A 72089-nucleotide genomic window follows, 5' to 3' on the forward strand; every position below is an offset into this window, starting at 1 on the left:
AAAGCGTGGCTCACTGTCTGAGCTATCCACCTCTCTAAAAAAAGTGGTTTCAAACTCTATGTCTATCTTGAGCCGTTCTCCCCGAGAGGTTATGGGTTCAACACACAAATGTCGCAAAGTTTGTTAGCCAGCATTTAAGCTTAATGGCCATATTCTCAACACAAACATGTAACATAGAAACAATTGAGACATTGAGTAAGCTTCGGTATTTAGGGTGAAAATTAATTCAGAAAAGTGAGTTATTTATACGTTTAAGCTTAAATTTCTATTTTAAGCATGATGCTGATCCCTCCCATGGTGGGCAGGAGGTCACTTGCTATGTCTTCTATCCCCTATATCTGTTTTCTGAGTTGCTTTCTGTCTTTGTTTCGGAATGAGATTACTTGGTTTTGTCCTGGCCCTTGCCAGAGTCCTTGGCTGAGAGGGAAACAGACAAATGTAAAGTGTTAGTTTTGGGAGGTGATATTTCTTTCCTTGTAAATCTTTTATGTACTGATAGTTATATTTATTTGTTTTTAACATACCTTGTAAACATTTGAGTGTATTTCTCTCAGGGGGATCCTGTACTAGTGTCTGGATGTGACTTTTAGGTGATCTCATACTTAGTACATTGATGGTATACTCTTTGAATCTACATCTGTTCCCTTGTCTTACATTTTCTTGGATGCTCTAATTGTAATTCTAGAGTGTTTTTCTCTATCCCATTTTTCTTCCTTTTTACTGGCGCTAACATGGCCTAAAAGTATCGCAAGCGCCGTAAAAAACCCTTTAAAATAAAACAAACATAACCCTGACATAATACTGATAAGAGAAGATCGGTCACATATATTTTAAAGGTAGAGGTATGCCCTTATAGGATTCCAATAAATTTATTTATAATCATTATTTATATTTTATGACATCATCAGGAGATCATGCGACTGGAGCGTCCCTTCAAGTGCTGTGTAGGGTGTCCATGGTGTGCTGATGGATGCTGTGCTTACCCCATTTACATCTATGACGGGGCAGGAAACAAACTAGGGATGATGAGAATGACGTAAGGACACAAAGACAAAAGACTCCCCACCCCTCTGATCTCTCTCTCTATCTCTCTCTCTCTCTCTCTCTCTCTCTCTCTCTTTCTCTCTCTCTAGCTCTCTCTCTCTCTCTCTCTCTCTCTCTCTCCCTCTCCCTTTCCCTTTCTCTCTCTCTCTATCTCTCTCTCTCTCTCTCTCTCTCATATATATATATCTATCTATCTATATCTTATATCTTATATAGAGCAATATCCACTTAACATGCTCAAAGCGCTTTACAAAGGGTCCCTGGCCAACAGCAACATTTGTCATTTAGGCTGGGACATGACGCCTGCTAGGCGATATTACACTTTTTTTTTCAGACAGAGACAATGCTGTTAAAGGCCAGGTACTCATTTTACACATGAGTACGATGAGAGAATGTGAGTAAAGAGCCTTCTCCAGGACTCAACTTCCCACCTGAATCTGAAAGCAAGTGTCATACCACTAGACCACATAGCCGCACAAAATTAAAATAACTTAAAATGTAAGGACTTGACTTGACTTCAGATTTAAAGTTAAAGGTTGAGTCCTTGGAATAAAAGAGTCTTTCCTCACATCCTCTCACCGTAAATTTGTAATACCACCTAACAGGGGCCATGTCCCTTCCTATATATTAAGTGTTGCTGTTGGTTGGGGACCCATTGTAAAGTGTTGTAGGCACATTTAGTGGATACTGCGCTATATAAATGCTCATCATCATCATCATCATTGCCTTTTTCACCCTGTGTCAGGTATAGGCCACAGACAAATAGTTTCCATCCTTCTCTATCCTGAGTCAGCTTTTTTATCTCGTTCCATGTCTTATCACGACTTCTCTGTTTATCAGTTTCTTTAATTCTTCTCCATGTTCCTCGTGGCCTTTGTTTACATATATCTTTGTTTATATCAATGCTCAAATGCTCAAAATTTACCCCAACATTTTACCGTTTTGAGAATCAGGCATGTCTATCTGCTCTCCACAGCACATTCTGTTGTTCTCCAGTGTTCGGGATTTTTGACAACAGTGGGGAACAATTGTACCGGATAAATGGAGATTGCTGCCGATGCCAAGCACCGTGTTGTCGAGCTGACATTAATTTCCCTGTAAGTATTTTAGGTCTAAAGCCTCATGTTGAATTGAGCACACACACACTCTCTCTCTCTCTCTCTCTCTCTATCGCTCTCTCTCTCTCTCTCTCTCTCTCTCTCTCTCTCTCTCTCTCTCTCTCACACACACACACACACACACTCATCCCCCTCTACTTATTTTGTATAAATCTTTCTTTGCAGTCCTTTTAACATCTTCTTTTTGAAAAAGAAAATAATCAAATTAAAACAAGGCACACCTTTCCCCCAGCTGCCCCTCTTTTGTAGACAACGATTGCAGAGTTCTAACATTACTATGCAATTTTTATTGTCTGTCAATGCTCATACAAGAGTGGTGTGTGTGTGTGTGTGTGTGTGTGTGTGTATGTGTGTGTGTGTGTGTGTGTGTGAGTGAGTATGCATCACTTGGTGCCTTTTTTGTGCACACCAGAGGTCCAGATGAACAATGCTTCCCCCCCCACCTTTTTAAAATTTTATAAGGTCAAGGTCATCGGCTAGTTTCAGTACATAGTCCTTTTTTTCTTTTTTTTTCAATATTTCTGTTACAAATTAGTGTATTTTTTTGACTCAATTTTCTAAGTTCACTGTGCACTTTAAAGAAAAAAAGAAAAAGTAGGCTCGTCCTTCAAAGCCATTAGGCCCACGGAGTTTGTGTTTTTCCTAGTTTCTACAGCTCCAAACAGACAATAGTAATTGGGTGTTACCCTTTAGAAAGGATGCTAGTCTATCCCAAAGTACTCTCCACCAGACTTTCTAACAGACTTAGCTTTCCAATCACTGCTTGGTGGATGGGGGGAGGGGTCCGAAAAAGATTTCTACTTCACCCGGGATGGATTTCGGTCTCTTTGTATTTGAAGCAAGTGCTCTACCAACTGAGCCATTGGGACACTCCCAGTACACTTAATAGGGATAATGATAAGGTATGCCATCAAGCATAAAATCTTATTTTTGTACCATCTCAGGGTTTGTTTTTTTTTTTGTAGTTTTTTTCTAATTTCTCTCTCTCTCTCTCTCTCTCTCTCTCTCTCTCTCTCTCTCTCTCTCTCTCTCTCTCTCACTCTCTCTCACTCTCTCTCAGGTGACCAGCTTGAGAGATGGGTCGCAAGTAGCCACTGTTGCCAAGCAGTGGGGTGGAGCCATCAGGGAGATGATAACAGATGCCGACAGCTACAAAGTGTCATGTGAGTTCATTCTCAAGGCTTTCAATTTTGCTTTTTGTTTTTTTTAATTCATACATATCGGACTCACCACCAACTGAAAGTGACATTGTTTCATTGTGAGGCAGATGCTGAAATGAGAATTTAAAACTAAAATGATCAGGCAGAATTGTCAATTAAACCAATTCATGTGCGGCGATGTGGTCTTGTGGAAGGTCCTGGGTTCAAGCCTCGCTAGGCACATAGTTGAGTACTTGGAAAAGGTTCTTTACTCACATTCTCTCACCGTACTCGGGTGTAAAATGAGTACCTGGCCGTTAACAGCGTTATCTTTGTCGGAAAAAAAAAAATTGTAATATCGCCTAACAGATGTCATCGACTCGTTCTACATGTTACATGTTGATGTTGGTCAGGGACCCCTTGTAAAGCGCTTTGAGCATGTTTAGTGGATATTGCGGCATATAAATCACACTTGGGGGGGGGGTTTGGGTTTTTTTGTTTTGTTTTTTTCATTCTCAAGGCTTTCAATTTTGTTATTATGCGACTCATCACCAACTGAAAGTGACATTGTTTCATTGTGAGGCAGATGCTGACATGAGAATTTAATGCTGAAATGATCGGGCAGACTTGTCAGTAGGCTTCAACAGTCATGACGTCAATTCCTGCTTAATGACGCATAGTAACTTAGTAACTGGTTCTAAACTATCAGAACTATGGCAGACACCCTAATGAAATATTTCTAAGACGAACATAAAAGTGTATTCAGAGGAAAAAAACATTATAAATCTGATCATGTTTTGACTTTTATACAGTCTGATACCATGACATGTGAAAAAGTTCTAGCCAGCATGAAGAATAAAAAGTGCTGATTTTCTTTGTTTAGAACCAAGCTGCTCGTTGCTGGGCGGACGTGACATCAGACTATTGAATCCAATTAAACACATTCATTTTCTATACTAAGTTCTGCCCAATGGTAATTTATTATACCCCTTTCGTTTAGGGGAAAACCAGGTTTTGCTAAAGCATAAAAGCAAAAAGGGGGGGAGGGGGAGTGGCTGAGTGGTTAAGGCATTGCAATGTGACTCGAAGGGGTTTGAGCCTTGCTTCAGGCACTTTCATTTTTTTCTTGGGCAAGATTATCAACCCCCAATTTGCTCACTTTAGACAACATGGGTGATACCTGTTGACATCAGACATTTGGTTTGATGGACTATCTATATATATATATTATATATATATATATATATATATATATATATATATATATATATATATATATTCCTTCACGGAATGCCTAAGTGACGGTATCTAATGGTGCTGTAGGGAAGATTTAATATTTTTTATTTTTATAAAAGCAAAAATATTATATTGCATCTCTATTATCCTTTGTAAAAAAAAAACAACCCAGGAGTTCAAGAAATATTTTTCTTGCATGACATGATTTGATATTTTTGTCCCGTTGGTTTATTTTCAGTGTTCAAAAAGTTCCGACATTTTTTTCACCAGCCATTTACAGGCCTGTACTAAGTATTATTATTATTATTATTATTATTATTATTATTATTATTATTATTATTATTATTATTATTATTATTATTATTATTATTATAATTGTTGTTGTTGTTGTTGTTGTTGTTGTTGTTGTTGTTGTTGTTATTATTATTATTATCATGTCATTCTTTCAGTCCCCATTGATATGCATGTCGTCCACAAGGCCCTCATCTTTGCTTCCACCTTCCTCGTTGTAAGTCTGTGTTTTATTACATAATCTGAATTTTAAATTTTAATGAGTATTCTTAGTTACAATGTATTTGGGAGAGCCGAATGCAAGAATGAAAACCACTTCTAATGGTGCCAACTGTACATAAATATTTTTACACATTTTCATTCATTGTACACATTTTGCTGAGGATTGTATGCATAATTGATTCGATTTGATCACCGTTGGATGGGATCTTCTGACCTCCTATGGTGTTGTTAACGACGTCACTACCACACCATCTCATTCATCTGTAGTGTTTCATTCATCCTGTTTGTTGATAAAAGGGAAACCCAAAACGTCCATTCTATCTGTTTTCGTAATTAAATCGAAGCTTACATTCAATTTCACATTGTTATTTATTTCTTCAACCTTCGAGCAGCAACATTTACTTTGCAAATGCCTTAAAACACTTAAAAGCAAACATAAAAATACAAGTTTTTTTTATCAGATCATCCATTTTGTATTTTTCAGGACATGATCTTATACGAGAACAAAGATGGTGGTGGTGCCAATTAAAGCGAGTCATCAGGTTAACTGTTACAGTTCCAGCAGTTACAGGAAATGGAAAACATAATAGAACTGAACTAGGAAAGCCATGAAGCTGTTGTGTGTGTGTGTGTGTGTGTTTGTATGTATGTATGTGTATGTGCATGTTTTTGAGTGTGTGGGTGTGTGTGTGTGTATGTGTGTGCATGTTTTTTTTAATGTGTGGGTGTCTATATTTTATGTGTTTCTGTGTGTGTAAGTGTAAGGGTATGTACGACACAGAAAAATACCGTCACCATGACATTATTTTGAAATATATCCTTCATGCATTTTATTCTTAGTTTCCTGTGCATGTTTTTGTTAAATCTCTACTTTAAGCCAAGGAAGAGACAATAATGTCAGCATAAAGAATTTTGAATTTTAATTTGTCAGAAAAAAAATAGTGAAAGAAAAACAATTTGCATGCATGCACATACATTTATTCACAAAATTTTAGATGAAGTACACAGTTAAGAATTTTTTGGTGAAATTATTATTTTATATTGTATTTTTCGTATAATTATCCTTGCATAATTGTTGTTAATTATTCATCCCATTTGGCAAGTGTTCCTTCAACTTTGTTAATATGATTCCTGTTTCAGTGGGGATGCAATCATTGCCTGTTGGCCTATCAGAGTGATCAGGGAGGTCACTTACTGTGTCGTCTACCCCCTATATCTGTTTCCCAACTTGCTTCCTGTCTTTGACTTGGAATGGGATTACTTAGTTTTTTCCTGGCCCGGGCCGGAGTCCTTGGCTGGGAGGGAAACAGTCAAATGTATAGTTTCAATTTTCAGAGATGATATTATTTTTTCCTTGTAGATACTCTCTCTGTTTTGTTGTGAGTGTGAGTGATATATATTTTATTTTGAATATATATGATTTGTAAGCATTTGAATGTTTCCCTCTTAGTGGGATCTTGTACTTATATCTGGATGAGACATAAAGTGATCTCAAACAAAGTCACTGATAGTACACTTTTGGAATCAAGATCTGTTCCTTTTTTTTTCAACCAGTCCTTGTCTTACTTTTTCTTGTTTCCTTTTCGTTGTAAATCTAGAATGTTTTGATTATCCTATTTTATTTCTTTCTACTGAAATGAGCTAAATGTGTTGCAAGCGCTGTAAAACCCTTAAAAACAAAACAAACAAACAATTATTGTCTGAAAGCTTACAGATGAAATTATATTAACAGAAACTTGCCTTACCCATGTGTGTGATTTATTTTTTTCATTTTATATTTTAAAAACTCAATTCAACACTATTATTTTTTAAACTATCAGTTTTTAGTTATGTGTGTTGGAAAGTGTCTTTAAAAATTGTGAGGGTGCTTTTTTTCCCCCATGATTCATCCACTTTGAATTTTTTTTTTTTACTTTTACTGCATACTACTCTTCATTGTGATGCTGATAATTTCTTCATATTTGAATATTTTCATACTTTTATAATTGTTTTTCATAGCCTTAAATATTTTAATCTGCTGAATGCTTTTTTTTTTTTAATGTTTAGTTCGGAAGCTCCAATAGGCTTATCTGTGACAGTAACACTAACAGGCTGTGTGAAGCAGACATGCCAATTCTTATGAAAAATTTGTAAAATTACGAAATTTTGGCTCCAATTTCTGAACGTCTCATGAACGTCTAGAAGTCTTTAAAAACTTATTGAAAATGGAGGTTGATTCCAGACTACATAATTTTAAGGATTTTGGGTGTTATTTAATATTTGCAAGGGTAAATTGTTGATTTTGAAATTTAAATATAGCCACTACAATTTTTAGCTCCTAAATATTACGAATTTTAAAATTTTCAAATAAGTACATATATGTCTAGTGAAGGATGACTTGTTGTATTGTTGAAAATGGAAATTGCGTTAATCTTGTTTTTGTTGGCTGAAGAAGGGATTTTAGTCCCCCAAATTTTCCTTGTCCATATTATCGTGACCTTTAACAATGCTGCTTTATTCTTGTCAAATCCTGAAAGGAAACGTAAGAGTTTTCCTCAAAAACATAACAAAGGGTCACAGTGATTTGTGCTCATGACATCTTCATAGCTTTTGATATACAGATAGAATACAAATACAATTATTAATGTAAATTATTCCATGTAAAGCTGGGTGGGGTTCCTGACCTCCCATAGTGGGCAGGGGGGTACATACTGTGTCTTCTATCTCCTTATATCTGTTTTCCAGCATGCTTTCTGTCTTTGTCTTGAATGAGATTACTTGGTTTTGTCCTGACCCTGGCCGGAGTCCTGGCTGGGAGGGAAACAGTCAAACGCATAGTTATTGTTTTGGGAAATATTTTTTTTCCTTGTAAATCATCTCTCTGTTATGTATTATTATATTTGTTATTTTCAATGTATAATGTAAGCATTTGAGTGTATTCCTCTTTGTTGGATTTTGTGCTTGTGTCCGGATGAGACTTATAGGTGATCTCAAACTAAGTACACTGGTGGTATGCTCTTGGAATCTACATCTGATCCCTATTTGTTCCCAGTTCCACTATGTCTTACTTTTTCTTGGGTGCTTTAATTGTAATTCTAGAACTTTTAACAATCCCATTTTCTTCCTTGTTCCTGGCGCTGATATAACCTAAATGTGTTACAAGCGCCGTAAAACCCTTAAAAATAAAAACAAAACATTCCGTGTAAAGTATTCTCCATTTAACGCATAGGTGGATATTGGCTCTCTGTTAATTTTGGTACGTTTATTATTATTATTATTGCTGTTATTAATACTAAACTCCCGATTACAACACCTCCGAATAGTGACATTGACCCCTGGTCCCGATTTTTTTTCTGTTCAAGATCAATAAAAAAAAAAACCTCCAAATAATGCGGCCATGTGTTCCGTTGTATTCAAACAGCTGTTCACATGCCAGTCCCCAGCCCGGATGTGGCGTGGTTAATAAAAACTGGTCCCACGGGCCTTACCACGCCCACTTTGTCCGCCATCTTGGAAACCTCTAAATAACGACACCTCCGGATAACGACATAAAAACTCGGTCCCGTGGCATGTCGTTATCGGGAGGTTCCACAGTATTATTGTTATTATTATTATTATTATTATTATTATTATTATTATTATTATTATTATTATTATTATTATTATTATTATTATTATTATTATTATTATTCCTGTAATATATCAGTTTATTTTTTGTGAGTGATTTTTGTGGGAAACGGGGGATTTTGTTATTATTTAGATGAGAAAGCAAGGTGCTCGCCTAAAGTTGTATATTTTCCATCTTATTTATACTCCTACTGATTCTATTATTTTCTATTGGTGCTTTCTTTGTACTGTCTTTCTTTTTTTGTTTTTGTGTTTTTTCCATATTATATTGAAGGTATTTTGAGGTACTATATGGAAAACCTGCATGTAAACAATTCTAGACTAAAACAGCAAGTGCATTCATTTTGTCTGTTGTAGTATAAACAATGTTTGAGGCACACATTTTCTGGGTGGGGATCCTGACCTCCCATAGCGGGCAGGGAGGTCCATACTGTGTCTTCTACACAATAATTAGGTGTTGTCATTCTCGGTGTTCATCGTCGACCGTTGTAATACGATTAAAATAGCTCACTGTTTTTTTCTTTAAAATCGTAAAACGTAAACAACAATGGTCTTAATAGATGATAAAATCCTTGCAAAAATTTTATAAAACTTTAAAATATTGCTAAATTAATTGTTTAAAATCCACGAATTTTCGTCAAAAGCAGCACAAACTCATACGAAATCTTCTGAATATGAAATAAAATTAGTCCTGTATAGAAATAACACTTAAAACAGCCGTAAAATGAAGTAATTTTAAGAGCTCTGTGAAAAGCAGCCTTCCAGCGCTGAACACAGTGGTAGGCATCTTTCCGTCTCAAGAGACGATGGTTTGCGCCCTGTATGGCTTTAGTCTCATCAGTCTTGTTGAGAGCAACGACGGGTGTGACTCAGCAGACCAATCCTTGCATGGCAGTCTCTACCGCAGTTGTTGCACACATAGTTTGACTGTGTGTTTGGTATTTGGATCTGCTGCCTCTCTTTCCTCCTTGCTCTCCTCTCCTCAAACTTCATCTTTCTCCTCTCCTCGCCTCTCTTCACTCCCTCCATCACCGCATATCTCCAGCCGTTGCGGTCGTCAGCAAGCGACTCCCAGGTGTTTGAGTCGATGCCTGTCAATTTCATGTCTCGTTTGCAGACATCATAGAAGCGCAGTACTAGAGGTGGTACTGATTATAATGATGACAGTGATAATGTGGTTGTGGAGATGGTGTTACTGATGATAATGTGATAGTTGCTTTTGTAGTCGTGATATTTGTGGCGGGGATGGTCATGATGTCATGATGGTTCAGGAAAGTGAAGGAGGAAAATCTATCGGCCCAAATCTAATGCAAAAAATAACACAGCTATTCATTGTTACTTAATATTACGTAATATATTACTAACTTCTAAAACACGTCTATTCTGATCAAAAGATATAAACTGACTTTTTGTAAATATAATTTTTAAAATTGTCATTTCCAATTAAACATTTTAGAGCCCTATAATGCTTGCCATTATATCAAGAGATTATAATAAACTTTTGGCCAAAAGGATGTATTTTTTAATACTACAAAAACGGCTTGTGTGTGTATTACTGCAACCTTGTGGTTATGCAGCTTATGAATAAGAATCTTTAATCAATTGTAAAACATATTCCATCAAATGAGCGAATTTAAATCAAGCCTTTAAAAAAAATATTACTTAAATCGATCAGCCAAACTTACTGTTACATTTTCTCTCTATTACATAGTGATATCTATAAACATACTAATGTGAAGTTAGAAGGTTGGCTGAGAAATAAAATATGGAAAAGAAAGAAAGAAAGAGAATGAGAGATAGATAGATAGATAGATAGAGAGAGAGAGAGAGAGAGAGAGAGAGAGAGAGAGAGAGAGAGAGAGAGACCACTCTGATTTTTGTTTTAATTGGTAATTAGAGATAAGTTGTAATGAATTCAATTGAATTCAGAACAAACAAACAAACAAACAAAAAAAAAGGAGTACAAAGCTAAATGGTACAAAAATATTGACACCCATTTGCTCCATCCCCTTCCCTTTTGATCACCTTTTCATCCAAGGCCGTCATTGGTATTGTATCACTATTCACATTTGGCGCCAATGTGTCTAGACTAATGTCATGGGCATGGGAATGTGATCAAAAATCATGCAGCTGAGCAGAGGTGTCAAAAAATGACAAAAGACATATTGGTGATTTTTCAGCTAAACTACCTCTTAGCCAAAAATGTTTGACACGGCAAAAACAGCTGAAAATTTCAGAAAAATCCCAAAATCGCGGAATTCCGCGGAAGATTATCATCACTGAGGGATGATGATGTGATGGTAGTTGTAGTAGTAGTGGTTGTAGCTGTAGTGGTGGTGATGGTAGGCATGATGATGTGTTGGTGGTTGTAGAGGTAGGTATGATGATGTGGTGGTGGTTGTTGTAGTAGTGGTGGTTGGGATGATGATGTGTTGGTAGTTGTCGTAGGGGTGGTGGTAGGGATGATGATGCGGGTGGTTGTAGTATTAATGGTGATAGGAATGATGATGTGGTGGTAGTTGTAGTAGTGATGGTGGTGGTGGTAGAGATGATGATGTGGTGGTGGTTGTAGTAGTAATGGTGATAGGGATGTTGATGTAGTGGTTGTGGTGAGTCTTTTTAAAAGGCGGAATTGTGATGGTGATGGGCGGAGATAAAACATCGTTTAGGCGGAAATCCGCCTTAAGGCGGAATATTCTCAGCCCTGAAATTACAGACCATGCTGGAATCCAATGTGTTGTATTACAGAGCGTGCTAGAATCCAGCGTGTTGTATTACAGATGTGTGCTAGAATCCAGCATGTTGCATTACAGATGTGTGCTAGAATCCAGCGTGTTGTATTTCAGATGGTTGCTAGAATCCAGCTTGTATTACTGAGCGTGCTAGAATCCAGCGTGTTGTATTACAGATGTGTGCTAGAATCCAGCGTGTTGTATTACAGAGCGTGCTAGGATCCAATGTGTTGTATTGCAGAGCGTGCTAGAATCCAGCGTGTTGTATTGCAGACCATGCTAGAATCCATTGAGTATTGTACCTATTATAAATGTTTAAGGTAACATCTAGTTTGTGTGTGGGTTGAGACATTTTTGACAGGCAAAACTGGTGAGTAAATTACTTGACTGCATACCATTCAAAACTGCCGTCTTATGATAAAAGGACGTAAGCGCCATAGGTTAGGTTAGCCTTGATCTATGGTCGGAAATGTCTTCAAAATTTTAAGAATTTGTTTTTATTGTTTCAATTTCAACATTTTGTATTTCTGACAGTGTTATATTAAATAACAATGTGAAATTGAATGTAAGCTTCAATTTATTGTATGAAAACAGAGAAAATAGATGTTTCGGGTTTCTCCCTTATCAACAGAACAGGATGATTGAAACATGACAGATGAATGAGATAATGTGTGGTAGTGGCATTTTTAAGATGGTTTCGTACATTAAATTGAAGCTTACATTCAATTTCACATTGTTATTTATTTCTTCAAGCTTTGAGCAGCAACATTTACATTACCCAATAGTTTTGTTTTGTTTGTTTTTAAGGGTTTTACGGCGCTTGCAACACATTTAGGTTATATCAGCGCCAGTAAAAAGGAAGAAAATGGAATAGTAAAAAGATCTAGACTTAGAATTAAAGCACAAAAGAAAAGGTGAGACAAAGGGGAATTGGTTCAAATAGGGAACAGATGTAGATTCCAAGAGCACACCATCAAAGTACTTAGTTTGAGATCACCTAAAAGTCTCATCCAGACACAAGCACAGGTCCGAACTAAGAGGAACACACTCAAATGTTTACCATTCATATAATATAACATGTAAACTAAATATAATATGATTTACAAGGAAAAAAATATCATCTCCCAAAACAATAACTATGCATTTGACTGTTTCCCTCCCAGCCAGGACTCCGACAAGGGCCAGGAAAAAAACCAAGTAATCTCATTCCAAGACAAAGACAGAAAGCATGTTGGAAAACAGATATATGGGGATAGAAGACACAGCATGTACCTCCCTGCCCGCTATGGGAGGTCAGGATATCCACCCAGTTACCCAATAGTGTTACATTGCACATTACCACATGACTCAGACTCAGAGTGTTGGTTGCTGTGAAATAGGGATTCCCATAATATAAATAGATCATTTTTATTTATGTTGGCACTTATGTCCTTTTACCATATGACAGCAGAATATAAGGCTATGAGGCCACACATTTCATTTAGTCCAAGGTTATAAAATCAACATTCCAAGACATATTTCTCTGATTTTATTACCATATAAAAATTATGGCATTTGTTTGTATAACAATAACATACTAAAATGTGACCAATAAAATACAATGATTAAAAAAAAAGGAAGAAGAAGAAGATAATAATAATTATAATAATATTGCTACGGTCGCCTTGCACTCCTTTTAGCCTGCCATAAATCAAATTTATTGTAAGCCGCTTGCAACATTTCATACAAATGACCCGTCAGCTGTGAACAGAAAAAAAAAAAAGAGAGAAAAGTAAAACATGGTAAATACAAAGTCAAGTATTCAAGGAGCTTATTCGATTTTGTTTAAACGGAGTGGCTATTCGTCAGTACTGACCCCCAGGCGCTGGCACCTGCGGGTCAGTACTGACGAACAGGCACCGGCGTCTGGGGGTCAGTACTGACTAATACTATTACTATTACTAGTACTGATGCCAATTGGTCAGTTCTGACCTGGCCACGGGCGTTGACGGTACCAAAATTATGGAAAAATGCCATTTTTAAAAATAACTTGCTCTACGACAAATAAATCAGCATTTCCTGTCCCATACTAGTCGCAGGGAAGCCCTTGTTTTCACTAAATCTTTTTGTCGGTTTACGTGAGATTTGTTTAATAAATATATCAATTAATTAAACAAGTGAAATTGTCCAATCCTGAGAAAAAGACCAAATTTGGTGTTGAAACGCCAAATTGGAAGCCCTATATTTCGGTTCATCCAACGCGCATGCTCACTGCACTGATGCGTGGCGCTAGAACTGAAAGTGAAAGCTCTTTCATTGTCTCGTCTTTCTTCATTCCTGTCATTTGAAATTCGGCTTGCTCGCATCTTACTGAGACAGGAAAAGTAGAAAACGGTAAGGGCTGCCTGAAGCCGGTGATCGTAAAATACTAACGAAAGAGTGAAAATGAAAGGCTTCGTATGGGAACAAAACAGACAATGGACGTTTCGGGTACAAACCCTTCATTAACACAACAATACACAAATAAACGTGGAAAACAAATAAAATAATAAAAAATAACTTTGTCGTCTGTACTCAATGGTGGTTGAGGTTGCAGTATGAATGAAATGTCAGCGTGGGTAGAGGATAGGGTGCCCCAGGGGGGTGATCTGATTGATAAGAAAAGGTCAGCATCAGGGAGCAGAATCTTCCAGAACATAATGGAAGATAAAAGACATATAAGTAGTAGTAGTAGCAGTAGTGGTAGTAGCAGTAGTGGTAGTAGTAGTGAGTGGTAGTAGTATAATAGAATGGACAAAGTATTATAAAAGAATCGTAACAGGAAATATTAGAACACATTTTCCTCTATTTTTCTTTAAATAAAGCTATAACGAAAATATACGGGGAAAAAAAACAATAAAAACAAAATAACCCAAAGAAATAGAATGGACAACATAAAATAAAATAGAATCTTAATGTGGCTTGAAATAACGAGTCATATCGTTGCCCCAACGGCATCTAACGCGTTAGAAATCAAACTTATCTAGGTGACCAAGTGTTACTGTGTGCCATCGGATAAGTTGGCCTGAGAGCCTGGAATTTTAATTGTTTTTTTTTTTTTAAATGGTATACTTTTGGAAGTGACGAATAAGTGCGAAGAGGTCTTTGCACTGACGAACAGGTCCGATGTTCGTCAGTGCTGATCAATGGTGGGCGGTGGCACAGACCGAAGAGAGGTTGTCTGTGGGCGGTGGCACCTGTTGTTCAATACTGACCAATAGACACCAGGTTATTGGTCAGTACTGACCTCCAGGCACTGGCGTCTGTTCGTCAGTACTGACCCGCATGTGCTAGCGCCTGGGAGTCAGTACTGACCAATAGCCCTAGCCTTGTTTAAATATAAAAAAATACTTGAGCATTTATACAGTGCAATATCCACTAAACGTGCTCAAAGTAACTTACAAAGGGTACCTCGCCAACACTGAACATGAAGGACGAGACAAGTCAGGCGATATTTACAATTTTTTTTAATTTCTGACAGAAACAAAGCGTTATTGCCAGGAACTGATTTTACACCCAGGTATGGATGAGCACTTATATATAGTGCAATATTCACTAAACATGCTCAAAGTACGTTACAACAGGTACCTAGCAAACAGCAACACTGAAGGACGAGACACCTAGTTCACTTTGCAGCACTGCATTGTAGCTAATGCCTGGGTTATTCCAGTCTTCCATTGTGAAACAGACCCTAAAGACATATTTTCCGATGGGGATGAAGAAAGGAAATTTTATATTGTTTATTTATTTATATAACTGGAAAGGGAGAGCTGGTGATATTTGTACGGTTTCATTGTGCTCATTTTTAAAGTTTGCAAAAGTAACCAATCAGATGCATTATACATCCTTAACATTGGAAGACAAATCTTTAAATAAGCCAAGGGTTGTGAAATGCAGATCACGTTTGTGTGTTAATTGGTTTTCTTTATTCAACCTTAATTGTGAGTTGGCAGATGGTTTGGAGGTAAGTCTCTATTCTATAAAAGGAGAGGTCCTGATTTTTTCTTCATTCCCCCCCCCCTCATTTTGTCTTCATGTTTGAATGTCTAGTTGGTGAAGGGACACCCTTGTCTTCCTCAGCTCTGTCAGGGGATCTTCATTGTTTTTTTTTGACAAGACTCTAATCAATTCAATTGCAAAAAATAAAATTAAAATACAAGTGTAATAAAAAAAAAAGAAATATCTAAAAATATAATTTCAGCTTCTTCAACTCACATTCATGCTATGATGATACTGGGACAGCTTCTCTTTTAAAGGGCCTAGCTTACCCCTCTCAAATCTGTCCAGTGTCATCCTCATTTTTAGCACCTGTCAATGAAAATAGAACTCAATAAAAATGCACGATCAATGAATGATAAAAAGCTCATACAGTCTTATTATGCTGCATCTTTTATTAAAACACTTTTATTATTTTTCATTTTGGCCGAAACATTTTACCTCAATTATAGATCAATGTGTGGAAAAGAGATGAAATAGAAAAGTTGGTAACATCTAGGATGATCGAAGGAAAGAGAACTTGAGGAAGATAGAAAATGGCATATTTAAATTACAAAAGAATGGCCAAATGTGATTTTAAAACCGTTAAAACGTATGTTGTATATTGTCCTTTGTAAATATTTGAGTGTAGTCATCATAACCAGAACCTTTGCTTGTAACAGGACGTGGAGACAGCTGACTGGCAACATGCTCAAGCTATGAAGGACAATGATAGATCAATGGGAGATCTCCCTAGCTCAGGGACTGAAATCAATATAGGGTGGAATGGAGATTTTTTCCTAACCCCCATGTAAGTGAGTGCTCTACCAACTGTGTGTTGGTTCTAGTGATCAAGCAGTAGAACGTGGGTATTGTACTTATACCATCGAAAGGAAAACCTGTGTAGTTCGCTATGTTTACCAATCACTGCCTTTGTTTACATTATGACAACTGTCCGAGAGGCATGGTTATGTTCCTTTCCACTAGGTGTTGATCTATAGGTTAATCTTTTGAGATAAAACTATTTGAAATGATGAGAAGATCCATTAAGCACTCCCATGGTGGGCAGGAGAACACTTGCTGTCTTCTATACCCCATATCTTTTTTGCCCTTTCCATGTTCTCTCTCTTTGATCTGGATTGATATCACTCATTTTTTTCCTTGTCCTGGCAGGCATCCTTAGCTGGGAGGGAGGCAGTCACATATATAGTACCTTTTTTGAGAGATGATATTTTCTATCCTTGTAAATTCCTCTGTCACTGTTATGTTATATATTATAATTATTAGTTTTGAATACTGTATGTTGTATATTGTACTTTGTAAACATTTGAGTGTATTCATCATAGCCGGAACCTTTGCTTGTTCCAGGATGGCACTTTTAACTCACTGACTGCCACAAGTTTCGAAAATGGAATTCCCTTGACTGCCAGAGGTTCCGGCATGTTACTCCAAAAATCATAATGACCACACTTTTTAAGATAATAAAACACTTTAAAAAGCAAACAAACCTGTTTTAGTTGTTCTTTCAAATGATGCCATTGAATTTCATGTAGCTTTATTCTGGATTTTACAATGTTTTTTTTGAAAATAGGTGTTTATTGCCAAAAACGAGAATTTTTTTAAAGGGTATAACTATAACTCTTCCTCGGACTGTCTGTCTAAATATCTATAATATAATTGTTTTCTTTACAGAAACCAAGCAACAACATAATAACAATAATATAAGAAACAAAAAAAAATATGATTTGGTGAATGTTTTCCTAAAAAATTACAAATAATTTTGCTTGGTGTAAAAATCTTTGAAACACGAATTGTCAACGCACAACGGGACCTTACAATCAGGGCACCAATACTTTGTTTCTTGTCGTTTTCTCGATGTACGATCTCTGTTCTGATCTGCCTTAGCCCTGTCTGTACATACTTTGCATGACCTTCTAGGTATCTTTTTGCTGGTTGCTGGCTGCGTTCAGGGAAATGTCGTTCGACAAGACGATTCATGGAGCTTACGACGGGTGAAGCCGAAGTGGTGGCAATGTCAGAAGTACTGGCACGTAGTTTGATTGCCTTTTACGTTTGTACTCAATTGTAAGTTGGTCTGCCAAGTTCAAAATGAAGTCGTGTAGTTTCCACCTTGCTTTTCCTTTTGTCTGCAGTACCTTATTGAACAGAATGTGAGCTTGAACAACGGATAGTACGTAGAGGTGAACGAACAACTTCTTCCACCATTTGGCAGTTCTTCTGCGCAAAGGAACATATGAATGGAGTTGATCACTTCTATCTGTTGCACACATGTTCTTAGTGTAATCAATAATCACATTAGGTTTTGTTCTAGTTCCATGTGGGGTCGTGGTTTCACTCTGTTGGGTGGGGTCATGAATCGTCGACAACATATACACATCTCTTTTGTCTTTCCATTTCAAAGCAACAAGCTCATTTTTTGTCTGTAACAGACCTCTCCAACTGCAAGCTTTCTATCTGCTAGATCCTTTGGAAAGCCCTTTCTATTGGATCTACACGTCCCTATCATCGTTTTCCGTGCGACAAGTTCATCAGCAAGCGAGGGAGTGCAGTAATAGTTGTCATCGTACAGGTGATTGCCTTTGTCCAAAAGTGGCTGAAGGAGGCGCAGACAAACATCATGTGGTTTATTCGAAACATTTTCTTCACCAGCATAAATCTCAAAGGTGTAGACATAAGCACTTTTACTATCGGCCAACATGTACAGTTTGATCCCCCGCGACACTGGCTTGTCCTTGATATAAATTTTGAACCGCAGCTTCCCCCTCCATCCGCACACAGCTTCATCAATTGCAATGTTTTTGTCTGGAACACATAAAGCTGTAAATGTTCTTTGTAAATGCTCATAAAATGGCCTAATTTTAAAAAGTGGATCATGCCCTGGCTCTGTCAGAAGCACATAGTTGGCGTTGTCATTTACATGAATCATCATCAACAAAGCTTGAAAACGGTTACGCGACATAATATTTTTGGCGAAAAGTGAATGAAGAATCTCTCTGGTAGACCAATATTCATCTATAACATGTTTATGAACAACTGACATATGTAAAAATAGAGAAGAAAACCTTCAATGTCATGTACAGAAGCTGTCTTCCACTTCGCGAGACAACTATTCGGTGCAAGATTGGTTTTGGCAGCAATGCTCTGCTGAGCAAATAGGTTGGTTTGGGCTTTGAAATGTTTGATCAAATCCTTTGTTATGATTTTGTTATAAATGTCTATTGGAGTCATATCATCATCAATGGGAAATGTAAGTCCAGGATTGCCATTGAATTCAGGAACATCAGGTAAACCAGCAAACCCTTCGAGCCAGCCGGCTGCATCTCGGACAAGTTCCCGTATTTCCTCATTATCAGAGTCAGCAGTGGGGTTATCACCACCATCATCAGGTAAATTAGATAAAGGATTGATTGATGTAGAGCCATGAGAGGCATTTGGTCTCCTTTTTTTTCTAGAATTAGAAGTTGATGGACCTGGAATGTCCAAGTCTGAATCAGAATCGCTTGTACTACTAGTACTAGAACTGCTACTTACGACCCTTCGTTGTCTTTTTTTACCACTACTAGAATGCTCAGAAACAAAGTCACTGTCATTATCATTACTTAAACACATGTCTGGCTCATCAAAATCATCTTCGCTATTAGAAATATAAGGATTTGGGACTTGAAAAGCATCAAATACGTTTCTTCTTGTTCTTTCTGCCATGGTTGAAAATCACGGAAAAGAAGCCAGTTTATCGAGTACTATTCGTGCTAGTAAAAAATGTCAACAGTACAAAGTACCCGATCATGTTTGGTATGAAAACAAAGCGAAAGTCGCGAACTACGACGTCGGCAAACTGCCACGGCCGATACTGTTCGGTGAATACAGATAATAAATAGCAAAGTATGAAACCGAGGGGGTTCGGTCTTGGCAGTCAGGCTTAGAATGAAAAAAGCTGAGACGTGTCGGTCATGGCAGTCAGTGAGTTAAGTAATGCCAAAATTTGCACATCAGTGGATTTCCCATGGATTCTTCTGTTCCCTGTTTGACCTTTGGCCCAGTCCCCTTTGTCTTCTACTTTTCTTTGTGCTTTTAACTTCATATCTACAACTTTCCTCTATCAGCTTTCTTTTTACTGGTGCCTTCTTCTTCTAGGTTCCATGCCTGGTCCAGGCTTCGGATACTGCATGAATTATCTCTCTCCATTCCTCCCTGTCTCTTGCTTTTTCAAACAGCTCTTGGATTGTTAGGTTGGTGAAGCCCTTCAGTTGGTCTATGAGTGTTTTTCTTTGTCTCCCCCGGGCGCGTTTACCAGGTATTTTTCCACAACTTGCCAGGTATTCATTCTTATCTTTCCTTACTATGTGTCCGAAAAAGGATAGTTGTCGATCCACTATTAAGGGCATTAGTTTCCTTTGTTGGTATGTTTGTTTTAGCACTTCTTCGTTCGTTTTGTGTGCGGTATACGATATTCTCTGCATCCTTCTCAAGTACCACATTTCAAAAGCTTCAATGTTCTTTTGTGTTTCTGCATTTGTAGTCCAGCTTTCGCATCCGTATAACAAGATTGGCCACACGTAGCACTTCAAGACTCGGAATCTAATCCCGAACGACATCTGTTTGTTTTTCAAAATGTTTCCCAGGTCCATGAAGGCCTGTTTGGCTTGAGTTATTCTTGCTCGTATGTCTCGGTTACATCTTCCATCTGTTGTCACTATTGAACCTAGGTATTTAAAACTTTCTACGTTGGTAAGCTGCTCGCCGTGAATCGTTATATTGCAGGTGTTGTTGTTTTCGGGGTTTTTCTGTATTACCATGCATTCTGTTTTGGTGATATTCACTTCCATTCCCTTGGCTTCACTATCTACTACCACTTTGTCAACAATCTTTTGAAGTTGGATTTCTGATGTTGCAATGAGTACCGTATCGTCTGCGTATCTTATATTATTTATGTTATGACCTCCTACTTTTATTCCCTCCATATTATTTATGCCCCTCATGATTGTTTCTTGGTATAGATTAAACAGATCTGGTGAGGCAACACACCCTTGACGGACTCCTTTCTTAATAGGAATGGAATTTCCTGTAGAGTTTCCGATTTTGATAGATGCCTGCTGGGTGTAGTATAATGTTTGCATGAGTCTGAGGTCTTTCTCATCAGCGCCAATGGAGTGCAGTTGTTTTAGTATTTCTTCGTGGCGTACTCTATCAAAAGCTTTTTTGTAGTCGACAAAACAGAGGTATAGTGGGGTCTGAACCTGTATAGCTCTTTCACTTAAAACACGGAGGAGGTATATTGCGTTCCTTGTCCCTCTGTCAGGTTGGAATCCATATTGTTCTTCTGCGATTTCGGAGTTAATCTTATTCCTTAGCCTGTTGATAATTATACGCAACAGTATTTTGTTGATGTGACTTATTAAACTTATAGTTCTAAAATTTTCGCATCTGACTGCACCTGCTTTCTTTGGTATTGCTATGAAAATAGAGTTACAGAGATCTTCTGGAATTTTCCCAGTATTGTATATATTGTTGAATAATATGTGAAGTTCATCAATTGCTAGATCTCCTAGGCTTTTTAATACCTCTACAGATATTTCATCAGGGCCTGTTGCTTTACCATCCTTCATTCGTTCCATGGCATGTTCAATTTCACTTTTGGTGATGTTTGGTCCGCTTAATGGTTCTTTGAATTTCAGTGGTGGTTCATTTCTATTTGGATCATTGTACAGTTCGCCTATGTATTCTACCCATCGGCTTTCTTTATGTTGTTCTTCAAATAGCAGTTCCCCTTGTTTGTTTTGGATACAACTTCCTGCTGCTTTGCTTTTCCTTTTCCCTGATAGTTCTTTTATTCTTTGGTGAGCTTGTTGGGGGTTGGGTTTGTATTCTCTTTCGATTTCGCAGCATTTCCAGTCTAGATAGTTCTCGTGTGCCTCGATGCATTTGGATTTAATGTGGTTGTTCAATGTTTGGTATTCTGCAGACCCTCTGTTGCATTTTCGTCTTTCTTCAAATAGGTTTAGAATTTCATTTGTCATCCATTCCTTTTTGCTGTTTGTTTGAGCTATTGGTAAATGCTTTTCTGTAGTTGCTTTGACACACTTTTGGAATATATCAAATTGTTTTTCACATTTTTCGTTATCAGGTTCACTTTGGCTTTGTATCATGAGTGCATTTTCAAATTCTTCTCTCATTTTTGTTTGTATGCCATTGTCTTTGCATAACCTGTAATCCCTCTTTATTCTACCAGCTGTTCTCTGAATAGCTTTAAACTTTATCCTTACTGTACAAACAACTGGGACATGGTCACTGTCTACATCGGCGCCTGGGTAGGTTTTGCAATTTAATATGCCATTTCTGAATCTTGATGATACTGCTATAAAGTCTATCTGGTTCCTTGCTCTGTCCCCTGGTGATTGCCATGTCCAGGTTCTTCTTGGGTGTTGTTGAAACCAGGTGTTTGAAATCATTAATTTATTTGTTCTACACCAATCTGCCCAGATGTTTCCTCGTTCATTTCTGTCTCCGAGTCCATGTGGTCCGATTATGTCACCATCTCTGCCTCTGCCAATCTTAGCATTTAGGTCCCCCATTACCATAAGGACTTCTTGTGATTTACACATTCGTTTTGCTTTGTCTAGTGAATGGTAAAACTCTGTCATATCTGCATCTGTCGCCTCTTCTGTTGGTGCATAAACTTGAATAATATTGGTGTCAACTACAGGTCCTCTTAGCTTAACCAGCAAACTCTGTCTGAGATTGCTACGTGCCCTTTGTAAAATTTGGTTGATTTTTGGTCTAAGATCATCCCTACTCCTTTTTGGAAAGAGGTTCCACCACTCCATATGATCTTATATGTCGTGTTGTTTTCTTGTTTTGACATGGTTCCCTGCTCTTTCCATCTCATCTCTGCCAGGCCAAGAATATTTATTTGGAGCCGTTTCATTTCTTTTAGAATGTTGTTTAGTTTTCCTTTTTGGGCACAGGTCCTGACATTCCATTACTGGTGCCACAAGCACCAAAAAACGATCAATCAGGTGTCAAAATGGACAACAGGGCCCTTGAATTGTAACATTGGGGCTACCACATAACACAATTAAACACAGTGATGACATGGTCAGACCACAGCTTCTTCTAATACCCATCTTTTGGTTTGATAGAATTTCGGTTTCGCTGTCACAAAATTCAGTTTTTGAACTCACTCAATCCCGGAGATTTTTACGACTTTTTTAAAATTGGAAAAAATGTATTAAAAATGAGCACAGTTTTATTCAACTACCATTAACAGCTTTTTGTAATAACTAGGCATGGGGTAAAATTAACATGTGTAAACTATGGATACAGTCGGTGTTAGGGTTGAGTGTGAGTTGATACCTTTTCTTCCAAGCTTTTGTTGGAGACTGGAAAACATGCCCAGAAGTGCCTCAATAATTCACATATGGCATTGTAGTTCTGCTTGATTTCATCCCTCACTGCTGGACTCACTTGCTCTGTCAAAAAAATTTTTTTTTTTAATGCAGTAAAACATTTATAATTCAATGAAGTATGAGTTGTGCTCACATGGATTCACTTATTTCTTCTAGCCACTGGGTCCTTACTTTGGCTACTTAAGTTTAAGCGATTTGTTAATGAATGCCATATGATTCATGCAGACCTGCCTACTACTCCGAAAATTTCGTAGAACTACGAATTTTTGGGCATAACTACAATTACATAAAGGTCTTAAAATTCAATTAACTTATTGAAAACAAAGTTTTGTTGATAGAGTTAGATTATAAGCGAGTTCAAGGCATTAATTTAATGTGTTTAAACACAAATTGGTAATTTTTAAAAGTAGTTATAATGTCTCCTATGTTATTACCCGAAAACTACAAATTTTTCCAATTTCAAGTAGGCAGGTCGGCTCAGGAGATGCGCATTTATCCTGATTTTCCTAGCATTAAATGGACATTAACACTTGTTTGTGTTTCTTTATCGAAAGTAAATTTCTCAATGGTCCTAAAAGAAGATATCAAAGGAGCTGATATGACCAAGTGAATGAGCAGATGCTCCTATCTCCAATAGCTCCAAAGAGGAATCAGAAGACAAAAAAAAAGCGGAATCAATATTGGCCAGACCCCTGCAAGCCCTTCAATTTTCCCTCCACTAAATGAAGAATTCCCTGCACTGAACTCATTCAGTAAAGAAAATAAAACAAGGTCACCACTAGACAGGGATCTGTTCAGTAGCCAGACAGACCTTTACGGTGCATTGCCATTGAACACACGGTGCATTGATTCTCAAGGCAAAATGGCATCTTTTTCATGCTCTTCCATCCCTAGTATTTGGAAAACTTCAGAAATAATTCCTGTCCCCAAAAAAGACAAAGTAATATCAATGAATGATCTGAGACCTGTCGCTCTCACATCAATTGTCATGAAATGTTTTGAAAAACTTATTTTGTTACGAATTAATAACCATGTTAGACCTCTTTTGGACCCTTATCAATTTGCCTACCAAAGTAAACGCAGTGTAGAAGATGCCATCCTAGTTTTTACAAATAATATCCACAAACATTTAGCCACGCCTAAAAGCTACTGCAGAATTCTTTTTGTTGATTTTTCATCCGCATTTAATACAATTCAGCCCCACCTCCTTGCTCATAAACTTTCTACTTTTAAAATTAATCCTTATATCATCTCCTGGGTGCTAGACTTCCTTACAAATAGAACACAATATATACAAGTAAAAGGAAATGTCTCCAATAATATAACTATAAATACTGGTGCTCCGCAGGGCTGTGTAATCTCTCTCATGCTCTTTATACTTTATACAAACGACTGTAAAAGCGCAGATTTAAACATACCCCTTTTAAAATTTGCTGACGATACAACTCGACAAGGACTCATTACTAATAATAACGAAATAAATTATAAGAAAGAAAGAAAGAAATTTGTTTCCTGGTGCGACACTAACCACCTTGAATTGAATGTTAGTAAGACCAAAGAATTAATTATAGACTTTAGAAAAGATAAGAATACAAAAGACCATATTACTATTAAAAATGAAAAAGTAGAGCAGGTAGTAAAATACAAATATCTAGGAGTCACCATGGACAACAAATTACGGTGGGACGTACATTCCAGTTATATCAATAGTAAAATTAATCAAAGAATGTACTTTTTACAGAAATTGTCCCAACTTAACATTGACAAAACACTTTGTACGCTATTTGTAATAGAAAGTGTTTTGGTTTTTTGTATTACTGCAAAAGCTAACTTTGACAGGATTATTAAAAGAGCTAATAAATTTACTACAGGATCCATGTCTTTTATATTCAGAATACTGCTTAAGAAAAATTAGTAATATTTTAGATAATCCAACTCACCCTTTAAATCTTCAGATCACTAAGTCGAACAGAAGTGACCGATTGTTGTCTATACGAACAAAAAGTGAGAGACACCTCCGATCCTTTTTACCTTACAGTTGCAGAATTTTTAATAAGGAAAATAATTTATAAATTTTGGTCTACGTCTGTTTTAACTTTGAAACCTTTTCTTTAAAATTACTCCATACCCACAATTTTTAAACATCAATTTATAAAATCGCTTACTACAACTTTTCTATTGATGTGCCATGTAATTTATACTATGTAATTTTTCTCAGTCAATTTACAATAGTATTATACTTTAACTAATTCTTAGCTTTTTACTGATCTTTTTTTTCTTATATGTGTTGACATCAATATATATCTTTTCTAGATATTTATATCTTTACACTTTTATAATCTGTATGTCCCTTAATTTACACTATGTAATTATTCTTACAGCCTACAATATTATTACACTATATATACCTATTACCAAATTTTACTTTACCACATTATATTTATGTATATTATGTTTATGTATGTATCATTGTCGGTATTTTAATATGCCTGTACAAAAATTTCCTTTTGGATGAATAAAGTACATTATTATTATTATTATTATTATATTATTATTATTATTATCATAATGGCATTGGAAAACGTAAACTTGGGAAAAATAGCATTGTCTGCCAATCAGCTGTATTCACTCTGATGATTTTACCAGCTATGATTTTTTAAAAATTTCCCTCTAACGAAATGCTAAATTTTTGCCTTGAATACGGAATTGTGGAACGTAGACTGATTATGCGGAATGGTAGGAACCTCTGAACAAGGCATTGTCAGAGGTGGAATGAAAAAAATACGACTTGCATTCCTCATTGACAATTAATATGAAAGTTTGAAACTTGAGATGATGCAGCCAGTTTATCCACAGTTCTTTTGCATTGAATTGCATTAAATTAATGATAATAATTGCATAGATGTACCACTTTTGGGCAAAACATGTATAGTATACAAAGTATTTTCCACTAGACTTTATAGACTCATGGATGCATAAAGAAATCAGAAATCACCAAACCTTTCAAGATTTGAAACTAGGCTGTTTGCTGATGAATTGGTAATCAACAAATTAAATTATCTGGACCCCCAATTTTTTTTAATACATCAGTGTTGATGTTGGCAAAAAGTGAAAAAAAAAAAGGAAAATTTTGAATGATTGCCTTTAAGCCCCATGTTTATTACATAAACCCCCACTTTTAGAGCAATTGAGATGATAAACTATCATTGATACTACTAGCTAATTTCTGGGTAGTGGGAAGCTGCACCTATTTGCTCCACCAAACATACAGTCCCTCACTGTCAGTACATTTGGTTGGGAGAAATGACATTTTTTTTTGAAGGAGGAAATTCTTTCTGTGAAGTTCCGCGGATCCGAGGAAAATCATCAACACTGATATATAATGATGTGTGATATTTATATAAACATTACTCCACTATTTTTCTTTACCTATCAAAGTTTCCTGTTCCCTGGGCCACTTAACTAGCTGGTGGATTTAAAGAATCTGTGGATACTTACGATGTAACTGTTGTAGGCTGGTGCCAGGCATAAGGCAGCCCCCAGGCGATAACTCTCCAAGGGCACTGATCGCTTGAGATCCTGATAGTACCTGAAATGAAAAAAAAAAGATGAACATTTTTAAAAATCATTTTATTTTACAAGATAATGAATAATTTAATTACATTTGACACAATTATTATAATTATAAATAATGTCATTACTCTTGACACAAATATTATAACTATAAATAATGTCAATACTCTTGACACAAATATTATAACTATAAATAATAATAATAATAATAATAATAATAATAATAATAATAATAATAATAATAATAATAATAGATCTTTATTGTCCATAAATATGGCAATTTGTCATTTAGTTACACTTGTTATAATGTTAAACGATAACTAAGATTGAACAGATATTTCACTCCTACTTATTTTCTCTCTCTCTCTCTCTCTCTCTCTCTCTCTCTCTCTCTCTCTCTCTCTCTCTCTCTCTCTCCTCTCTCTCTCTCTCTCTCTCTCTCTCTCTCTCTCTCTCTTTCTTTCTTTCACACGTGCGATATACACAACATAAACATATTCATTTTGTTTTCAATTTGTTACGATTGTGGCAATTCGACACCAAAAATTATCATCATTATCAATTGGTCAGTTAATCTTACATTAAATAAATTAATCAGTTAATCAGTCAACGAATCAATCCTTGGTTTTTCTGTACCATATGAAATATTCAAAATTTTTATTGCTGATGGAACGAACGTTGATTTATACTTGTTAGTTCTACATTTAATCTGACAAAACCTTCTCCCAGATGGTAAAAGACTAAATTCAATACTTTTGACACAAATATTATAACTATAAATAATGTCAATACTCTTGACACAAATATTATAACTATAAATAATGTCAATACTCTTGACACAAATATTATAACTATAAATAATGTCAATACTCTTGACACAAATATTATAACTATAAATAATGTCAATACTCTTGACACAAATATTATAACTATAAACAATGTCAATACTCTTGACACAAATATTATAACTATAAACAATGTCAATGATAAAAACATAAACACTTCCAAGATACTAAAGTGGTTATCTCTAATAATTTCAGTGCACAATCAGGACCCTTAACACAAAATTAAGAAAACTAAAAGGTTGCATCTTTAAAATTATTTCCATTAGCACATATCTCTTTGTGTTGGGAAATTATGGTGAGCTTCCCACCTCATGACTCAGAATATTGTGTCTTGTGTTTTCTCAATAAATGTAATTTCGACTAGAGCTGACTTTTGGGTGGAATAGAGAATAACTATATTATCATTTCATTCAAGTTTTTAATTTAGATTATAGGGGGAGGGAGGGGGGGAGTGGCACTTTTCCGTAATGTCAGGGCGAGTAAAAAAAAAAAAAAACCATTGCAACAGTCGTTAGTCAAATAGATTTCTTCAGATCTAGAACTTACCTGCAGGATTTCTGTCAAGGAGGGGGGGGGGGGGGGGGGTACTTTTAAGTGCTAACAAAAATATATCAATCACAATTATTACATTATTTAACAGAGAAATGATCCACAAGGAAAGAAAGTCATCTCTTTAAAAAAAAATTGTAAAAGACCCCCCCCCCCCCCCCCCTCCCCCCTCAAAAAAAAACAAAAAAAAACAGAACCACAAATGTGAATGTTTCATTATCGACTAAGGATCCCAGCAATAGCTAGTGTATGAGAAAGTGACTTTATTTTAGTTCAAACAAAAAGCAATTAAGAAAGTAAAGCAGACGTAGGAGGATAGAAGAAACAGCAAAAGTTGACTTGATAGCCCATATTTGACCAGTCAAAAGCCCCTGTACTTAAACATGGGCAGTCAAAAAAAAACAAAACATCCTTCAACTAAACAAGACTGGGAAATAGCAACAACAACAAAAAACAAAAAAATCTAACAGAAGGAGAGACTAGTAAATTGATTAAAATTAAAAGTGGTAAACACCAGACCATCACTCACACAGATTTAAACAGTACATACAGATTTTTTAATAAAATACAGAAAATAAAAAAAAAAATGGTTATATGGCCAAAATAAATGACAGGACATCATCATTCATAGAAATAGGAGGTAGAAATCCTGAATTTTACGCTGGTAACCACTTTTCTTTTCTTGAAACTCTTCCCCCCCCCCCAAAAAAAAAAGTATACAGATTGTTTTGTTTGTTGCTTGTGTCAAGTGTGTATTCCAAAACAAATAGTGCGGCTATGTGGTTCAGTGGTATAATACTATTCTTCAGATCAGAAGGTCCTGGATTCGATGCCTGCTCTGAGCGGTACGATTGAGTCCTTGGAAAAAGATCTTTACTTACATTCCCCAATCGTACCCAGGTGCAAAATGAATACCTGACCGTTAACAGCGTTGTCTCTATCCGAAAAAAAAATTTGTAATATCGCCTGACAGGCGTCATGTCTCGTCCTACATGCCATGAGTTGCTGTTGGCTAGGGACTACTTGTAAAGCACTATGAGCACGTTTGATGGATATGGCACTATATAAAAGCTCCAAGTTTTTTAAGTGCATAGAGCAAGACATCGTCATGGTGATACCCTATAGACAGTATGAAGTTGACATCACTCAGGTCTTTGTCACTGTTTTTTGAGTAACTCTCACTAAACTTAACCAGACTATATACTTTCAAGGTTACACATAATTTTGTGTGTTGAACCGTTATATTTCCGGATAGCAATGTCGTGAGATTCTTAGCCAAGCGCACATTATCTATAGAAATGCTATTTTTTTATTATTATAAAGAAATCTAAAAAATATTTTTACCGTCTGTCTGGACTTTCCCCAAGAAGATTGGACGTCTTCCATGACTCGGTGAATGGCATCTTCTGCATTTCTGTATCCGTTGCTGTTGAAACTGTGATGATGGTGACTGGTTGTGGGAAGGGAACTGGTAGTTGGGCCGTGGAGGTAACGATCCATATTGGATAGCCTGACATCAGAAGACAATAAATTGAGCTTTAAAAATTGAGCTTTTATATAGGGTAATATCCACTAAACGTACTCATAGTGCTTTACAAGGGGGTCCCTGGCCAACAGCAACATTTAACATGTAGGACGGGACATGACGCCTGTTAGGCGATATTACAATTTTTTCGGACAGAGACAATGCTGTTAACAGCCAGGTACTCGTTTTACACCCGAGTACGGTGAGAGAATGTGAGTAAAGAGCCTTCTCCAAGGACTCAACTATGCGCTGAGTGAGGCTCGAACACAGGACCGTCCGATCCGAAAGCGAGTGTCGTACCACAAGACCACATAGCCATACAATCCAGAAAATGTGAGCTTGTTGGGAGATCAACGCTCTGAGCTCTGAGTATCTGAACAACGAATCTTGAATTAATAATAAACAAAAATTAATATAACAGCTTTAAAAAAAAAAAAGAACAAAATACCAAACATGGAACGTTTCATGCTCAAAACCCTTCTTCAGCCAACAACAAAAAACAATTAAAACATAAAAATAAATTACTTAAAAACCCAGATAGAAGGTAAATATTCATACATCATAAAAAATCAGCTAAAACGTTTTTGTCCCTAATACTTTCCCGTCTATCTGGGTTTTTATTAAGTAATGTATTTATTTTTTCATTGTTTTTTGTTTTTATTTTGTTAGCCGAAGAAGGGTTTTGAGTCTGAAACATTTGATGTTTGGTATTTTGTTCTTTTTTTTTGAAGCTGTTATGTTAATTTTTGTTTATTACTTTTACACACTTTATAGCCACCTGGAACAACTACAAAAGACGTCTAACTTCTACGTCATGGCACAAGACCGAAGGGCTAGAGCTCAGGTGGTCGCTGGTTCGGATAAATAAGTAAGTAAGTTTATTACTTTTTAAAGTTCACAGCTTCTAGCAGCTTAGTATTACTTTAGCTTGAATTACCACGGCTTTGTGATCTTGTGCTTTAACACTCGGCTTCCGATCTATAAGGTCACTGGTATTCACAACGAACTCCAATGTAAATGAGTACCTGGCTATCAACAGCATTGCATTTGTTGTCCAAAAAAAAATGGCAATTTTACAGGTTTCATGCCTTTTCCCCATGTCAGGTGTTGCAGTTGGTTTTGCATCCCTTGTATAAAAGCTCAAATTTTTTTTATGACAATATTTTACAAGGGCAATGGAGTCGGGATGGACCTGTCAACCAGTCCGTTCCTGGAGACTTGCCAGAGATAAATAGGGCTTACATTATTTTCCAGAAAGTACCTACATTTCTCCTAAAATTGTAAAAAGAAGTGAATTTTAGGTTCATTATTTGATCACATCCAAATAATTAATTCATCAATGAATGTCTTCCTTTCAAAAACAAAATAATATTAATATTAATAATAATAATAATAATAGAATTATCTGAAGTAAATGTGACAGAATAAGATTTTTTTTAAATGCATGTTCAATACGTGTATAATCCCCTTCAGTCATCTCCCTTAACTCATCTGTTTGATGGGAATAAATGCTTTTTGGTAAATGTTCCGATTCAATGCCTTTCTTGCTGCCATGAAAAAGCAAAGGCAGTCAACACTTAGATGGGACAGCTGAAGGTTTATGCAGATTCTGGTACTGCAAACTGACTATGAAGAGTCTGTTAAAAAAGTGACTTGTATTTGATCACAGTTTGAATTTAGAGAATCAAAAAAACCCCAAAAAAACAGAGGTTTAATAACAATGTAATTTTTATCACTTTACCTTAGAGAAACGTTGTCACTATTTTTGTCTTGACTTAAATCAGCATACTCTAGCTTTTCTTTAATTTTTCTCTGAAAAATAAAAATAAAAATATTTCAAGGATCCTTAAAAGTCATAGAAATATAAAAGGAAGGGATGCTAAAAGCACAGAATTTCTTTGATTTGATCAATAAATCAGAGACAAATCAAAATAAGATCAAACCATGACTTCCAATAATTTTCAAATTATAATAAGAATTAAAATATGAAAAGAAAGATTTGAAATTTCATTAATGGTTCATAAATATCAATGTGAAATTGAACGTAAGCTTCAATTTAATAAACGAAAACAGATAATGGATGAATAAAACACCAAAAACGATTGAGATAATGTTATAGTGGTGTTATTAAGGTGAATAAAAGGTGATTCACCTCAACAATGCAACTATCACATTATCTCATTCGTCTGTAGTGTTTTATTCATCCTGTTTTGTGTATAAAGGGGAAACCCAAAACGTCCACATTATCTGTTTTCATTTATCAAATTGAAGCTGACATTCAATTTCAAATTATTTATTTCTTCGAGCTTCGAGCAGCAACATTTACAGGAATGGTTCAGTGCACAACGATAAATAAAATAGACAGACTACATACACATATGGACATTGTCGCCATAAATTCGAAACTTTATATTTATGTAAACGAATTTCCACTTTTTGGATGAATTAAGTACATTATTATTATTATGTTATTATTAGAATGATACCTTTTTTCTGTGTAAATCTGTGGGTGATGAGGTAATGCACACTGGTTGTTGTTTTTGATGTTTTGATACTGAGATTCCATTCATACCAGCAGCCCCGTTCATTTTCATTTTCTTCCCACCACTACTGCCTTCACCAGGCGTATCGTAAGCCTTGGAGGAATCGAGCGAGGTGGCCGTTGTGTCTCCACTCTGACAGGCACGCAACACCAGGGTGGAATGTTGGTTAAAATGTTTTATCATGGCTTGATTGGCGGAATTATTGCTAGACCGGTTATCTTCCGCTATGCCCCGAAATGCCTGAAATGAAAGAAAATTATCACAACATTCTCCCAAAATGCCTGAAATGAAAGAAAATTATCACAACATTATCATCAGATACATATATTTTATCTTATTCGATTATCATTTTTTCTTCTTCTTTCCTTATATATTTAATTATTCACACAAACACAAAAAGAGATAACAGTTTCAAAATTCAAAACATTAACAAGTTATATCATCGTCCGTACACACATAAAAACACAAGCACACATATATAAACACAAATAAATCAATAAAAAGCTAATTTGCTGTTCAAAAAGGCACTGCCACATCAAATTACATTAGATATAAACTTAAATAAACAAGTACAGAAAACATTAATTCAATGAAAATATTTAAAAAGAAGGAAAGAAAGAAGAAAGACGAAAGTAGTAGTAGTAGTAGTAGTAGTAGTAGTAGTAGTAGTAGTAGTAGTAGTAGTAGTAGTAGTAGTAGTAGTAGTAGTAGTAGTAGTAGTAGTAGTAGTAGTAGTAGTAGTAGTAGTAGTAGTATTTGTATTAGTAGTAGTAGTAGTAGTAGTAGTAGTAGTAGTAGTAGTAGTAGTAGTAGTAGTAGTAGTAGTAGTAGTAGTAGTAGTAGTAGTAGTAGGTAGTAGGTAGTAGTAGTAGTAAGTAGTAGTAGTAGTAGTAGTAGTAGTAGTAGTAGTAGTAGTAGTAGTAGTAGTAGTAGTAGTAGTAGTAGTAGTAGTATTAGTAGTAGTATTAGTAGTAGTAGTAGTAGTAGTAGTAGTAGTAGTAGTAGTAGTAGTAGTAGTAGTAGTAGTAGTAGTAGTAGTAGTAGTAGTAGTAGTACTGGTATCGTAAGTAAGTAAGTTAGTAAAAAAGTATACTAAATTTCAAGACAAAGCCCTATAAGGTAAGAAATATTACTACTTAAGAACCGAAAGCAAGCAAATTCATTGTGTGGTTCTGAAAGACAATAATTCATTGCTTATGAACTGTATGTTTCTAAATACAGAACACTAAACAATACTGATCCAATCCCAAATGAATAATACTATTCTTTTTACATACCTCATTGGCTGCTGTGTCCTTCATGAAGGTTAAATCAACCAATGGGTCATTCACACTTTTAGTCATTTCATCTTTCATTACTACAAAAGAGAAAGGAAAAGAAAAAAAATATGATAAAGTAGCGGCTTACTCATCGAAGATGCAGTTTTATGGCCCGTATGAAGCCCCAGTGACGCAAGATTTTGGGGCTTTTTCACACAGCGGAGATTATAAAAATTTATTTATATAAATTTAAGCGGGCTTTTTCTTTTTAAGCTTTTGGGTTTGTTTGTTTTTTTGGGGGATTTTTTTGGGTTTTATTTGGGGGTTCTTAGGGGGTAGGGGGGGGGCATATGAATTAAGAAGAGCAGTTTTGCTTTAAGAAAATTATTTTTTGTATAAATTGTGTACATAAGTTTCGACAAATTATTTGGGCACTTTTTGTACTTTTCATTTCATTATCACTGTCCAAAAATGTTTAAAAATTCATCCATTAAAGGGACATTATACATGTCTTCTCCTTCATTGGAAAAACAATGGATTATACCGTATGAACCATCTACCATGACGATACTTCAATGTACGTTTTGCTATGAGGACACCATTGTTAACAAACTATTCTCTCAAATTCAGGTTCCTGAAATAAATAATCTATAAAATTACTGAAAATAATTTGATTTATGTTATTGAAAAGGGTAACACTTGGTATAAAATAAACAAAGGATAAATATTAATTCATTCTTCAACTTTTTATCAGTTAGAAAGGCTCAGTAATAGAAGAATAAATAAAAATCCATTGGATATACATATATACATCTACTTAGCCTGTCGGATGTATTTATCTGAGATGTTGCCAATGAGTTAAAGCAAGTATTCCAAATGTTAGCTATTTGTTTGTTTGTTTTTAAGGGTTTTACGGCGCTTGCAATTCATAAGGCCATTTCAGCACCAGTAAAAAGGAAGATGGTGGGTCAGAAAACACTTAAACAGATCAAATTAGGCCTAGAATTATCCTGAGCTTACTAGCATCAAACAAAAATAATTTTTCTTAATTTAATAAGACAATGAGACTAGTTCTAACATGGAACAGAAGTAGATCTGAAGAGCAAAATATTTGTGTCTTATCTAAAACCACCCTAAAGTCCCATCCAGACATAAGCACAGGATCCCCACGAAAAGGAACACTAATTATGTATTATATAAATTACTTCACATCTTAACAAAGTATGACAAGGGATGATTTATATTTTTTAAGAATGACATCTCCCAAATAACAATTTATACATTTGACTCTATTCTAAGAACCTGAGTCAGGGCTAAGGGACAAAACCTAGAAAATCCAGTTAAACTTTGAGCAGAATAAAATAGATTACATATGAACACACACATCAACTTACCCTCTTCATCACTTTTAGCACAGTCTGTAAAGATGTCCTTGGCAGCCAAGGCATAGCGATCTCTGTGGAAGTAATGGGATTGGAAAAACCTGGTCCAAAACTCACTCTCACTCACAGTATGGGGGACGCACTCTGCATGTTTCTTTTTCACTGGAAACGTAAAATGGTTAAGATCATGTCACATTGTAATGGAAGTACATAGAGCAGTGTGAAATGCACATTTGAAAGAGTCAATAAATGACCAGAGACAATGATTACTGAAAAGACTACAACACCCACTTTTTCTTTCCAGAAAAAGTAGTCCAAAATGTTAAGGTGTTCTGACAACAGTCTGTTTGAGGAAACCCAGTGGTAAGAAGTTTGTAATATCATTTTAAAATTTGAAAGTCATCTTGTCGCATCACAGGAGGAAATATTCTCATCTTATATTTTTCTTTCATTGGTCACAATTTCTATTCTAACTTTTCATAGGAATGCATTTATTCAATCAGTTTTGAATGACAAGTATTGGATGCAAATGATAAAATAACGAGCTTGTCAATAGCATAAAATTCAGGAAAGTAAAACTGAGACATAATAGGAATAAGCTTACCAGCCATAGGAAAAATAAACGTAACAGAAAATCTATATTTAATTTGAATATGATGCTATCTTTTTTAAACATCATACTATATTAGGACGCTAAGAACAGATGCATCTGCAATTAAATTTTCAAAGAGTTGTGAGCTAAAAAAAAAAAAGCAAATAAAAAGAACTTTCAAATAATATTGGTCAGAATGTGTCTAATTGTTTTCCAAAACATGTCTTAATGAATTATAACATAGAGTGCATTATCATTATTGCCTGTGGGTCTTTTTTTTTTAGATTACTGAGAGAGATTCTAATGGTAGTCACTTTCCGATCAAAAGACAACTACTCGCCATTCAATCAGAACTTTGTGGTAAAATGATAGGATGTGACTGATGACAAATTGACTGTTTCAAGTATCCAATCATGTCTATCTCATTCTTTTATTTTCATTATAATTATGCATAAGTAACTGAAAGGCATTCTTATTATATTACTTTGGGTGAACATGGTTACAACTGTAGAAATTTTTAAAAATAAATAAATAAACTGTAACCTGGACAGCAAAGTGTTGAATGATTAATTGAGACCACCGTATCCTATTCATCATAATAGGCACTATCATAGTTAACATCTTTACTGATACTGCTAGCTCTTATTCCACTTATATTAAAGATCATACCCACCCATAGGATAAGTACGGAATATAGAGAGGATGATATCAGAGGTCACGTTATACTTGAGACCATTAGCACCGTCTGTTTCTGGTTTAACATCAGCCTGTGAACACACACCAAGAAAGATTCAGGTGTTTAAAATTACAAGAATCTTTCTATAAAATAGTATACAAAAAAAAAAAAGGTATTTAGAGCAAAACAAAAAGCTGACATTTCTTGTTTTATGACAAATTTTGAGGTTGTTTTATTTTGTTTTGTTAATTAAACAAGAAATCCCCATTACAGCACAAGAGGTGAAACATGGGCACCTACAGTAAAGTGACCTGAAAGTAAGACATCAGGGATTTTTTTGCCTTTGAAAAAGAAATTAAAATCCACCACCTCAGATTTCAATGCCTGTAATGGATTCAAATATAAAGGACAGGACAACTCCACCAATCCTTGTGCAGCTATGTGGTCTTGTGGTGTGACACTTGCTTTCGGATAGGAAGGTCCTGGGTTTCGAGCCTTGCTCGGCACATAGTTGAGTCCTTGGAAAAGTCTCTTTACTCACATTCTCTCAGCGTAATCAGGTGTAAAATGAGTACCTGGCCATTAACAGCGTAGTCTCTGTCGAAAAAAATTTTTTTAAATGTAATTTCGCCTAATAGGCGTCATGTCTCATTCTACTTGTTACGTGTTGCTGTTGGTCAGGAACCATTTGAGCACAATTAGTGGATATTGCTATATAAAAGCTCATTTAAAAGAATTTCAGCTCAAAAAATATGATTCCAACTTCAAACAAGACAACTCTAGTCCTGACAGCACAATGCTAATCTTGATACTAGACAATAACAATAAACACATTTACAAGGTGCCTTCAAAAGTTGGACAATTCTCATCTATTCACCTTTAAAATGCCACTATCACATTATCTAATTCGTCTGTAGTGTTTTATTCATCCTGTTTTGTTGATAAAATAAAAGGACATTTTTTATTATGAAAACAAAACAATTTAGAATTGAAAAAAAGTCTTTCCATTGTCATAAATTGGTTGACCCAATTCGAATGCAGGAAAAAAATTATCTCTGGTAAATTTATATTCTGCATTAGATTTTCATTCTACACAAAATCGTTCACATTAATCGTCAAGGGTATTTAATTGACTAATAAATGTATATGAAAATATTGTTGGATTTTTTTCTCACCAAGAATGCAGGTGAAACTCCAACATTTTGAACAGCTGGTTTCAATGTTGAGGATAACATCTGTGAAAGAGATAAAACGGTGTATTTAGTATCCTTTGGCCATTATAAAGATATTATTTTTCTGGTATCTGAGTAGTAAAGAATTTTGAAAAGGAAAAATAAGCTACCTATTCTATTACGACAGTTGTAAAATCCATTTTAAAAGGAAAATGTGTTGAGAATGGAATAATATTGCATTGGAATTGGACAGGAAATCTAAAGACAGAAAGTGCAACCTCTTAAGACAAGGTCTCCAAGGTGAACAGGTGGCATCACAAGTCAAAAGACAACATCAGCTGGTGTGTGCCCTTTTTTGTTAATTACAGTAATCTGAAAACTATGGAAAGACCTGCCCTATGCAGCAAAGATAAAATCTTGTAAACGTCTTACTTTCTAGTATAAACATCAATATTTACAAAAAAATTCTGAATTAAATTTATGTATAAAATAGGTTTCTTTTTCTAATAATCCAAACTTAAATTTACATTAAACTAGACGGGAACTTCAATTATTTTGCATATAAAACAAAAAATATTTCCACCTATAAATGGTACAAAAAAATCTCAAATTTTAATTTTTTTAAAAATAAATAAATAAAGGATTTAAAGTGTAGATTTTTATGTAATCTGTTTTTATTGCATGCCTGAAAACAAAAGAAAGGTGAATCAGGTGCAGGAAGAAGCTTATGATGTCTTTAAGACAAAGAAAATCTGATGAAGTTAATAGATAGGAAGCAAACAAGATGTCAAATTTTACTTTTTTTTTACATAATAAATAAACAACATTTGAATTTAGTATGAAAAAAAAGTAACGATAAATAGTGAATCTTAAGCTTCAATTTATTAGATGAAGAAAGATACTGTGGACCAGGGTTGCCAATTCAGGAGGCAAACATTTACTGACAGTTAACGCAAACACATTGACCAACCCCTGTCGGAGCAGTGAACTCCAGTAAAAAGACATGTACTTCCTTTTTTTCGGTTTAGCAGGTAGTTGGAAAATATACTGAGAGTTTATAATATACTGAATTCCGTAAATATATGGAAAATTAGCAACCTTGTGTGGACGTTTCAGGTTTCCCCTTTATCAACAAAACAGGATGAATGAAACACTACAGATGAATGAGATAATGTGATTGTTTCAGTCATCCTGTTTTGTTGTTATTGGGAAAACTTGAAACGTCCCCAGTTGTCTTCGTCTAGTAAATTGAAGCTGACAATTCAATAATTATTGTTATTTTTTCCTTCGAGCTTCAAGCAGCAACATATTCTATGAAAAAAAGTAAATTTTAGAAGAAAAATAATGTTTGTAAATAAAAACAAAGAAAAGTCAAATTTACATGTGATCTCGAGGCCCAGAACTCCTCAGGTGTGAGAACTCCACTGACCACCAAGTCTTTGTAAAGCTGAAATGCATCAGGGTCTTGTTGCAGTACTCTGTTTGACCATCAAAAATATTAATTAAATCATATCTTTTAAAAACAAACTTTAACGACATCTAAACCATGTTGCCATGAGGTGAAAGTAATACTTTACATTGACATTCTCGGTGCACACTCATTTATTGTTTTTTTTTCTTGTTATTTTATTTTATTTTTTTTTTAGGGGGGGGGGGGGGGGGGGGGGAGGCATTTTAGGTCCTTTGGGTATCAGTTTAAATGAAGTTAATGGAAGAATCTAATGAGAACATCGAATGAGAACAGATCTCAAGTTCAGCTGCGCTTTGAAGAGCAAAAGAAAAGAAACATTAAGACTGCATCTCTCTCACAACGGAGCCCAGCCCAGCCAGCCAGGGAAAAATCAAGTAATCTCATCACAGCACAAAGACAAATCAATGTGGAGGAGTTAAAGAGATCATATAAAGGGATAAAACAAACAGCAATTTACCTCCCTCGTCCATAAGAGAAGTCAAGAGCCCCAATACACATGTATATATTCAAATCAAAATGAGAGCGAAGAGACAGATGTTAAACAGCTTTATATATAAGTTGTCGTTTTCTTTTTTTATTTTCACTCTCAGCAATATGTGAAATTTTAAAACAAATTTATAAAAATTCAATTTTCACTTGTAACCGTAACGAGATGATATGATGATGTAATGAATGAGCTATTCACCCGATACAGAAAAATAAATGGGGGGGGGGGAGGGGGGGAGGGGGGAAATGTCATTTAACATCATATAGGAGGAAAGTGTTTTTAAAAACATGAAAATATCACCATCAAACTACACAAGCTACAAACCTATTTTTTTCTTCAAGTTCTGAGCTGATTTTCCTCTTGAACTTGGGTAACATTTGCTGAAGGATTTCCTTGACAGCTTCCCTATCCCGCATCTGAGCATCCCGTCCTTTAGGGTTAATGAAGAGGAAAGTATTTGCACTGGTGTCATTCAAAATCACTTGCAGCTGGACTTTCTCTTTCTTCTCAGCTGAAATTTTTTGAGCTGTTGAGCATATAAATAATACTTAAAACAAATTAAAATAAAAGAAATTGTACAAAATCATTCCTCAATAAGAGACATATTGAGATTTTTATATAGCGCAATATCCACTCAACGTGCTCAAAGCGCTTTACATGGGGTCCCTGGCCATCAGCAACATTTAACATTTAGGATGGGAAATGACTCCTGTTAGACGATATTACAATTTTTTCGGACAGAGACAACGCCTTTAACGGCCAGGTACTCATTTTACACCCGAGTACGGTGAGAATGTGAGTAAAGATCTTTTCCAAGGACTCAACCATGCAGAACCCAGGACCTTCCGATCCGAAAGCAAGACCACATAGCTGCACCATCAGAGCGCCCATCCCTCCACTACTTCTCACATCCCTTTTTAAACAATCCAAACAGCTTAGATCATAAAAGTCACAGTGAATTATATTTGTTTTCCTATTCCTTTCATTCTCTTTCGTGGTAATTGCAGTGATGATAGTGATGATGACGATGATTATGATGGAGTTTTGGTGGTGGTAGTGATGACAGACCATCCCATCCTTAAAGATGCAAGAACCCCATTCCATTCAATGAAATACTCCATCAAAGAAGATTGTATCTGGAAAAATGATGAATTTACCACAGATAAACAGCCTATTATTAGTATTAGACTTCTAAAATTGACATGTCTGGACAAGATGTTCCAATTATAAAGACCTCCTGCTATGTTGGTTAATTGGAATGATGTCAGTGTCATCTTGCTTTTTTAATTCCGCAGCTTTGACTTTCCTTCAGCAATAAGAAAAAAAATGTAAACCAGAGGGATCATCATGAGATCCAGAAGAGATATAAGATGTCAATAACCTAGTGCGCTGTCTAAATCCTTACAACTTACACGCCACCATACACAAACAAAAGAAAAGGGATCTTGACAAAACACTTGGGATGGCTTTCTTTGAACTGCAACTGGTGGAATATCAAAAGGATCGATTCAAAGCATTTGCCAGTACAAAGTCAGCTTGTATCGTAAAAAGACTGTGTCTTGTAATTGTAGGGAACAGCAGATCAATTGCTGAAATATTCATGGATGGGCGAGATGGAGAGAGGGGGCAAAGATTTCTTCTCTCTCTTTTTTTTAACGTAGTGTTTTTATGCACCTCCGTTGACGGTGTATCTTAACGGATCGATTTTATACACCTCCGTCACGCATGCGCATCCCACCCAATTTCATCAGCGATATTGTGTTTCTGTATTTGGACATGGCGAAAGTTATATTGTGACATCTGTAGGACGTTTTTGTTAATAAATTTATATAAAATCAATAATAATTTTAAAAATCGAAATATAAAACCAGAAAAGAAAAGTTGCATTGAAGATAAAATAATATTTTAGAAAGACCTTATCAAATAAAAATAAGATGAACAGTCAGGTGGCTACGTAGCGCAGTTGACAAGCTGTCAGACTCTAACCTTGAAAGTACTGGGTTCGATTCCCATTGTAGACATTTGTATTTAAAATTTACTTTATTTTTGTTTGCTTTTTTTCTTTCTTTCTTTTTTTTTTTTTTTCAAAAACTTTTTATCATGTGTTTAAAAAACTTCGATTTTAATTTTCTAAAAATATTTATTTATTTGAGATCAGTATTTGTGTGCCATGTTTCTTTTTACTTTTGATTTTTAAAATTATTGTTATTATTCTTTAATTTATTATCATTGTATAAACGTACATTGATTATCACTAAGCAGCGTGCTATACTACAATCTAAAACTATTTAAACCTCATGGACGTATGCAGCAACATTTTCATTAATTAACCATCACCGTCAACGGAGGTGCATAAAAATGGTGCGTTTTTGTACACCTCCAATGGAGGTGCATAAAAACGCCACCTTTTTTAAAATTTGTACTTCATAAAATCTAGTGGTCTTTGATTCCAAAACTGAACAACTCACATTGACACAAATGGATTGAGTGTGTCGTGTTTATAAAATACATCATTGAAGTATGATGATTATGATGTCTGCAATCAAAAAAAAAAAAAAAATACTCCATAAGACTTCAAGGTTTCGAGGAGATGTCATATCTTTTTTTCAATAAGTAATCAAAGCTTAATAGGAAGAAAAAAAAAACAGAAAAGAAAGATGCAAATCAGTGGTGAAGAGAGAGACAAAAAAAGACATTTGGAATGACTTTTGACATTTGAAAAGAAAAAATACAAGAATTAAACCCGAGACAAATGAGACATTTAAGAAGAATAACTGCAAAAACAAAACTTAAAAATTATAGGCTATTTTCAACGTAAATGATAGAAAAAAGAAAATAAAAATAAAGTTTTAATTTTAAGTTCAAAACATACAAACCTTTGATGTCTGCATACATATAACTGATGTTGAAGACATCTTTTGACTCTAGCATCCAACCCATACGTTCTCCCATCATGTATAATGTCCCATCCGTTTTCTTGTTTCTAACATTCTTAACCACCAACAACACTTCTTCCGATGACCTCGACATTTTCAGTCTTTACTTTTACTTTTTTCTTTCGTTGGGTCTCTTTCTTTTCCAACTTAAGTTAAAGTACAAAATGAAGGTCTTTCTAATTATTTTAGAATTTAGAATGTTGTTATGTTAATTTTTCAACATATGAAATGGACTGATAAGCTCTTGTGTTGCGTCATGCCGTGTTGCAAAATATTGGCATTGATTATCATTATAATTAATTAACTCATAATCCATATTCTACTATACTTCAACAATCACAAACCAGTTCCACTCGATGACAACATCACACGAAGTGGTGCAAGTGGAAGGTGTCTTGTGCTGACCTGTGGCAGTGGGGGTGGTGTGGTGGATGGGTAGTGTGAGTGTGAGATAGAAATTGAACTAGACACGTATTAATAGTAGTAATAATAGGTCCTCAATAGTAGAAATGGGGATAATACTGCACATAAATAAAGCAGTACAGTTCATGGGGAAATATTTTAATTGGGAATATAAGCACAAGTCGAAGTTTCCACGCATATCATATTCAAGTTGACGGGACATTTGCTTATTTTGCTTTTGATGATTTGATTGTCCTTATTTCCGTGCTGTTCTTTCCTAATTCATGTTTTTAACTCGCTTTGTTTAAGTGATTGTGTACATTATAGTAGTACAACACTTCAGCCACTGCATATTGATATTGAAACACTATTTTTTGCGACAATCAAAAAGAAAATTATTCCTTAACGACCTGTGTTGCTATTGAAGGCAAATATGGCTACCGCAGTCATCTGAGACATCAGTTCAACACTATATAATGTTGAAAAAATAATACGCCGCACCTAAGACAGTCTTTGACATTTGGGAAATCGAAAGAAACGGATTTTTACTCTAACATCCTTTCAACTGATTCAGAGTCTGACGTTAATACCAACAAACATCAAAATGTCCGAAGAACCAGGTAATTTCTCGAGTAATGATGAAGAATAAGAATGACTAAACTTGTCCATAAATTATAAATGTTTTGACCACGGGAGAGACTTTGAAGCCGATATCTAGCTTTAGCTAGGCATAATACTAAGCTTAATACAATTCAATACTTTTGGCTTATTTTCAATTTTCGGATTGTAGTATTATTATTAGTAGTATTATGATTATAAATCATCATCAACAAATTATAAACACCAGCTGCTGCACCTCTTGAGAGCGTATTTTCTGCTAAGTTTTGATATGTATTGGTTTATTGCTGTATTGGATTGAATCACACTTTGATCAATGATACCCTGTGGTTTCGTCCGCTTTTGTTTGCTAATTCTTTTTGTTTATATGTTCAATCACAACCATATACATTCGAGGACAAACACATAGACATCGTCAGGATCGCGGTAACGTCGATATAAGCGTTATGATCATATATTCAGTCCTTCCAAACAAGGAAAAGAAACAAATGAAAGATGCAAGATAACAACAGTAAAGTAAATCTTGACTATTTGATGGTCCTGCCTTAAAGGGCCGATTTTGAAATTTAGGATGCTTCACTTAATTGGACTTCAAAAATTCAGTAACTGTGGTTTCTTTCTGAAGGTCAGGAATCATTTTATAGATCCTATCATCAGCACAGGCAGTAACCGTAAATAAGGAAGTGCACTCATGACGTTGTTGTGCAAAGCAGCGTTGGGTCTTGATAAATTCAACAGTGGCATGATGCATTATCCTCCTCATCTGATTCGTCACTTCACCAATGATGGGTCAACTGAGACTTCACTGCTGACCTAAAAATTCTGAGGTGCTTTCCCTAGGAGGTTTAAATCGGGACTAAATCTAATAGCTAGTTTATTAAGTGGTGCTGTGAGTTTGCTGTACATGCGCTCTCTATCTGGTCGACTGCTGTCGTACTTATACAAATGCCATAATACCTTTATTATGATTCTTGTCACGTGTAGTGTGAATGCCACAGCGGTCAATCTGGCAAGTGACAGCTTTTTATCTCTCTTCCTCGAAGCAGCGGTGGATATGATTTCCAATATGTAATCCACTGCACCATTCTGGTATCAATGTCAGAATTAACTAGGAAATAAACTGAGTTTGAAGACAAAAGTATAAGGAAAAGGCAATTAAAATTTCCTACAGTTTTGAAAATAGACGCCTTCAATTAGTCTCAAATTTTGTAAGTTTACCTTAAATTTTAAAAACTTAAGGAATAGGTCAATTGCACAAAACTGTTGACACCTCAGTGGTGAAATTAATGGATGGCTGTCATAAAATGTTAATTGACAACAATAGGCAGGCTAAAAAAATTTTAAACAGCAGGGGGGGGGGGGGGCAGGGTTAAGGACTGGCATGTTGTTCATTCTCTTGCAGTGACACGGTGCTGGAAGGATGTGGGGTAAGGGAGGAGAAAGCTTGGACTGTCACAAGATGTGGTCCCTATTAACCATTAATCAAGACAGTCATTTTAATGACCACAGTTTGTTTACAGAGGTGTTAATAAAGTATGCTTATGATTTGAGCGATGAAGACAAGGTCTGCACCTGCACTCTTTGTCTGCGACTTTCTTAATTTCACTTATATGAACTATATGTTTGTTGCCAAGTGTGACTTATGCTACATAGACTTAGGTACCTTCACTCTGCACTAACAACCTCAAAGGTTAAACTTAAACAAGGAATTAAAACCATGAGACTTTGTCTTCAACTTCAACTTAACTACTTTACCCCTCGTCCCACATCTCCAGTATAATACTGTTGCTATACTTATTTCAGAAACGGAGTGACTATTCGTCAGTACTGACCCCCAGACGCTAGCATCTGGGGGTCAGTACTGACGAACAGGCACCAGCGTCTGGGGGTCAGCACTGACTAATAGGTACTGGTATCTATTGGTCAGTTCTGGCGCCTGTACTGACGGTGCCAAAATTATTAGATCAAGGTTTATCCATGGAAGATCATGTTAAAAAATATGCCAATGTTGTAACTATCACATTAGAAACATTGGAAGAATCAGACATTATATGGATGAAGATATTACAAAGATGCTTGTTAATTCGTTTATTACTAGCAGATTAGATTATTGCAATTCCCTTCTCATTGGCTGTCAAAGTAGATTAATTCATCAACTACAAAAAATTCAAAATAAAGCGGCTAGACTTATAAAATTAACGAAAAAAAGAGATCATATAACACCAGTTCTCCAGGAATTGCACTGGCTTCCTGTGAAGTATAGGATAGAATTTAAAATATTGTGCTATGTTTTTAGATGTCTGGATGGATTGGCTCCTGAATATTTGCAGGAACTGATTAAAAAATATGAACCCACTCGAAATCTAAGATCATCTCAGTCCCAACTTCTAAAAGTTACCACCTCAAAATCCTCTTTCGGTGAAAAAGCCTTTTCATTCATAGCTCCACGCCTATGGAACGCACTTAGTCCTCGGACAAAGTCCTGTGAAAACTTATCATCTTTCAGGAAATGTCTGAAGACTGAGTTGTTCCGCGAGGCTTATTTTTCATGAAATGGATGTTGCTTTGATTCTGTTTTTTGTATGCATGCTTATTATGTATCATGTAGTGTCGTGATTTTTAATTTTGTTGTTTTTAAACATTTTTTATTTTTATTTTTTATTATGTAAAGCGCCGCAGAGCACGATTAACGTGGATGTTTAGGCGCTATATAAATTCATTATTTACTATTTACTATTTACTAAAATTATGGAAAAATGCCATTTTTTGAAATAACTTGCTCTACGACAAATAAATCCGCATTTCCTGTCCCATACTAGTCGCAAGGAAGTCCCTTGGTTTCACCTTTTTTTTTGTCAGTTTACGTGAGATTTGTTTAATAAATTTATCAATTAATTAAACAAATGATATTGTTCAATCCTGAGAAAAATACCAAATTTGATGTTGAAACGCCAAACTGGTAACCTTATATTTCGGTTCCTCCAACGCGCATGCTCACTGATGCGTGACGTCAGAACTGAAAGTGAAGCTCTTTCATCGTCTCGTCTTTTTTCATTCCGTCATTTGAAATTCGGCTTGCTCGAATCTCACTGAGACAGGAGAAAGCTACAAATTATGGAACTCGCTGTCAAATAACACCAGGTTATTGGTCAGTGCTGACCCCCAGGCGCTGGCGCCTGTTCGTCAGCACTGACACGCAGGTACTAGCGTCTGGGGGTCAGTACTGACCAATAGCCCTAGCCTTTCAGAAAAGAAGGGGTTATTTTATCCTTTAAAAATGTATCAAAAATTTTAAAAGCTAAAAATTGTTGGGGTTTTTTTTTTATGGGATAATGGCATGTTCAATCCAGCAACCACATTTGGAAACACAGAGGAAATCGTTATTTTGACTGTAATATGAGCTTTAAAAAATCGGTATCCATGTATAAGTACGATCCGACTATAAGCATGTTTTGCTTTATTCCCCAAGGGCTGTGTTTATCATCAGAAACCGTTTATAGCCATCAACGCTTATTAGAGCAGTTACTTCCATAGCAGTAGAGTGCTCTGTTTTTATGGTATGAGAAAGCCATACAGGCAGATTTGAATGATGTTCTTTCATGTTGGCATTAATAGTTTCGTTAGGAATAATGTGCTTTCTTTTTAAAAAATTTTTTTTGGTTTGTTTGTTCTACAGCTATTCCAATCAGAGATGTTGCTTTTATGACGACAAAAGACAGGGAGCTATTTCCTTTGAAAATGGCTCCAGATCGGTTTGGGAATGAAATTTGTCCAGTTAGAGGTGCAGCACATCGTGGACCTGGCTGCTATGAAAATGAAGACGTAAGTTAAAACATCATTTTAAAAAAAAAAGAGATTAAAGAAACATCAATTGAAACCAAAGCTATCTCGACAGCTCAGTGGGTTTAAAAAATGGTCTCAAAAGTAATGGAACTAATATTGGTTCTGGGTGCAGTAGAGATTATTCATTGATCGTCTCTTCTTACCATCCTGAAGTAATTGGATTGCTGGATGTTAGATCTGGCTGAATGTACCCTACTCTGAAATTATCTAGTGTCCATTCCAGAGGATAACAAAAATTGCAACTATGCATTTAATGCAATAGACCCGATGTTGTTTCAGTTTAGTTTTTTTTTCTTTTATTCTTTACATTTCGATTCTAAATTAAATAAGCAGGTATAAATTCTGGCTCCACGTAACTCATGGCTCTAAAGGACTTGTACTTAGGGAATACATTTTTTCAGCAATCTCATTCAAAGAGATATGATCATTCAAACCTCATGAAATTTAGTGTGTATTACAAAATTTAAATCATTTACAAAAAAAAAAATTTAAAAAAACTATTTACATAATTCTTTTACGTATCTTCCTTCACAGAAAACAAATTTCATTTATCAAATCGACACAAAGCTTGTCAGCTCTAAGGGTTATACAATGGGAGCACGTACAGGACCGAGGTTTATGAGAGAAAATAAAGTAAGTGTGCATGACAAAGTTTTTTTTGTTTTTTTTTTTTAATACAGTATTCGTATTGTGTGAAATGTTTTTAAAATAAATAATAATCACCATTGATTTACAGAGCTGTTGTTTAAAAAGAATAAAGTTGTAATTTTTGAAATCTTTTAATCTTGTTGGATGATGTTGACCAATGTAGGATCTTCCGATCTTCGCTTTTGATAACAATAACATTATTTCATTGTGATATTACAATTACTTAGCGAGCGTATTATCCCTGGTGAGCGTCACATGATCTAAGCTCTATTTATATACTACTACTACTACTACTACTACTACTACTACTACTACTACTACTACTACTACTACTAATACTACCACTAACTACTACTACTAATACTAATACTACTACTACTACTACTACTACTACTACTACTACTACTACTACCACCACTACTACTACTACTACAATGAATATTGTTATTATTATTATTTGTTTTTTTTAATAATTATAATTATTATCATCATTATCATCATTTATTATTAGTATTATCATCATCATTAAGCGAGCGTATTATCCCTGGTGAGCGTCACATGATCTAAGCTCTATTTATATACTACTACTACTACTACTACTACTACTACTACTACTACTACTACTAATACTACCACTAACTACTACTACTAATACTAATACTACTACTACTACTACTACTACTACTACTACTACTACTACTACTACTACTACTACTACCACTACTACTACTACTACAATGAATATTGTTATTATTATTATTTGTTTTTTTTAATAATTATAATTATTATCATCATTTATTATTAGTATTATCATCATCATTATTATGCAGTCATCAAATACAATCAAAATCCTTTTTTCCAACTAGTTCAAAACGCCATGTCCGTCGGAATACCAGCAACACTGCACAGATCCCATGACTTTTGAGACAGCCAAAAAACCATTCGAGGTTGGCGCTGACAGATTTCCTATCTACAAGAGAGATCTTGTTGATGTGATACCAGGGTAGGTCGATTATTGTTTTTTAAAAGAAAATAATCCTACTCAAATTCTGCACATTGACCTGATTCTAAAATGGGATATAGGATGGACAACATCATGGACAAGTACAACATGTAATAGTATTTACTGTTGCTAGTCTGTTGCCTGTTGCAAAGCGCTTTCTGTCAGATGTAACAGACCAAGCCATGTGATAACTGCTGGGGTTGACAACAGTGGTCCAATTAATAATTAAATAACAGATTGCAACAATTCAACTCTAACTACCATTATCATGGCCAGTTGCTACTTCACATTTAAGGCTGAAGAAATCAGGATAAAACCCAGCTCGATTGGTCTTATGGCTCTCATGTTGAAAGTTGATGGTTGAAAAGTTTTTTACTTTTTTTTTCTCTACATAACTATGATCTGATAAATTGTAAAATGAAATATTTTATCAAGTTTCAGAAAGACACAATACTAATAAAATACAGGGTGTCGCCAAACAATGTATACACATTAAAAATAATTTATTATTTTATAAAGGGGGGCGAAGTGGCTGAGTGGTTAAGGCGTTGCACTGTGACCCGGAAGGTCCCAGGTTCGAGCCCCACTTCAGGCACTTATGGTTTTTTTTCCTTTGGCAAGATTATTAACCCCCAATTTTCTCACTTGGACAACATGGGTGATTCCTGTTGACATCAGACATCTTGTTTGATGAATTATCTATATTCCTTCATGGAATGCCAAGGCAACGATATCTTATGGTGTTGTGTATTTAAAAAAAAATATTTTATAAGTGTTAAAATACATATAGGTGTATTTTTATTTGGAGTTTTTTCACTGCATTTTAAATTTATTTAAAAAAAAAAAAAAGAGATTCATTTTATTAAATCTCACACTTACAATTATTTTTAATGTGTATATATACGAATGAAATGAACATGGTAACTTGATGTTATTTTCTCTCTATTTTCAGAGCTGGCGCCTATGAGCATGAAATCCCTAGAAATAGAAAAGTTCAGTGGCATCAGTCATTTGGAGGAGGACCCATTCTACTGCCAAGCATAACCCTCAGGAGTACGATTGACAAAAACACTGAAAAAGTCAGTAAACATGGTTTTTTTTTTGTTTTTTTGTTTTTTTTTTGGCCATTATTTATTTGTGTTGAACTGTTTAATGGCCTAATATCATAAACCATACCAGTCAGTGGGCCCTATCTCAAGTACACATATTTGACCAATTCCTTCAATTTAGTTATTATGTTAGGATGGATCAAATGCTGAAAAGTGATTTCCGTGTTCAAATGATCAGAACTAGAAAATTTTGATTTTTCGCACTTTAAAAGACTATGTTAAGGCTATTCAATAAAACTATAAATAACAATGTGAAATTGAATGTAAGCTTCAATTTAATGCATGAAAGAAAATAAAGGGGACATTTTGGGTTTTCCTTTATCAACAAAACAGGATGAATTAAACACTACAGACGAATGAGTGTTTCATTCATCTTGTTTTGTTGATAAAGGGGAAGCCCAAAACGTCCATTTTATCTGCTTTCGTACATTAAATTGAAGCTTACATTCAATTTCACATTGTTATTTATTTCTTCGAGCTTCGAGCAGCAACATTTACATTATTCAATAAAAACGACAAAATTGAGCCTAGCCTCATATCATTTTGACTATTAGCTCCATTAAAAAATGAAACCCTTTCCCAATGGCACCATCAGATCCCATTGCCCAGACGTTCCACAAAGGAATATGGATAATTCATCAAACAGGATGTCTGATGTCAACAGGAATCACCCATGTTGTCCGAGTGAGCAAATTGGGGGTTAAGAATCTTGCACAAGGAAAGAAAAAATAAAAGTGCCTGAAGTGGGGTTCGAACCCAGGATCTTCCGGATCACAGTGCGATGCCTTAACAACTCGGCCACTTCGCCCCCTTAAATCCATACTGCATATTTATATCACTCAACCATAATACAATACCATTTTAAGGTGATGTGTCACACATAATAGAATCCACTTTTGTCCATATCTACGTGTCTACAAATTTATTAAATGTATTACGTATTATGATTTTTTTTTTAAACAAAAAAATAAACAATAGTAATAATTATAGTAATAGCAGTTGTAATAGTTAGTGGTAGTAGTAGTAGTAGTAGTAGTAGTAGTAGTAGTAGTAGTAGTAGTAGTAGTAGTTAGTAGTTAGTAGTTAGTAGTTAGTAGTAGTAGTTAGTAGTAGTAGTAGTTAGTAGTAGTAGTAGTGTAGTAGTAGTATGTAGTAGTAGTAGTAGTAGTAGTGTAGTAGTAGTAGTAGTAGTATAGTAGTATAGTAGTAGTAGTAGTAGTAGTGTAGTAGTAGTTAGTAGTAGTAGTAGTGGTAGTAGTAGTAGTAGTAGTAGTAGTAGTAGTAGTAGTAGTAGTTAAGTAGTAGTAGTAGTAGTAGTAGTAGTAGTGTGTAGTAGTAGTAGTAGTAGTAGTAGTAGTAGTAGTAGTAGTAAGTAGGTAGTAGTAGTAGTAGTAGTAAGTAGTAGTAGTAGTAGTATAGTAGTAGTAGTAGTAGTAGTAGTAGTAGTGGTAGTAGTAGTAGTATAGTATGTAAGTAGTAGTAGTAGTAGTAGTTAGTAGTAGTAGTAGTAGTAGTAGTGTAGTAGTATAGTAGTAGTTAGTAGTATGTAGTAAATGTAGTAGTAGTAGTAGTAGTAGTAGTAGTAGTAGTAGTTAGTAGTAGTAGTAGTAGTAGTAGTAGTATAGTAGTAGTAGTAGTAGTAGTAGTAGTAGTAGTAGTAGTAGTAGTAGTAGTAGTAGTAGTAGTTAGTAGTAGTAGTAGTAGTAGTAGTAGTAGTAGTAGTAGTAGTAGTAGTAGTAGTAGTAGTAGTAGTAGTAGTAGTAGTAGTAGTAGTAGTATAGTAGTAGTAGTAGTTAGTAGTATAGTAGTAGTATATGTAGTAGTGTTAGTAGTAGTAGTTATATATAGAGCATATTAGAGTAGTAGTTGTATATAGTATAAGTAGTATTAGTATTTATATCAAACAAGTATAATATAGTAAGTTATTGCATATACAGACGATCGCCTGTCTATTCATAATCCGCCCAACTTAATTATTTATTTAAATCAAATCCAGCATTTCAAAGGGACTAGCATACTAACGATGAGATCAGCCATTCTATTAAAATCCTTATATATCATTGCCATAATTAATATTTACAAACATCGCACTCAGTCATTCAAGGTGACTAATCATTTCCTACGTGCATTCATTCGTCCACTGTCACGTGAAGGGCATTCAGCACATATTGATTTTATCCTTGAATTTCCAATTTTGCACAAAATAATTTAGATATTCGTTACACTATCTCCACAAGTAAAAGTTGGTATAATTGTCCCTGCTTGCTATTTTTATTTGTTAAATATTCACACATTTCATGGTTATTCATCTTATTTTTCAGCTTTACAGCACAAAAGAGGAAAGAAAGTATCACAAGAAACTTGCCTACTTAAAGTTGTACTATTGAAGACAAAGGCTCTTACAAAACTATTGTTATATGTATGAATGATTTCACCATTGTGTCAGGCTGGGCGAATCAGTTTTGGTGCACACAAATAAAATGTTACCGTAAATAAGCATCTTCCTAAAAACATATAGGAATATTGACAAACTCACCAGGAAATGAAGCACATTGACTTCTAGGTCAAACTACTTCTGGTTGTTATTATTTTTAAGAATATATGCTTCGAAATTGCCTCAGTAACCTTCACCTTAATTGCAACTTGATATCAAGGATTGCCCTTTACAGCAAAGTCCCCCCCCCCCCCCCCCCCCCCCCCCCCCCCCCCCCCCCCCCCCCGTCCCCCCCATTTAAATGGTATAGTCCAGGTTCGCTTATCACAAACTTTTCGCCCTTGTCAAAGCACCTAAAATATTTATATCAGCCTATCTTTCATCTGCTTGTAGACATAATGAAGATTATATTCGTTATACTGTCAAAAAGAATTCCAAATTACCATGTGAGGTTGTTATTGTACTGATGTTGAAGCTGACTGATAGACAAAATGACTAGTGTGTATGCAGTGTTTAATATGAAGAATCTCGAATTTGTGATTCAAATTATCTGAATTCTAACCTACTTGGTATGAACATATTTAACAAGGGTCCATATGAAAATTTAATGAACATCATTTCAGGCGATGATTTGTGTTTTGTGTGCACTAATGAGAGTTTAAGAGTTGGCATTTAGCTGATTTTTTCATCGTTATTTAGTAGTATGTTAAATTGACAAAACAAGAAACTGACATTTTATCTTTCATAAAAATATAAAATAACAGAGAATGCTCGGAACCAGGTAATTGTTTGCCAAAGTAATTTTGGCGAGTTCCACTTTTTAAAAAATAATGTCTAAATTGCTTTTTTTTAATAGTCTAAAGTTACTTTGGCAAAAAAGCAAGGTTCTGAGCAACTTATAATTTCTATATCAAAATATGACTTGATATAGTGACTTTCATTCAAGTTTGACATTGACTTTGAAGAAGGAAGTTTATATGATATTCATCTCCATCACATCCCTCCCCTCTCCCAGCACCTCACCCTCCTTTCTTTACGCTGTATGATAATTCAAGGCTGTGAATACATTGTTTACCGTCATGTAAAAATATTTATTTTCTCACAAAAAATGTTTTCCTGAGATTTATATCAAATAAATTGTCACAGTCACAGAATAAACACTCATTTACATCATCTACAGATGTGTTGTTATTTTCCTGCGATTTTTTTTTTTTTTTTTTTTGGTGATTTCTGAACCTTTTTAAAGATTGAGATCTCAATCAAAGTACAAAATTTAGTTCAGTACAAAAAGAGCAACCCACAAATCAAGCTTTGATTTTCAGACTTTTCAAAGCGTCTGCCACTGCCTTGGTCAGAGAAAACTCTCTATAGTCTATGCATGGGTGAAGGTCACGTCTAAATGAAACATGGATTACTGTGTTTGTTTCAAACCATCTGGGTTATAATATGTACTTGTCTAAACACAGCAACACATACAGCAGTACACAAGGACAGACAACTTCGAATGTAGTTTTCATCCTGGTACTATTAGAGAGACTGGATCGTGTTACCCAAAAAAATTTTGACATCATCAAACGACAAGTTTATTCTCCTTGAAAACATCATCAAAACACAGAAAATAGGCCTCAGGATATTTCTTATATATAATATGTGCCGTTTCTTGCTGTACAGTTGTGGTGATAGTGATGGGCAAACTAGTGTCTCTTGCCAACTCGACCTCCAGATCCAGTCTGTAATAATTTTGGTCTTTTTGGTTTCAGATCTTATGACACTCACTCGCTTTCAGATCGGACGGTCCTGGATTCGAGCCTCGCTCAGCGCATAGTTGAGTCCGTGGAAAAGGCTCTTTACTCACATTCTCTCACCTTACTCAGGTGTAAAATGAGTACCTGGACGTTAACAGCGTTGTCTTTGTCCGAAAAAAAATGTAATATCGCCTAACAGGCGTCCTGTCCCGTCCTACATGTTAAATATTGCTGTTGACCAGGGACCCCTTGTAAAGCGCTTTGAGCACATTTAGTGGATATTGCGCTATATAAAAGCTCAATTACAATCCCATTGTGTCAGTATCAGCAAAAGACTAAACCAAAATAGTCTTATTTCAGAACAAGGACACAAAGATACGTTTAAAACGTCTGAACCATAAGGACATGGACGGATGAAGAATCCAGCAAGGTGTCCCCACCCAAAGGGCAATTCTACCCACTGCTTACATTATGTATGGCGATGTAAAAAGTAGTTCACCTTACCAAGGTGTCCCCACCCAAAGGGCAATTCTACCCATTGCTTATATTATGCATGGGGATGTAAAAAGTAGTTCACCTTACCAAGGTGTCCCCACCCAAAGGGCAATTCTACCCATTGCTTATATTATGCATGGGGATGTAAAAAGTAGTTCACCTTACCAAGGTGTCCCCACCCAAAGGGCAATTCTACCCATTGCTTATATTATGTATGGCGATGTAAAAAGTAGTTCACCTTACCAAGGTGTCCCCACCCAAAGGGCAATTCTACCCACAGCTTACATTATGCCTGACGATGTAAAAAGTAGGTCACGTTTTTAAAGGCAGTCAGTGACAGCAAATAAGAATGAAAATTAGTATCAAACCAAACACACGATTAAATCAAACAATAATATTGTCAAAACATTGTCTGTTTTGTTTTTAAGGGTTTTACGGCGCTCAAAACACATTAAGGTCATATCAGCACCAGTAAAAAGGAAGAAAATGGGAAAGTAAAAAATTCTAAAATTACAATTAAGACTAGACAAAAGGGAATTGGTTCAAATAGGGAACAGATGTAGATTCCAAGAGCACACTATAAAAGCACTTAGTTTGAGATCACCTAAAAGTCTCATCCAGACACAAGAACAGGTCCCTACTAAGAGGAATACACTCAAATGTTTACAAATCATTTAATATGTAAACAAAACATAATACAATGCATAAGAGAGAGATGATTTTCAAGAAAAAAAATATCACCTCCCAAAACTATACATTTGACTGTTTCTCTCTCAGCCAGGGTAACCAACCAGGGCCAGGACAAAACCAAGTAATCTCATTCCAAGACAAAGACAGAAAGCAAGTTGGAAAACAGATATAAGGGGATAGAAGACACTGTAAGTACCTCTCTGCCCAATATGGGAGGTCAGGAACCCCACCCATCTATGAGAGGATAAGTGAAGCCTTAGTAATTAGTAAAAAAAAAAAAAAACAATAAAAAACTTGGGAACAAGATGACATCAATAAACAAAGAAATAAAAAGACAAATTTGTACACAAACAAAACAAATCAAAAAGACAATTACGTTTGTGTTGATGAAAGTTTTATGCACAGAATGTTTATTTTAAAATAATTCTTTAAAACGTTCTATCAATTACAATGTAATATTTTTTATCAGTATGGGCTACTCCATGCAAACAGTCATGTTTTGATGAATATCAATTTTAAAAATGATGGTTTCTGAACCTTTTTATAATGAAATAGAAATTCCAAACATCCCAAGTTTGGGAGAGTCCTCTCTCTCTCTCTCTCTCTCTCTCTCTCTCTCTCTCTCTCTCTCTCTCTCTCTCTCTCTCTCTCTCTCTCTCTCTCCTCCCTCTCTCTCTCTCTCTCTCTCTCTCTCTGATAAACATATCTCCGAACTTGCTAAACAACTATTAAAAAAAAAGAAGAAAAAAGCATGGTGTTACAGTAAAAACTTATTTGTGGGAGGACAAAGACAATGGCTATCCTTCATCAGATGGCAAATGAAGAAAAAGAAGAAACTGTTAAAGTAAGGGATTAATTCTTGTGGTGTGTTTTTTCTGAGTACAGATGGAGGCAATGATTCTAAGGAGAAACTGTTTCCCGTTATCGTTCAGTATGCTGATAAAGAGAAAGAAGAAGTGGTGACAGAGGTAGTTTCTGTTGATAGCTTGTCTACTAGTACTGCCACTGGCAAAGACATCTTTGAACATTTGAAAAAGACTTTATGTGATCTTAATCTCGATTTGAAGAATTGCATAGGTAAGTTTTAGTGCTGACAATGATTCTGTCATGGTGGGTGAAAAGTCTGTTGTCTCTGCATTTCTTCATGAGGAGAATGAGAATATCATTGTTGTTGGCTGTCCTTGCCATAGGATTAATTTAGTTGCATTGAAAGCTGCCAATGCACTTCCACACAAACTGGATCAACTGCTAATAGTATAGACATTTACTTCTTCCTTGATAAGTCGACAGAGAGTTGCCCGATTGAAGGAACTTCAGGAAATTCTTGGTTGTGGCAGTCATGAAGTGTTAATAATACATGTAAATACAAGATGGCTCTCTCTCTTGGACCTTGTATATCTCGTCTGTTAGAACTCTGGGAACCAATATTGGCCTTGTTCGTGGAATTGTCAGAAGAGACAATTTCAAAGTCAACTTCTAAAGCACAGGGTATTTTGAAGAAGCTTTTAAGTGACGAGGTAAAGGCTTATGTCATGTTTTTGGACAATGTTGTAGGGGTGTTTGAGAATGATAATGGATTGTTGCAGTCATCGGAGTCGGAGCCTCTAATTCATAAAATGTCTGACACCATGAAGTCCATTATACGTGATTTATGTTTACGTTTTGTTAAACCCTCTTACCTGCAAGGTAAAGATTTGCTGCAAATTGATGTCAATGACACGAAAAATCTCCTGCAATCAAGTAAACTTGATGTTGGGTATAAATGTAGGAAGTTGGTGAAGGAACTTGGAAAAGATGCCAAAAAACAATTTTATAAGTGTGTTAGAGATTACTTGAAAACAGCTGTTGTCTATCTCCAATCAAAGTGTAATTTAGACTCAACACCAATCATGGATGCATCTGTTGCCAATCCAAATGCAGCATGTGAAAGACTGTTCAGCTTAGCCAGGAGGAATAGGACTGATTTTAGGGCCAGTATGTCAAACAAATCAGTATTTGCAAAGCAAAATGGGGTCACAAATCCATCAAGAACCCTATCTCCAAGGAACTGCTAATCAAGGCCAAGTCTGCGACTGCAGCTTCCTTGAAATAGGACTAAACCAGTGTCATATACTGGACTGTGTTTAATGCAAATAGTGTAAATATTTGAATCAAGTAATAAATCAAATTGGGTGAATTGAAGACTTTAGATGTGCATAAACATGAGCAGAACTCAAAGTGCAACAGTATCGCTTTGAGACAATTTTATGGATAGAATAAAGGAGTGGCTATTATAACAGACTTGGGTGTATGGACATTTATGGATAACTTGCAAATTTAGGGAATGTAAGTATTTTTGGGTTTTTTCGCATACTTTCTTGAATCTTCCTCGTTTTCCTTGAATCTTCCTCCTTTTGGCAACCAATCTTCCTCTTTCTGTCACGAGGGTTGGCATCTCGGAAAATATGCCTAAACCGAAGTATCAATAAACCAAAAGCCACTGTGCTCGAACTCAAAATAACTTTAAATCAAAAAGAAATTGTCAAATAACCATAACAAAATAACCCAAGACAAAAATGCAGATAACCGAAGAAAATTCCCATTACAGCTGTTACCCAATTTACAAAACAGTACTGTGTGTAGCAGTGTTTATTTTACCAGTGACAATTCTGTGTCAACTTTAAGCGTGTGCAACAGTCATATTCAGTGATGGAGGAGGCAAAGAAGAGTCGAAAAGTAGCCCCCTTTTTTCTGAATTAAAAATTCTAGTAGAGTGGTTTAGCAAAAATAGCTGATTTAATTTTTCCCAAAAGTTTTTCCTTTTTTAATGTTTGATTAAATTTATTTTTCTCCTGTTTCAGTTCTCACAGCTATATCGGGAAAATAGGCAACCTGACCCCAATGGGGTGGTACAGGACATCCTTAGCTATACAAAACAGTACGAAGGATGTTTCGTCATACATCAAAAAGAGACAAAACAAGTGCAGTCTGCCGAAGGATATCCACTACCTTCGTAAGAAGCTGGACAAGGCTGCCGAAGGAACAGAGTCCAAGAAACTCCAGAGAGTTTTTAATGAGATAGAAGAAATGGGTGGGAAAGTTGAATTTGGTACACAGGAGGATGTTTGTTTGTTTGTTTTTAGGTGTTTAACGGCGCTTTCGACACTATTTAGGTCATTTAAGCGCCCGTTTCTGTCTTTTATCAATCTTTTATCGACCCTGGGGGGCCATAGCTGATCAAAACGTGTACTCACAGGAGGATGGAACCTTCCAATATTTAACAGTTATCACAAAGGAGATGATAAAGACAATGGACCGGTACCCAGAAATACTGGTGATGGGTGCTACTTACAAGTGTAATTCGTTTGGTTATGCCCTGTTTTCAATGTTCTGGCAATTAATGGGAATGGGCTGGGCATTCCTGTGCTGCATGCCTTTGTTTCATCGGAAAGAAGTGACAATTTGGCCCAATGCCTTTCTTTCTTCTGTCAATGCTATGATAGTACTAGGACTACAACTGTGTTTGTTGACAAGGATATGGCAGAGTAAGTGGCAATACGCTCTGTGCTGCTGCACGTCTCGTTAAGATTGTGTTCGTTCCATGCTTCAATGGCTGTGAAAAGAATGCGCTTTTCAAAAGGAAGGTGCCAGCCCATTTACTAAATTACACTCCGACTCATTTTCAACAACAGAAAGTGTGTAAGAATGAAGATGGGTATGAAGAGGTGAAGGAAAAAGATTAAGGATGTGTCCTCGCTGAGTGTTATTTCATACCTTGAGGATAATTGGTGGAGCTGTTCACAGATGTGGGCAGCTTGTTTCAGCGATTCACAATCGTTTCACATCACCACAACCAATCATGCAGAGATTAAAAATCAAAAGCTGAAGCAAACACTCACAACAAAAACATCACTAAGTTCTTGCATCCAACATTTACCCTCATCATTGAATACATACAAGGATCCAGATACGCAACACCCCCATTCTGCAAATGTCAACTCGATACAACTGTGGCCTTCGTGAACTCTTATGGCCTGAGACATCGTCTCGACTGACGATATGACGTCACAATCCCGGTCCATCCGCTTTCGTTTTGAAAACCGGTTAATGGTTGACTGTGCTGTCATTCATTTTCAATTCATTCTTATTGTATTGTATTGTACCCTCTTGTTTTCTATAGATAATTTGTTAAATAGTCATTTATATTTTGATAAATATCATCCATTGTTTTGCATTTTCATCATGCCTCGTAAGTGCTATTTGCCAAATTGTAAAGGAAATTTTTATCCTTCTGAGAAAGTCTCTGCCTTTGAATTTCCCTCGGATTTGGATAGGAAAAGCCTTTGGTTGAGGAAGATACCGAGACAGGATTTTCAACCTTCTTCTACAGCTGTGGTATGCGGGCATCATTTTTGTGACAGATTTATTGTCATTGTAGATTCTGTCACAAGACCTGACAGTTCCATTCTCAGTGTAGAGAGAAGCATACCAAAATTGACCAAAGATGCCTATCCTTCCATCTTTCCCAACTGTCCCTCCTATTTATCTATCCCTGAAAAGGAAAGCCCCCTACGAAAGGCGAGATGCTGTTTTAAAGAGAGACGATGAGTCTTTTAAACGATGGGTTGAAAATGATCGGATTAAGAATTATACAGAGATCTGTGACAGTTTCAATACCAGAGTTGATTCGAAATTATGGATTTATCGATTTTTTCTTGCCTCATCGTCTTCACCTGATGATCCAACAATCAGAGATTTCTTTTAATGAAACTCACTCTGCAAAGGCTTTCAGATTTAGAATTATTGGGGAAAAACTGTGATATGTGTAACACAGATCTGCTCCACGTTGTTCACAGAGTCTGCAAACCAGCTGTCAACATTTTCCTCTACAATTACTCCAAGATGTTCACAGATAAGACAACAACATCGAAGAACAAAAGGAAGCTCCAAACTCTAACGAAAAGAGCATAGGTCATCTTCTTTTCTGCATATTTTTCGAGGATCAACAACTGACCAGTATGTACATATCAACATTATGTATACATTTACAGAAGATTTCTGACAACAACAGAATTAACCGCAATGCCTTTACTATAATGTCTGGGGGAAGTCTTTGTCCATCTATTCCAAATCCTGTCATTCCTTCAGAGAGACTTTTTTTCTTTTGGATACTGTCCACTTTTTCAAATGTATTAGAATTAACTGGACGTCTCAAAAAGACGTGGAGAAGACTTTTATGTTACCACCTGTACTGACCAACCATGAAAATCCTTCATCTTCAGTTATGAGAGCATCCATGTGTCACATTACAAAAGTATATGAGGAAGAGAAGTCATCAGTCGTGAAACTTGCTCCATCTTTTAATCGAAAATGTTTGAATCCATCGCCTACTGAGAAACAGAGTGTTCCACTGATGTTGAGAATTTTTGACAGACGGAATGCTGATGCCTTGGAGCACTTTGGATCCAAATGGAATGTCAATGTCAGTGGGACAGTATCATTTATATTGTTCATTGTACAGCTATGGAATGTTCTAAATGTGAAGCATCCGCTGAAAGGCAGGAGATTGAGGGATGAGAGATGCAAGCCAATTCATTCCATTTCTGATTCCAATTTCTCATTTTTTCAAGATGCTTTGACTTGGTTCAAGGACTGGAGCAGGTTAGGGATGAAACCATGAGAAGGAGAATTGTCCAGAGAAACCATGGATGCTCTTGTTCACACTATTTCTACTTTTCTTGAATTTGTTCCTTATCTCTTATCTCATAAGAAATAGAAATATGTCTTGTTGGGAAAGTTTCAGACTGATGATCTGGAGTTTTGTTTCAGCCAGTACCGACAGTTGAGCGGAGGTAATTATCATGTCTCCGTTCAACAACTTCTTGAGGGCGAGAAAAAGTTGAAGCTTCTGAGTGTTCTTAAGTTTATTTCTGCTTCAAGTGGTTCTTTGAGATTAAAAGATATCAATGAACCATTGGAAGAAATAAGATTAAGTGATTCCTCTTGTCATGATGAGATCCAATATTTTGCTCCTTTACCTTATGATTGTGATGATACTGAACTTGTTTCAGAGCAATTGAAAGCTCTTATCTTTGTCTCTGGATACTGTGCTCGAAAAGCATTTCTTAGTGTGACTTGTGAAGGCTGCAAGAGTGAGTTTCGACAAGAACGAGTCCAAGTGGAATCAACAGCAGAATCATTGGCTTACATTTCTGTTCTCGACCGAGGCGGTTTAACCTGGCCAACTGATTATACTGTTGAAATCATGACACACATTTTTTAGATTTTTCAATTCTTGAATCATGATCATGAACAGCGTCTGCTTTCAAGCACCAATCAGAGATTTCTTTTAATGAAACTCACTCTGCAAAGGCTTTCAGATTTAGAATTATTGGGGAAAAACTGTGATATGTGTAACACAGATCTGCTCGAAGTTGTTCACAGATTCTGCAAACCCGCTGTCAACATTTTACTCAGCAATTACTCCAAGATGTTCACAGATAAGACAACAACATCGAAGAACAAAAGGAAGCTCCAAACTCTAACGAAAAGAGCATAGGTCATCTTCTTTTCTGCATATTTTTCGAGGATCAACAACTGACCAGTATGTACATATCAACATTATGTATACATTTACAGAAGATTTCTGACAACAACAGAATTAACCGCAATGCCTTTGCTATAATGTCTGGGGGAAGTCTTTGTCCATCTATTCCAAATCCTGACATTCCTTCAGAGAGACCTTTTTTTCTTTTTGATACTGTCCACTTTTTCAAATGTATTAGAATTAACTGGACGTCTCAAAAAGACTTGGAGAAGACTTTTATGTTACCACCTGTACTGACCAACAATGAAAATCCTTCATCTTGAGTTATGAGAGCATCCATGTGTCACATTACAAAAGTAATATGAGGAAGAGAAGTCATCAGTCGTGAAACTTGCTCCATCTTTTAATCGAAAATGTTTGAATCCATCGCCTACTGAGAAACAGAGTGTTCCACTGATGTTGAGAATTTTTGACAGACGGAATGCTGATGCCTTGGAGCACTTTGGATCCAAATGGAATGTCAATGTCAGTGGGACAGTATCATTTATAATGTTCATTGTACAGCTATGGAATGTTCTAAATGTGAAGCATCCGCTGAAAGGCAGGAGATTGAGGGTATGAGAGATGCAAGCCAATTAATTCCATTTCTAATTCCAATTTCTCATTTTTTCAAGATGCTTTGACTTGGTTCAAGGACTGGAGCAGGTTAGGGATGAAACCACGAGAAGGAGAATTGTCCAGAGAAACCATGGATGCTCTTGTTCACACTATTTCTACTTTTCTTGAATTTGTTCCTTATCTCTTATCTCATAAGAAATAGAAATATGTCTTGTTGGGAAAGTTTCAGACTGATGATCTGGAGTTTCGTTTCAGCCAGTACCGACAGTTGAGCGGAGGTAATTATCATGTCTCCGTTCAATAACTTCTTGAGGGCGAGAAAAAGTTGAAGCTTCTGAATGTTCTTAAGCTTATTTCTGCTTCAAGTGGTTCTTTGAGATTAAAAGATATCACTGAACCATTGGAAGAAATAATATTAAGTGATTCCTCTTGCTTAATGTGACGTGTGATGGCTGCAAGAGTGAGTTTCGACAAGAATGAGTCCTTCAAGTGGAATCAACAGCAGAATTATTGGCTTACATTTCTGTTCTCAACCGAGGCGGTTTAACCTGGCCAACTGATTATGCTGTTGAAATCATGACACACATTTTTTAGATTTTTCAATTTTTGATTGGCAATCATGATCATGAACAGCGTCTGCTTTCAAGCACCAATCAGAAATTTCTTTTAATGAAACTCACTCTGCAAAGGCTTTCAGATTTAGAATTATAGGGGAAAAACTGTGATATGTGTAACACAGATCTGCTCGAAGTTGTTCACAGATTCTGCAAACCCGCTGTCAACATTTTCCTCAACAATTACTCCAAGATGTTCACAGATAAGGCAACAACATCGAAGAACAAAAGGAAGCTCCAAACTCTAACAAAAAGAGCATAGGTCATCTTCTTTTCTGCATATTTTTCGAGGATCAACAACTGACCAGTATGTACATATCAACATTATGTATACATTTACAGAAGATTTCTGACAACAACAGAATTAACCGCAATGCCTTTGCTATAATGTCTGGGGGAAGTCTTTGTCCATCTATTCCAAATCCTGACATTCCTTCAGAGAGACCTTTTTTTCTTTTGATCCTGTCCACTTTTTCAAATGTATTAGAATTAACTGGACGTCTCAAAAAGACTTGGAGAAGACTTTTATGTTACCACCTGTACTGACCAACAATGAAAATCCTTCATCTTGAGTTATGAGAGCATCCATGTGTCACATTACAAAAGTATATGAGGAAGAGAAGTCATCAGTCGTGAAACTTGCTCCATCTTTTAATCGAAAATGTTTGAATCCATCGCCTACTGAGAAACAGAGTGTTCCACTGATGTTGAGAATTTTTGACAGACGGAATGCTGATGCCTTGGATCACTTTGGATCCAAATGGAATGTCAATGTCAGTGGGACAGTATCATTTATATTGTTAATTGTACAGCTATGTAATGTTCTAAATGTGAAGCATCCGCTGAAAGGCAGGAGATTGAGGGATGAGAGATGCAAGCCAATTCATTCCATTTCTGATTCCAATTTCTCATTTTTTCAAGATGATTTGACTTGGTTCAAGGACTGGAGCAGGTTAGGGATGAAACCACGAGAAGGAGAATTGTCCAGAGAAACCATGGATGCTCTTGTTCACACTATTTCTACTTTTCTTGAATTTGTTCCTTATCTCTTATCTCATAAGAAATAGAAATATGTCTTGTTGGGAAAGTTTCAGACTGATGATCTGGAGTTTCGTTTCAGCCAGTACGGACAGTTGAGGGGAGGTAATTATCATGTCTCCGTTCAATAACTTCTTGGGGGCGAGAAAAAGTTGAAGCTTCTGAATGTTCTTAAGCTTATTTCTGCTTCAAGTGGTTCTTTGAGATTAAAAGATATCACTGAACCATTGGAAGAAATAAGATTAAGTGATTCCTCTTGTCATGATGATATCCAATATTTTGCTCCTTTACTTTATGATTGTGATGATATTGAACTTGTTTCAGAGCAATTGAAAGCTCTTATCTTTGTCTCTGGATACTGTGCTTTTAAGGATAAACCCCATATTAGTATTAGCTTTTTATTGCCCCTATTACAATTAAAATTTTGAATGAAATACAGATTTAAAAAGAGCATTTAGCCCCCTTTTTATTCTTGTACAAGTCTTTTTTATGAGAAATAAAAACGACTTGTATTATTATGCTAGGACTTGAGATCCAGTGTGTAGTACAGCGAAATAGTAATGCATTGTTGTGTGTTGTATGTAAGTGGAGAAAAATAATTCATGCCAATTTTTTTCTTCTTAACCATGCCAAATATAGCTAGCACGGTTGGGGTTGGGGGGGGGGGGGTAATTTTTTTTTTTCATGTTATTTATAAACTATTAAAAGTAAGCATAATATACTAATGTGAAAATGAAGTGTAAAATAGTGGTTTGCTATAAATTTCAATGACAAAAGTAAATGATCTTATTATAAATCTTCGCAATCGTTATCGTCGAAGTCCAAGAATAATGGAAGTCGGGAGGTTGATATAGGATCATTTGCATCGGCAAAATAAATTTGAATGAAAAATAAATGCTAATCAACTAAATCAATAATTAATAAACATCTATTTTCTAAGGAAAGTTGTGAAATAATGCATATCGAATTTTTTTAATCTGGGTTTCTTAGAAGTTGGTCACAAAAGTTCCAATCTGGAAAATCTATGTTTTTCCTGCCTTGCTTCACTGGTAACACACACAGCCGCCCACTCGGCTCGCTGTCTCCTCTCTCTCACTTGTAATGATTGGAACAGTGACATCACTCTATCCAGTCTTGGGTCTATAGTATAACAAAGGCCACGGTACAGCACACAACACAACTGTTCAACAGTTGACGAGATTCAAAACGATTCGACCCCTTTTGGTAGTTCCTTGGTTATTCAACAGCTGACAGTAGCGAGGAAACACATTTATAAAATCAATTGTGAAACTGACATTGATTCATTTCAGCTATTGTATGCTTCAAACAGTTCGAGTGCTATTTACACTGGAACGAGGGGTCAATGAAGTGCAACTACACTTTCTTCAAATCATTCTTGTTGCCATGCCGGCAATTTTGAAGCTGCCTCTGTACTCATGTGGCAATATGCGCTTCAAAGCCTGTCAGCTTGCTCGGTCATCTGATCCTGAGCTTGTCTCAACTACCGATTCTTACACATTTATCACAAAGGAGATGATAAAGACAATGGACCGGTACCCAGAAATACTGGTGATGGATGCTGCTGCTTACAAGTGTAATTCGTTTGGTTATGCCCTGTTTTCAATGTTCTGGCAATTAATGGGAATGGTCAGGGCATTCCTGTGCTGCATGCCTTTGTTTCATCGGAAAGAAGTGACAATTTGGCCCCATTCCTTTCTTTCTTCTGTCAATGCTACGATAGTACTAGGACTACAACTGTGTTTATTGACAAGGATATGGCAGAGTTCCTGTGCTGCATGCCTTTGTTTCATCGGACGAAGTGACATTATGGCCCCATGCCTTTATTTCTTCTGTCATTGTTATGATAGTACTAGGACTACAACTGTGTTTGTTGACAAGGATATGGCAGAGTTGGTGGCAATACGCTCTGTGCTGCTGCACGTCTCGTTAAGATTGTGTTCGTTCCATGCTTCAATGGCTATGAAAAAAAAAGCACTTTTCGAAAGGAAGGTGCCAGCCCATTTACTAAATTTTACACACTGACTCCTGACTCATTTTCAACAACAGAAAGTGTGTAAGAATGAAGAGGTTTATGAAGAGGCAAAGGAAAAAAATCAAGGATGTGTCCTCGCCCAGTGTTATTTCATACTTTGAGGATAATTGGTGGAGCTGTCCACACTCACAACAAAAACATTACTAAGCTCCTGCATCCAACATTTACACTCATCACATGAATACATACAAGGATTCAGACAAGCAACACCATGCATTCTGCAAATGTCAATTCAGTACAACACACAACACAACTGTTCGACAGTTGATGAGACTCAGAACGATTCAACCTCTTTTGGTAGTTCCTTGGTTATTCAACAGCTGACAGGAGCGAGGAAATACACTTATAAAATCCCCTGTGAAACTGACACCGATTCATTTCAGCTATTCTCTGCTTTAAACAGTTCGAGTGCTATTTACACTGGAACGGAGGGGTCAATGAAGTGCAACTACACTTTCTTCAAATCATTCTTGTTGCCATGCCGGCATATTTTGAACCTGCCCCTGTACTCATGTGACAATATGCGCTTCAAAGCCTGTCAGCTGGCTAGGTCATCTGATCCTGAGCTTGTCTCAACTACCGATTCTTGTACTGATCATGCCACCATTCCAACACGATCCAATGCAGCAACCCCGAAGGAAAAATATCAGTTGGTGCAGGAGGTTACCCGTAAGTTTGAATCATTTTTGCCTCTATTGGCCGCAGTAACAGCCGTTACATGTGACTACTGTAAGAAGAGAGGGCGCACCTCGAAAGACTGCAGGAAGAGGCAAGTTTGATTAGAAGAGGCTACAACCTTCACTGGTCACCTCAATGTCAGCACCACAATACAGTAACCAGGATCCAAAACAAAGCAATCATGGGCACATACAACTAATGTGCAGTTGCAAACTCCCAGTAACGTCGGCCTCCTGCCTGGGCCATGAGGGATGAGATAAGAATATGCGGTTGCCAACGGCTTACTAAATGGCCGGCCGGTGACTGTACTCCGGGAAGCGGATGCAGTTGTGTGGTGGTCAAGAAGGGCCTAGTTGACAGCAGTAGCAAGGGAACACGGATAGTCCCAGTCCTATTTGCTGACTGCTCTGTTAGAGAGACCCCGATGGTAGACGTCACCATTGATTGTCTATATTTCAAAGGTGAAGTCAGTGCGGTGGAGATGGAAAACCCACTATATGACGTAATCCTGGGAAACATGCCAGGGGCGAAATGTCCTGGTATGTGTAACAAACGGCCTGTGCTAGCAGTCGAGTCACAAGGCTCAAAGCACAAGAAGACGAGGCCACTAGTGACGTCGCAGGCGCCAAAAATAGTTGACATGCCTGAAGATTTAAAGGCACAACAAGAAGCTGACATTTCAATATCCAAAGCAAGAGAATATGCAATCAGCAGTGAATAGAAAATCACCGGCAAGAAGAATAAACAGTGGTAAGCGTACAAGGACGCCACTACACTTTGCCCAAAGTACACCATGGAAATCCAAGGGAACAGGTGGTGGTACTGAATGGACTGCGCATGACAGTCATGCGACTGGCTCATTAGGGTGTCTTTGCAGAACACTTAGCGGTCAAAAAGAGAACAAAGTGCATTCTTTGAGAGGCAGCTGTTTGATTTTTTGGAGGATGGTGTATGGGGGGGAGTTTGAGGATGAAGTTAGTCATATTTTGAAGTCTTGTCCTCTCACTAACCTGACAGGGGAACGCCTCTTTGGCGATTTAGATTACTGCATGATCAAGCGAAGAAATGCTTCTCTTCACTTGAGGTCCACCCACAGCATGTGGAAACATAACCGAACGACCAATTGGCTTGGAAAACACAAGGCTGCCCCAAAGTTAATTTCTAAAGATATTAAGCATGGGCGCGATGGAGAAAAAGACGTGAAGATGAGAAAAGAGCAGTCCAGAGGACGATAAAGGAAAGGATAGAGTTGAATAAAAAACGAAAGTGGGCAAAGGAGAATAAATGGAAAGAAAGAAAGCTATTAGCACTAAATGCTATTATTGCTAGAAGAGGTGGTAAAATTGTGTTCAGTAAAGATGAGCTTGATTTGATTTATTCTGGACCCAAAGCTGTTCAAAAATTAAAAGACCAGATTGGATACAGACGTCTTTGTGTTGGAGAAAATATTACAATGACTGGGAATAAGTCAGTTCTGTATAAGCGCCTCTTAGCTCATATTTCTAATGATTAGAATCATTTTTTGTATTGTCAGTTCTGTAAGAGCGCTTTAGCTTCTATTTCCAATGATTAAAATTAATTTTCTGTATGAAGTTCTTGTCTTGTGTATTGTATTGTCTTTACATGTTACTGAATAGGTACGTTATGATTGTCAAAACCTTTTCATTTTATTTTTGACATTTTCTTCTTTTTTTTTTAAAATTAAAGTTATAATTTAATTCAACCAACAGACTTCTTTAATAATTTAAAGCTATACTTTTGTGGGGACCTTTTGTAATATCAAAAGTTGATTATTTGATTTTAAGAGTTTTACGGCGCTTGCAACACATTTAGGTTATATCAGCGCCAGTAAAAAGGAAGAAAATGGGATAGTAAAAAGTTTTAGAATTACAATTAAAGCACCCAAGAGAAAGTAAGACAAAGGGGAACTGGGAACAAATAGGGATCAGATGTAGATTCCAAGAGCATACCACCAATGTACTTAGTTTGAGATCACCTATAAGTCTCATCCGGACACAAGCACAAAATCCAACAAAGAGGAATACACTCAAATGCTTACATTATACATTAAAAATACCAAACATAATAATACATAAACAGAGAGATGATTTACAAGGAAAAAAATATCATCTCCCAAAACAATAACTATGCATTTGACTGTTTCTCTCCCAGCTGGGACTCAGGCAAGGGCCAGGACAAAACCAAGTAATCTCTTTCCAAGACAAAGACAGAAAGCAAATTGGAAAACAGATATAGGGGATAGAAGACACAGCAAGTACCTCCCTGCCCACTATGGGAGGTCAGGAACCCCACCCAGTAATATCAATAGTCCGATTGTGGTTGGATATATCTTTATATCGACAAAGTGGAAGCCATCAGGAAAGGAAAGCTCTGCCACCACAGACTAAAAAGCAAATGAGGAGCTTTCTAGGACTCGCCTCGTTCTACAGGCGTTATGTACCAAACTTTGCTGCAGTCACTAGCCCACTGACCAACGCCACCAAAAATGGAAAACCAAATAAAATAGTGTGGAATGAAGCACTCGATAGAGCATTCAAATATCTCAAAGAAAGTTTGTCATCAGAATCTAATCTTCAGTTGCCAGATTTTGACAAGACATTCGTGCTAGCCACTAATGCAAGTGACACGGCATTGGCGCAGTGCTGATGCAGGAATATGATGACACCAAATATCCTGTTATATATTTGAGCAGGAAATTATTGCCCAATGAGCGCACCTATTCAGTTGTGGAGCGGGAATGCTTGGCGCTGGTTTGGCCAGTGAAGACCCTGGACATGTATGTTTTGGGGAGAGAGTTCATCAATGATACCGATCATGCTCCTTAAAAGAGCAAAAAACAAAAACGGAAGACTCATGCGGTGGTCATTGCTCCTTAACAGAGCAAAAAGCAAAAACGGAAGACTCGTGCAGTGGTCATTGCTCCTCCACCAGTACCGTTTTAAGCTGAGAGCAGTGAAGGGAACCGAGAACCATGGTCTGGACTATTTGTCCATGCTAGTTTAAGCTGCTGAAGAGATTGCTCAGGCATTTCCTGGTCTTTTAGACAAAAATCCAAGATTTTGCCTTTTGTCGGGGGCTGTAAAGAAATGCCTTTAAGTTTACACGACTCACGCCACCCAACTTGAAACCTGAGCTTGATTTATTAACAGAATGAACGGCCCGGGCGGTGGAATTTGCGTTTTACATAAAGACCATTTAAGGATTAAGAGCAATAATATAAAATATCCATCAATGGAATTCCTGAAGGTTACAACACTTAACACCACCTTCATCTGTATATATCACCCCCCCCCCCCCCCAACCACAAAGTCATCAATTGCTTCATACTAGACCTTTTAATTCAAATGCGACTGATTTGTCATTATAATGTCACACTACTGAAATTAGGATATGACACTTAAGGTCTCTTGATGACTTCTTTTTCTTCTTTTCTGTAGCTTTGAATTGCATATGAACACTAGTCAGGTGACATTTTAAGTCTTCCATGGAAGTGAAAGTTTCATCATTATCACACAACAAACAACGATCTAGCTCTCTCAAATGTGTTGACAGCAAATGTGATGCAAAAGAATTTTTGATACTGAATTCTGCAGAACAAAGATCACATTTGTAAGCCGAATCGTGTATGTTGGGATTGTGACAGGTTTTCCCCGATAATGTCTCTGAATGAAAACGATTTAGATGAAAGCGCAGTTTACTGGGAAAGTCAAATCCTTTATGACAATGTGAACAAGGGTGTGCATAATTCCCAGCATGTCTCTTTTCATGTGATTTGCAGCTTTCAGGTTTGGAAAATGCTTTCTGGCATATTGAACATTTGTACCTTTTTTCTCCGTTATGAGTTTTCAAATGTCTAGTCAGATTGGACAGTTTTGAGAATACTTTCCCACAAAGTTTACATTCTTGCTGATATTTTTTCATATGTATTAATGCTATATGACTTTTCAAATTGCTTACCGTTTTAAATGTTTTTCCACAAAAGTCACATATAAATGATTTTGTAGATACATGGAGATGCAAGTGACGATTGAGTTGCCATCTATAAAGAAATTCCCTGCCACATACAGTACATTTGTGAATTTCCTGAACATTTTCATGAATTCTTTGATGCGATATCAAAGCAGTCTTACACTTACACTGTTTACCACAGACTGAACAAATATGGATATCTTCTTTTAGGTGATTTTCAACATGGCCCTTACGATGAAGATTAAAAGAACCGTTGTTATTGTGCTGTATAAAAGCTTTTTTTTTTTAGAATATGTATCAAATTGATAATCACAAGTTATTTTTTTTTTAACTAATTCAATACTCTTTTTTTTTTTTTTTTCTTTCTCCCCTGCAAAGCATTCCTTTCCTTTTAGATCTCCCCCTCAAACATCAACAACTCCAGGTCCCTCAACCGACTTGGAGACCAGCATGTCCACTTTAAGGAATGTCTACGGCAACGCAATGAGCTCAATCACAACTCCTTCTTCTGGCAAGGAAAAAGTTGGAAGATCCACTTCGGGAATATCACATTCTGTTGCTTCTCAGCCCCTTGAAACAGATGGCATTAATCAAAACAATTATTCAAATCCTATTGTGAATCCTGACACTACTGGGGGTAATGTCCCATCCTCTGTGTCAAATTCTGATCAACTAACCGTTCTCATCAGTCATCATCCTCCTCCACAATTTACTAACCATCATCTCAACCATGACTCCGCCACCCCCACAGCCTTGGTGACTAACCTTCATCATTGCCGCCATCTTGATCATCAACAGCAACATTCAACATTGCCCGCACCGTTAAATCCCCCCCACACAAACCCTGATATTAATACGAGTCATTGTGATATTGATAATGTCAATGCAACCTTACCAACCATTTCCTCTTCTGTTATATTATCTGAGTCAGACCAAAGAACTTGTGTAGAAAATTTGGATCAGCAGCAAACAGATATTTCTACAGGACAAATCCAGTAGTGGAACCACTTTTTCCTAAACTCAAAAAACATAGTCACCGAGTCTGACTAACTATTAGTGATTGTGGAAGAATGCAAATTCCTTGTTCTCTTTCATCACTGTGGGATGGAATTACGAGAATGCTCACCAGCAAAAAGGAACTTCAGTTGACCATCCAGGTACAGTTCACTCCGGATAATCGCAACACCTTGGGATCTGCGAAAATGTTGCGATTAACCGAAGTTGCAATTAACCAAAGCTGAGTGTCCAGTCTACTATTGCAACATGTTACACATTAGTGGTAAACACAAACCAGTTGTTGTGAACATTGTTCTTAGTCCACCTCAGACTGAGCAATGTGATTGAATATAAAAAACATATGACAACCCTGTGTTTTTTGTTTGTTTGTTTGTTGCTTTAGGTCTCTTCCAACACAATTGAGGTTATATGAGAGACCGCTGAAACAAAAAAACAAGCAATCTAACAAAAATAGTACAAATGTCAATCAAAATCATAACCTAAAGATATCATAAGCTAAATTATAAATAACCAAGAACAAACAGGCAGAGGATTTACAGGAAAAAAAATATCCCCTGTCAAAAATACAATCACAAACCAAAGAAGCAGGATAGGCTAGTAAAGAGAAGAAGAAATGACATCACTATCGGATCGTACACCCATGCGAACATCATAGGTATATGATTCAAGGGTGATGCTCCCATCCAACCACCCGCCAACCCTGTGTAGACTTGTCAAGCAAAAGCAGCTTTGATGCAAGTCGACGTCTTA

General features: G+C 36.2%; 4 protein-coding genes across 8 annotated transcripts in view; 3 read left to right on the forward strand and 1 right to left on the reverse strand.

Moving 5' to 3' along the window:
* The window catches only part of LOC144978702 (phospholipid scramblase 2-like), a 24725-nt gene extending 16502 nt beyond the window's left edge, over positions 1 to 8223 (forward strand). For both annotated transcript variants that reach the window (XM_078925119.1, XM_078925118.1), the window contains exons 6-10: positions 909 to 1036; positions 2021 to 2141; positions 3223 to 3325; positions 4987 to 5045; positions 5535 to 8223. In XM_078925119.1, the coding sequence (XP_078781245.1) occupies positions 909 to 1036; positions 2021 to 2141; positions 3223 to 3325; positions 4987 to 5045; positions 5535 to 5579 (456 nt within the window). In that variant the 3' untranslated portion in view covers positions 5580 to 8223. The remainder of the gene's footprint in view (positions 1 to 908; positions 1037 to 2020; positions 2142 to 3222; positions 3326 to 4986; positions 5046 to 5534) is intronic.
* A 4679-nt stretch (positions 8224 to 12902) lies between these two features.
* Positions 12903 to 42517, reverse strand: LOC144978701 (general transcription factor IIH subunit 1-like). The gene is made up of 14 exons (XM_078925117.1): positions 41759 to 42517; positions 39207 to 39408; positions 38306 to 38402; positions 36928 to 36987; positions 35750 to 35843; positions 34497 to 34646; positions 33121 to 33200; positions 31787 to 32083; positions 31042 to 31112; positions 29120 to 29285; positions 26307 to 26397; positions 22756 to 22871; positions 15622 to 15714; positions 12903 to 13128 (listed from the first exon to the last, which is right to left on the reverse strand). Exons 1-14 carry the CDS (start codon positions 41910 to 41912, stop codon positions 13042 to 13044), a joined length of 1758 nt encoding a protein of 585 aa, XP_078781243.1. The 5' UTR covers positions 41913 to 42517; the 3' UTR covers positions 12903 to 13041.
* An 84-nt stretch (positions 42518 to 42601) lies between these two features.
* On the forward strand, positions 42602 to 53050 carry LOC144978703 (ciliary microtubule-associated protein 3-like). Of its 4 annotated transcripts, none has more exons than XM_078925120.1 (6): positions 42602 to 42840; positions 46515 to 46660; positions 47216 to 47314; positions 48196 to 48332; positions 49285 to 49411; positions 51763 to 53050. In XM_078925120.1, the coding sequence occupies exons 1-6, from the start codon at positions 42825 to 42827 to the stop codon at positions 51826 to 51828; spliced, it is 591 nt and encodes a 196-aa protein (XP_078781246.1). In that variant the 5' UTR covers positions 42602 to 42824; the 3' UTR covers positions 51829 to 53050. The 4 variants fall into 4 exon arrangements, with proteins under 4 accessions (XP_078781246.1, XP_078781249.1, XP_078781247.1 ...); XM_078925123.1 differs by lacking the exon at positions 42602 to 42840 and adding an exon at positions 45831 to 46038; XM_078925121.1 differs by lacking the exon at positions 42602 to 42840 and adding an exon at positions 45845 to 45979.
* A 5976-nt stretch (positions 53051 to 59026) lies between these two features.
* LOC144979012 (uncharacterized) lies at positions 59027 to 59392 on the forward strand. Its single transcript, XM_078925628.1, has one exon. The coding sequence runs from the start codon at positions 59027 to 59029 to the stop codon at positions 59390 to 59392; it is 366 nt and encodes a 121-aa protein (XP_078781754.1).
* Positions 59393 to 72089: the final 12697 nt, after the last annotated feature.

Source organism: Berghia stephanieae, chromosome 8, assembly GCF_034508935.2.
Source record: "Berghia stephanieae isolate SIO BIC M18660-M18661 chromosome 8, UCSD_Bste_1.3, whole genome shotgun sequence".
NCBI lineage: Eukaryota > Metazoa > Mollusca > Gastropoda > Nudibranchia > Aeolidiidae > Berghia > Berghia stephanieae.

What these genes read in the sequence shown, in the direction of transcription:
- LOC144978701 (XM_078925117.1), bottom strand. Translation starts at nt 41,912, where the DNA reads ATGTCGAGGTCATCGGAAGAAGTGTTGTTGGTGGTTAAGAATGTTAGA. An exon ending in ATTCCGTACTTATCCTATGG is followed by an intron (nt 34,647 to 35,749) that starts GTGGGTATGATC and finishes TTACGTTTCCAG; the next exon opens with TGAAAAAGAAACATGCAGAG. An exon ending in CAGCCTACAACAGTTACATC is followed by an intron (nt 22,872 to 26,306) that starts GTAAGTATCCAC and finishes TTTTTTTGACAG; the next exon opens with AGCAAGTGAGTCCAGCAGTG.
- LOC144978703 (XM_078925120.1), top strand. An exon ending in GGTTTATGAGAGAAAATAAA is followed by an intron (nt 47,315 to 48,195) that starts GTAAGTGTGCAT and finishes TTTTCCAACTAG; the next exon opens with TTCAAAACGCCATGTCCGTC. An exon ending in CTTGTTGATGTGATACCAGG is followed by an intron (nt 48,333 to 49,284) that starts GTAGGTCGATTA and finishes CTCTATTTTCAG; the next exon opens with AGCTGGCGCCTATGAGCATG.
- LOC144979012 (XM_078925628.1), top strand. Translation starts at nt 59,027, where the DNA reads ATGCCTCGTAAGTGCTATTTGCCAAATTGTAAAGGAAATTTTTATCCT.